Source organism: Vigna umbellata, chromosome 11 (assembly GCF_029865625.1).
Source record: "Vigna umbellata cultivar VRB3 chromosome 11, Vumbellata_1.0, whole genome shotgun sequence".
Lineage (NCBI taxonomy): Eukaryota > Viridiplantae > Streptophyta > Magnoliopsida > Fabales > Fabaceae > Vigna > Vigna umbellata.
Window position 1 is genome coordinate 7793806 of NC_142175.1, and position 72089 is coordinate 7865894.

Sequence of the window (72089 nt, forward strand, 5' to 3'; positions counted from 1 at the left end):
TGTTCAATGAATTTCAAGGAGAAATTCTTTGTGGTGATCATCTTAGTGTATTCATTGACATTTAGGGGGTTAGTAAAGAGGTGTCCTGATATTTTATTAATCATTCAACTCATATAGAGAGGAACGGTGGGGAGAAGAGAATGGCAATAGGTCCTAGCCACTGAACTATTTTAGTCATAAGTGCAAAAGGGACTAACATTGTGAATGCTAAGGTGATAATCTCTATGTTTATGATTCTACAGAGCTTGAATACTACTACAAATACTATTACAAGGACATGCCTACATGAAGCCTAATGTCAAAGGCATATAATCGAATAATTTATTTTAGTGTCAACAGTTTGTGTGTATCTTTAAGATTTATTGTATTTAATCCATGTTTAGTTGATATTTGATATGATTTAATTGTTTTAGAATAACTCTTTTGCATATTAACTTATCAAATTGTCTCTTTTATGTTTTCTTGTGTTTGTTTGTCTCTTTTGTGATGATCACTTCTCAGTGTGAGCATATGAAGGTAGATGTTGATATTTCTCTAGTGAAAGACAATTATTGGTTTGTAGTAATTATTTTGTATAAGAGATTTCTAAAACTCTAAGTTATCCTTAATTGTTTTATATATATTTTCTTTTTACAATTATTTACTTTTAGAAATAATTATATTAATTCTATATATACTAAACAATATGTTTTTATTTACCAATCTTATAATATCTTATTTTATTAATTGTAAGTTGGTAAAATTGGAAGGTTGCATTTATAATATTATAACTTTGTAATTTTATAATTTTATTTTCATAATTATAATAATTTATTTTATGTTTTATAATTTATAATTTATAATTTTAATTAAATTTAATAACAATTTTCATTACATATAATAAGTCATTAAGAAAGATCTTATTATATAGCGATATCTAAACGGAGTGATAATGCAATATAATTGTCACGTCACATAGTTTATAAAAATATCTTAAATGAATAGACTAAATTGAAAAAATTTAAATTTTAAGAACTCAATTTACACCGTAAACAATTTAATATCAACTCAATTAAAAGTTTTTAAATTTACCAATACTCGTAACATAATTAAATCTAAATAACATAATCAATTATTTGCACATACAATCACATAATCGATTATATTTTAAGATAATAATTTATTTCACTTAATTAATTATAAATAAAGATAACTAATTATTTACAAGTAAGATTTAATAATAATTGAATTCATTTTGATTTTAACTTGTTTTATTTTTACTAGATTGAACAAAATTATATCAAAAATATTTTAAGTGCTTTTTGAGAAAAGAGAAATATTTAATGTAATTTGTGATTAAGAGACATTCATACATGAAAAACTGAATATTGAGAATGATACAACTTTATTCATCACAAAAACTAAAGACTTATGCTATTCTTCATGATCAATATTAGAAGGTAGATTTTTAAGCCTAACTCAGCCATACAAAACCGACTTGTAAGGTGAGAAAAGAAAGAATTACTCTTCCGTGCTCAGCCATAATTTTGTCTCTTAGTTCATATTCATATTCTCGTATGATAAATCTTGTCAAAATGATACGTTAATACTTAGTTTAGCAAATAAATAATTTCTACCAATATAATAAAAAACTCCATATTTTCCACGTAAATAAATACTACTACTATTATTATAAATAAAAAAACCTAACAAGCAAGCACCAACAATTTTTATGTACTTTCAATTTAGTTGTGTAGTGGTTTCATCTCCCATAGTATTGCCTCACTCATACTACATTTGAAAAGAAAGTGGCACTTAAAAATTGGAGGCAATTGAAATGATGTTACTACTCTCCACTAAGACAATCTCAAAGATCTCAACAAGTTCAAAGAATTTCTGTTAGTGGAGAAAACACTACCACTCCATCACCCTTCTTTGTACTACCATATAAAGATGTTTCCGTACAACGTTATTATCCTAATAATATGTAAATTACAATTACCGTTAATTTTAATTAGTCTTTACGATTATTAAATAATTAATTATTGACTGTTGATTATTCTAGTCTCTACAAAATATTTTTAATCCGTTCCTTGATTTAATTAATTAGTCCGTAATTTTATTTTTTATTAGTCAATTAAATCCATTATAATGACAGGGACTGAATGAATTGACTATTGTTACAAGAATTAAATTGATAATAATTGATTTGTAGCATTAGGAATGAAATTGACTCGTGGTGGTGCTAATTTCAGAATCTAAATTGACTGATAGTTATCAAACACCATAATTAAATTTTATTTTTTTATAGTTCTTAAAAATAAATAACAAGTAGTTGGAATTTTGGAGTAATATGACGTAGGGTGTTACTCCCTCCATCACCACAATTTGCTTCCTCCACCACTCCATTCTCCGTTTACCCTTTTATTTATTTTTTCATTCCTATTTTACTCTTATTAAAATTTTAGGGTTAATATTATTTAAAATCTCACGTGAACATTCATTCTTTTTATCATTCTCCCCTCTTTCTCTTTGTTATTTTTCTCAGGTTCACTCTTACGTTCCACTTTCCTTGGGTTATCTCTCATGTTCCACTTCTTCTTTTCTTTTATAGAATTGTGACGTGAAAGTGTGGTGGACTTTGTGTTCAGAGGCGTGACAGGTTCAGAGGCGTGAAGGTGCGTAATAAAACCCTAAAATATAAACCGTAATCTTTAAACGGATGTTGACATCCATCGACGGATGCTCACATCCGTTTAAAGATTACGGTTTATATTTTACAGTTTTTTTTATATTGATTTTGCTCACATTCGTTTACCCCTTCGCACCGCCGCACTGCCGCACCATTGCACTGCCGCACCATTGCACTGCCGTGCCGCACACCGCCAACCGCTGAAGGAGGAAGAAAACTTGTATGGAGGAAAAATGGAAGATGAGAATGATAGTGTTTGGGTGAGAATCTCAGAAGGTTGGGAAGTGGGTGAGAAGGGGTAAAAATATAGATTTTAGGGTTAAAATAAATAATTAGAATTAAAAAAGTATTAAGGTTATTTTTGTAATTATAAAAGGTTAGTTTTGTAATTCAGAAAATATATAATAGAATTGGGGAGGTGGAGGGAGAAAATGTGGTGGTGGAGGGAGTAACACCCAATGATGTATTGGTCAGAATGGGTAATAAAAATTAGTATAAAATATATATCTATTTTGTTGCATTCCACCATATGCTTACGAAACTATATTTTTAAAATTTAATTACTATTAATAAAATTAATTTTAATTTTTATTTATAATTAATTTTAATTTTAATTTTTATTTATAATTATATATATATATATATATATATATATATATATATATTAATAAAGCATAATCATTACTTTTAAAAACAGATTAATTAATTTAATTTTCAGATTAAATAAATAAAATATATTTTTTTCAAACTTGTTTGATCTAATAAAAGTATAATTTGGTTTAATTTAATCTGTAACTTTTTTCTGGTTCATAGTTAAGAGGAAAAACCCACTTTAACTTTACTTGTTAAGTATTTTCTGTAAGAGTTATTTTTGAGAAAGAAGACAAAAATTTTTAATAAAGATTTGATGATGATGATTTATGGAAAAGTGTGAAAGACTTTTGATAATCTATGGAGAAATATTGATGACTTAAAAAATGTTTGGATTCATGTAAATAAAAGATTTAATCATTTTCAACGTCCATAACTTTTGTTTGAAATCTCACATAGCTTCTTAATTTTTTTTCGAGGTCCATAACATAGTAAATAAAAGATTTAATCATTTCAATGGAAGATTATATTTATTACCGTTTTCAAAAAACTTTTTTTTATTTTTTATTTAACAAAAGTGAAAATTCACATTAATAATTTGTTCAATGAGCTAAATTATTTGAAAAATTCACACCAGCATGTTACGTCACTCTTTTTTTAAACCCTTATAAGTATATTTAAATAACATAATTAACATTTATATAATTAATTAAATAAAAATATAAACAAACTTAATCTTGTTAAAAATATTTAATAATAATATTAATTTTAATAAAAATATTTGTTAAGATTTATATACAAATTAAATTTTGTTTGAATTTGGAGAGAGACAAAATTATTTAATTTTTAAAATTAGAACTAAATTGAGACAAAATAAAAATATAGGGACCAAATTGAGACAAAATAAAAATACAGGACCAAATTGAGACTAATGCAATGATATGTGTGGCCTGACAATGACACGTGGCAATGTCAATGTCATGTCACACTATTATTGTCATGTGGCACAATATTAGTTTGACACATGACATTTTTATTTTATTTCTTGAAAAAAATTAAAAATAAATAAAAAATTAAAAATAAAAATAATTAAAAATATTTAAAAAATTTAAAAAAAAAACCACGAACTAACACGTGACACCTCTTTTAACGGTGTTAGTATGGAACTAACGACAAATACCTAATTGCTTTAATTTTTTGAAAATAAAGACCCAATTGAGAAAAAAAAAATAAATGAGAAAAATGTAGTTTCTTCTTTCATGATCTTCCATTGAAATGATTTAGCTCATTAAACAAATTATTTTCACTGTTTTCTTTTAACTCTTATAGGTATATTTAAAAAACATAATTAATATTTATATAATTAATTAAATAAAAATATAAACAAACTTAATCTTGTTAAAAATATTTAATAAAAATATCAATTTTAATAAAAATATTTGTTAAAATTTATATACAAATTAAATTTTGTTTCAATTTGGAGAGGAAAATTAATTTTTAAAATTAGGACTAAATTGAGATAAAATAAAAATAGAGAAACCAAATTGAGACAAAATAAAAATAAAAATACAAGGACCAAATTGAGACTAATGCAGTGACATGTGGCCTGACAATGACATGTGGCTTTACAATGACACGTGGCATTGTTAGTGTCATGTCACATTGTCATTGCCACGTGACACAATATTAGTTTGACACGTGACATTTTTATTTTATTTTTTTAAAAAAATTAAAAATATATAAAAAATAAAAATAAAAATAATTAAAAAATAATTAAAAATTCAAAAAACCACGAAGTGACACGTGACACCTCTTTTAACGGTGTTAGTATGGAACTAACGACAACACCTAATTGCTTTAATTTTTCGAAAATAAAGACCCGATTGAGAAAAAAAAAACTGAGAATCTATTTGAGACTCTAACAAAATTAGGGACATCGGAAATGATTAAACCTAAATAAAACATAACACTGTAATATTAAGAGTCTTATATTTAAAATAAAACATTAGAATAATCTATTATTTCTTACGATTATTTTATTGAAAAGTAATTTTCGGAAAAAGTCACTAGAATAATTGATTATCATTAATAATAATCGATTTAATAGAAAAAATTAGTTTTGAGAAATGATGTGACAATAGTAAATTATCACTTAAAAATAATTAATTATTGATAAAAGAAGGAAATTATACAGAAAAACTCTTTTAAGAGGCATTGAGGTAATAATGGATTGATGCTTGCAATAATTGATTATTAACATTTACAAATACCTTTCATATTCTTAACCTAATTTTGAAAATAAACTCTATAAATAAAGTGGTAGACTTTCATTTGAATATACACCAGTTAATTATAAGTATGTGTGGAAAAGCTTTGAAAACTTAGTATAGGTAAAATTATAACTTTCATCAAATGAGATTTTAAATGATTAAGTGTTATTGTTGTTGATTGGTTGACTTTTCATCCTTTGTTCATCATTTGTATGACTCAAAAGAGATGTTCATCCTTGTGTATTTCAAAGGAAGTGTCTTTCATATTTTGCGCTATTCAAGAGAGATGTTTTTTCTTTTATGAAATTCAAAGAGGTGTTTCATTTCTTGTGATTTTAAGGGAAGTGTTTTTAATCTCTTGTGATTCTTCAATAGAGGTGTATTCTTTAGTAACCTATTCATTTCATTAGTACTTATAATTTCAATTTATTTTTTATGTTTGGTTAATCCCTAATGTAAAATCTTTTGATATAAAACAATATAAAATATTTTGTGCAATTATTTTTTTCTCTATTTTCTTTATTTAAATGTTCGTTATTACAAAGAAAAGGATTTTAAAGTATAAACTTTTATTAACAAACCAATTAACTCCTTTCTTAATTTTTGTTCTAAGTAAATATTTCAGTGCAACAATCCTAACTGTTATTAGCAATACAACTAGAGATGCAAATTTTACCCACGAGCACGGGTATCCGCGACGGGTAGTTATTATCCGCGGGTATTTTAATACCCGCTTCTAAACGGGTCGGGTACGGGTAGTATACTACTCGTTCCATGGGTACCCGTTATCCGCAAAAAATTAAAAAAATTAATAATTTATATATATTTTAATTAAATTTAATTAAAAATAAAATAAAATTGTATTTTATTAGGTTAAATTTAATTAAAATTAAAATTTAATTTATACTTAATTTAATTTATATTATATTATATATTTTTTTTGTAATTTAATTTAAATTTTATTTTAAAAATGTATTAAATATATTTTTTTTTATTTTTTGCAGGTATCTGCGGGTACCGCGGGTTTTAAAATACTCGTGGGTATTTTTTAAACGGGTACCCGCACAGGTAGCGGGTACAGTTTTATCCGGCGGATCGGGTTGCGGGTAGGCACTACCCATGTCCGCCCCGCCCCGTTTCCCTAAACACAACATTACTTTCAACAAATAATATTAAAGATAATAAAATTTTAGTTTTTTTAGATATTACTCTTTTTATTTATATAAGATTTTAACTCATATTATATACATGAATTAATTATTTAGATTTTGAATAGTCATTTTAAAAGATTAGAAAAATTGATCTATTTATGTTTTTTCTCTTTTTCTTTTTCTCTTCCTCTAATACTACTAGAACAGTTCCCGTATAATTAATTTTCTTAATGATTTTTTACTTAATTGACTGGTGATAATTAAATGAGATTTCTCTCATAAAAATAATAGGAAAGATGGCTGGTTAATTATCGATAAGGTCACATTATTGAGTTTAAGTTGGAGAAAATTTTTAAGATTAAACATAAAAAAACGTCATAGGTTAAATCATTTATGTTTGGTTATGAATTAGCAATATCTTTTGATGGTTTATTATCAAAAGTCTTTTCTAAAAATAAGATCAAATTATATTATATAAATAAAGATAATTTTTATTTTTCTGAATTTATGTTGTAATAATGGTTAAATTAAATTTAAATTGCATAATTTTAATATTTTTATCTCAATTTTTTAAGAATTAATTACTTTTCAAATAAAAGCCTCAATATCTTCTGATTGAAAAAAAAGAAAAAAACTTTCCAACAGATTGATTCAGCTGGCAACTGATGCTCTTCGAAAACATTTAGCCCACAACATTCTGTCAAAGTGGAAGAGGTGCTTTCTTACATGGTATGAATGGATACAGTAGAGGAAAGCAGCCAATGTGACTGCTTGAAAAGATATTACAGCCAGTTTCCAGAAGTCCTGACCATACAGATAACAGTAAACTCGTTTAACACAATTTTCATTTCGTTTAGCATCACACTCAATGCAATATATAACTTTCAAAAGCAGATGAAAATTTTTCATTAGCATAAACTATAATAAAGGTACTCATAGGAAATAAACTGTAGAACAAAGTTGATGTTGCACTATTGATTGGAGATGATTTTTGTTTGAAAGGTAAGAAATAATAAAAATTGCTATCGTATACCTTTGTAACCAAAATCATTAATGCAAATAAACTAAAATTTGTAAGTAGTTTTGTATAATGTCTTTAGTGTGAGGCAATGTATTATCAATAATTTCAATTTATAATATATAAATGATGAAAATCTTCTTCTACTGAACCGATTTGATAAGGTTAAGTTAAAACTTTATTATCTTAATATGGTACCAAAACCGGTAAGAATCTAGCCTAAATTGAGATTTGAACCTATTATGTCTGTTTGATTTCTATATTTGATACTTTAAACACGAATGGATGTATTGAAAATCTCACCTCTGTTATAGATAAAACTAAATTATTATAATATATAAACAGAGACAAATCTATCTTTATAAAGTCAAATTAAGTTAAGCTGAAATTCCAATCCCTTAATGGTACTTGCCAAACCAAGACATGCCTTTATTTATGGAACAATGATCAACTATTAAGTAAGAATTGAATGTTGTAAGGGGCACTCAAAATGTGATAAATGAATGAATTAGTTTTAAAACTAACCCGTGGATCAGATATTATGATTCCCATAACATAGGCCAACAATTCCATCAAAGACTGAAGTGAATTTTGAACACCTCCAACTATCAAACGATCGGATTCAGTAACAAGATCCTATTCAAAAAATTGCAAAGAGACATCAAGCCAAGATAGTTGAAAAGAAAAGAACTTCAGTAATTCATCAAAGAGAATAAAAGCTTGGCACAGAAAAAGTTAAACAATTTCAGAAAATGAGGGCTATTTATTGCCTGCATGTGTTGAAGAACTGACAAATCAAACATCCACAATCCAAGCCGAGAAGTGGCTACACTTCCCATCAGAATATATGATGATAGAAAGCCACTTTGGATCCATATTGCAGCTATACATGGAAGGAGGCAAGTCCACTGCATGCACAAGATATACATAAACAAGGGTAACAATGATCAATAGGAATAACAGTAACCCTTAAAAGAAACAAACTTTATACTAAAAATATTATCAGCAGCACATCTTTTGGATATTGGTTCAGAAAGGAAGGAAACTGAAGATTTTTATACTCAAAGATGTTATTCACACAGAACATTTTAGATTTTTGATCCATTACTATGTTTATACCTGAGACCATATAGACCAAAGTCCAGTTCTAACGGTTGATATACGAGACTGTAGCACAGGGTATACAACTGTTGCAGCTATTCCAATCACAGCATTTATTCCTCTTCCTAGTCCAATAACATATGCAGGTATTCCTTCCCATTCTAAGGTAGCTGTCATCAAAGTTCCAAAACTGAGGCAAATAATTGGAATTTCATCAATGACTCTTCATACCCCATTGACAAGATATAGGAGACAGCTTTCTTAAGTTGTGCTTATAATGAAATTTTCCATCAATGAATCTTCATGAATGACTATTTTTTATCACAAATAAAACAGTAATTTCACAAAACATGGATGCACAACAGCAACAAATGCTCAGGTTACTGAAACTAAGAATGTATGAATACAATAAAGAGCGCAAGTATCATAAAAGTAGAATAGTTATACAGGAGATGGTACTTTTATAAAACAACATATACAATGAATACAACATTAATATTAAAGTTAAAAAGAAAAAGAAGTAAAAACTTATAAATGTAGATAGGACTAAATATTTGAAATGTGTTTGACAAAGACACATCTACAATTTTGAAGTGTTTCTAATTCCTTTGTTGAATCTCAAAAGTTCTTATCTCTTATAGAATAGTACCAAACAGCTTCTGAGGAGTTAAAAATGTTAATATCAGGGAAAATCATGTGCATTGGCCTACTTTCTTTATTCATAAAATAAATTGGACACTTTAAACATTTTGAGGAAAAAAGGATAATTCAGACTAGTTCTTTCTTCATGTAATATTAATTTGCTGTGGTAGTTTTGTTACTCTTTTTTGAAAAGCTATGAAATGTTATTATGAGTCAGCTAGAACAAGCTGTCCATTGACCTCAAAAACAAAGTTTGTGCAAAGTGCTATGCTATGGTTATTTGTAAGCTTTCACCTTAGTACAGTGAAAAATAGCAAAGCCAGAGCTAGTCCAGGAAGTGCAACTTCTTGTTGTAAGTAAACTCTCCATGCAGCAATATAAGGAATCTCTGAAATTTTCTCAGAAATATTTTTGTTCCATTTTCTATCTGCCAATTCTGAGCTACACTCAGTAACAGGAAGCAAGCTATCTTCCTCCGAAGTTAGATTGTTCATTTCTTGATCACATTGTAAAAATCTTGCCATCCTTTTCTGGCTGCTTTGGCCCAAAGCTGGAATCCCTTCATATACAGATGTGAAAAGCCAATACTCCACCCAAACAGAGACAGTATTCCACAGTGCTAAAGTTATAGCAGATGCTTTTAGTGATACAAAGCTTATTATGAACCCTGTTATGACAGGAGCAAGAAGTTTGCAACACAGATCAATTCGTCTTGTGACTGAATTCATCTTTGTAAGCAATTCTGGGGGCTGATCTTCAGATATAACTAACAACCTGTACAGTGGCAACTAAAGCATCTTTTACACACAAAATTATCTGACTTTCAAAACCTTCAGAAATTGCTAAGATATTATGGTGAAAACTGAGCTAAATCTTTAATCTTTGGCATCAATATTTGTTTCAAGCAATAGATAATCTATCATATATCTAAATTTTTCTCACCAAAGAATAAAGGATATCAATTACCATTCTCTTTCAATCAGGATTGTACCGGCAAGGGTTGAAAGCACACCTATGCCACCACAGACATTGATTAGCAACACAAGCAGCATGAAAATGGAGAAATGTGTAAACTTCAAAGATGAGTGGATGAGTAAGGCAACTACAGAGGCCCCAGCAATAACAAAAGAGAGATTTTGTGTCACCAACCACAATTGTAAAACCTGACAATAAAGCAGGCAGATATAGTTATTTATCAAAAGGCACCATGATATTGTTTTTGGTATATGCTATAGGTATCATTAACTAGAAGCAATCTTTTCCTACAAAGTATAACCACTGCTGTGGACTATACAACTTTTCTTTTAAGTATTTAACAAAGTTACAAAATTGACTAAGTGCTTGGATAAACAATTTCTCACCTTAAGAGAAGACAACTTATCAACCCATCTTCCAATTATGGGACCACACACAGCAATGGAGGCAGATTCAACGGCACCATATATTGCTGCATACAGCAAGGACTCTGGCCAAATATTGATCATGTATAAACCAACAGAGAATTCCCACATTCTGCAAACGTAGATCCTCAATGAATTGTTATAGAGAAAACAAAACCACAAAATAGTGTAACACATTTACTGATGCATATCACAAGCCAAATAAATCGTATCTGATGCAGTCAATATTTCACATCACACTGATAAATTTCTGATGTCATAGTCATTTCAACTGATAAATTGATAATAATTTTAAACCCATTTTCCTATTTTTGTGAGAACGAAATAAAAAGTTGAAGTCATTTTTGAGAAGTAAAAGAAGAACCTGGTGCCCCATCTTGCTAAGAAGTGACCAATGTACAGATAATTGATTAGAGCTAATGGCTGTTCTTGTTGTCCAGTGAGTGGAGGCACCCTCAGTTTCACGCTTTCTTCCATTTCAGATTCTTGCCATTACCATCTTCCATCACAATTGTTATCTCAATCAGGTAAGTTACATTCAGATTGCAATTCTTGAAACTTCCAAAGTCTTATGTATTAAATGAGGTTACACCTAGTTATTCATTACTTTTTAAAACTCTAATTAAGAATTCAATAAATGTTTAAAATAAATGTTTGTAATTTTTTTTGTTGACTTAATAGTTATTGTATTTGTAATTTATTCAGTATTTTTTCTGTATTTATTATTATATTTTTTAAAAACACAAACGATATTATGGTTTAGTGATAACAAACTGAAATTTACTAAACCCACTCTTTTTATACGTTTCTTATCCCATCCTAAAAGCAACATGAAAGGTATCACCAATATAAGAGATAAATTTTATTTTTAAAAAATATAAGAATCACAAAGAGTGAAAAATAAATAGAGAAAAAATATTTAATTATTATTAAAATATAAAGACAAACAAATTATAATCATCCATTTTATATTATCATATTATCTCCTTTCTAACCATTTTTCACCTGAAATATTATATGTTCAGTGTAACATCCTAAAAATATAGCTTTAAACTATACTTAAGAGTCCTTACATTTACAATAAACTGAATAGTTACATAGAAAATAAAGTTAACTAACAGTTATCCTAAAATAACCATAAATTAAAATTTTTACAGAAACCTATATTGAAACAAACCATAAGAACCAACCGAACGGTCATATAAGCAGTGTATTACACCGAACGACCCTACACTAATACAAAAACAAGCACAAGACCGACGGTCTTACTCTAACGGAAACCATCCTCTCTTGCCAGCGCCTGCTCCAGAGAACCCTCATCACCTTCTGCTCACACCCACAGGGTGATCATTGCAATGACAAAGACGACCGAACGAACAACATGACAAGATAGGAAATAAGGGTAAGCTAGTGTAATTTAATTAACTATGTTAACATACAATTCAGACAAACATATAATACAATCATACATATACAAAAATCATACAAGCATGTTATAACCGATCACTTTTATTCTGACTGTCCAGACTGTATGAATATGTAGCTACGGCCGTTCTTGCACTCGTGGAAAGGTAAATTGGAAACATCACGAATACCATAGCTGGAAGTCGCCACACGAGGTTAACCCTTCATCCCTCAATGTAGCTGGAAACCGCAAGCTACAACATGAGTTTAGTCCGTTAGCTTGAACCCCAAGCTATACGCAACCAGACCTCCTGCTATTCTCACCACATGTGTCACCATTCTCTACTTGAGACTCGGTGACCATTAGAATGTCAGGATGAACACCAATTTAGCATATCCGTATTCATACTTTTATCACATTGAAACCAACCACCGATACATTCCTCCTTGGAATTCTCTTTCACATCCATATTATAAATATCTCATCATACCTTCACATTATATTAGAATTATCATACTTCCTCATCCATAACATCCTTAAATAAAAATCACACAAAACAGTAAAACAACCCCCACTCTTGAGCCGATCAAATAGAAAAGATCAACACAACCTATAGATAAGGCCGAACGGGAGAAACTCTCCCTACATGTGAACATGACCGAATGACCATTTAGAGAGTAAGACTCAAGCAGGAGTCGAACACTTGAACTTATACCGAGCACTTATGATTTAGACCGAACGCCATTGGCTTAGACCGAACGCCATTGGCTTAGACCGAACGCCATTGGCTTAGGCCGAACACTATTGGCTTAGGCCGAACACTATTGAAATAGGCCGAACATTATTAGCTTAGGCCGCACTCTATTGGCTTATGCTGAATACTGTTATCTTAAATCGAACACTAATGGCTTAGGTCGAGCACTATTGACTTAGGCCAAACACTATTAGCTTAAGCCGAACACTATTAAAATCGAATCCAAGTACAAGACTGAGTACTACGAATAGAGCGAGTGATAGTACAAGACCGAGCACTACCAAGAACGAGCGCTAGTACAAGACCGAACACTACCAAGAACGAGCGCTAGTACAAGACCGAACACTACCAAGAACGAGTGCTAGTACAAGACCGAATGTTATCACTAGCATAACGACTAGTACATGACCGAGCGCTAACACTAGCATAACTACTAGTACAAGACCGATCGTTACTAAGAGATCCCACCACCTACTAAGAACGATCGCTAATATAAAACCGATTACGACTAGGAGACCAACCACTCACCTAAGACCGAGCGGTCATGCACGGGTAAGACTAAAGAGATCGAACCCAATTAACGACCGAGTATCTGAACATGAACGAGCGGTCAATAACGAATGCTCAGTTTTCTATCTAATTGTGCAAATACTTCTGCAGATTTATGAACCAGCTAGATTTACCAAAACTAAATATTTTTCTCAATTTCACCATCACACTTCCTCACAATTCACTCAGTCATTGAACCAGAATTATACAGCATCACAAACCTCATGAACATAACATATAATAGTCCACACAAATATCACCAAACATCAACTCATTCAATTTCACACATACAGAATCATCAACAACCTTTTTCATACATCATCAATCAAACAATTAAATTAACTAACTTGCCTTACCTCTTAATTAGACCGAACAACTCTACCACTTCAAAATTTTGCTCTTAATACCAAAAAATCTCAAGAACCTACAGTTTGCTGATTTGCGGTAATGGACCAACTCAAAATACCAAAAAAAGTTATCAAAATCTAAGAAGAAGAAGCTGATGAACACATGCAACCAGAAACTTGGCTTGCATGTGCCAAGAAACAGAATTTCTAAGAAGAGGATGAACTTACCAACTCTAAGCTTGATTTTTGATCGGTGGAAGAAAAATGATCTTGACTCCTAGATTGCTTAAACGGTGTTTGTTTGAAGAAAGATGAAAGGAGATGAAAATTTTGTAGAGAGAAGGAGGAGAAAAGATAGAGGCTTGAGTTTTAGAGAAATACAAATTCTTAAAAAAATGAAATAAGTTGCGGTTTGGAAATTTCTATAAAATGTTCAATCTCTTTAATTTGAGACATTTGTCCCTCCCTTTCACATGTCATTTTCAGGGACTGACATCTAGTAATTTTATCGATAAAAGTTTTAAAAAATTGAATGTAGAAGATGAAAAATATCTTTACTAAAATTATTTTAAAAATAACTTCATCCTCTTATATTTATATATATAATAATGTTTTTTTTTAATTTTCGTAATAATTACTTACAAACTTTTTTATATTGATTTATTGTATATAGAAATTAAGCCAAAAGATATATAAATTTTTAATTTATTTTCAACTATTAAAAAAGATATTTTCAAGAATAAAGAAAATTAAATTCAAAGTCAAATCTATATATGGTAAGAGTTTCACTAAATTGCGGCCGGAATTTCCACAATAATTAGCAACAAATAAGTCCACGTGTTTGTATACAGCAACAGCATCGATGTCTGAAAGTTTTTAAATAATAATAAAATGATCTATTTAATTATCCAACAAATATAAGTTAAAAAAAGAATTAATTAAATTTTTTTTAGAAATCTAATTAATATTTTATATAGTTAACTCTTTTTTTGAACAAATCTTCAATTTTCAAAAGCTTTTGTGATCTTCTTTCGATACATACTCTGTTCCTTCTGAATCCACGGTCACTTATTCGTTCACAATAAATAAATATATATATATATATATAAATATATATAAATATATATATATATATATATATATATATATATATATATATATATATATATATATATATATATATATATATATATAATGGACTGAGTTAAAAATGTATTTCTTAGAAGACTACGTCTCAATAATATCTTTATGCATGCCTCTAAATTTTTATATAATAAATTATTCAATTTCAAATATAAATTTTATATTTTAAATTATATAATTTAAAATGTATTTTTTATTTTTTATTTTAGAATATATAATTTGAAATATAATATTTTTTAAAAATATACAATTTAAAATATAAAATTATGTTTTAAATCATACGGTCAAAATATAAATATATTTCAGATTATAAGTTTAAAATTTATTGTGTATTATATATTTTAGAATATACAATTTTGAATCTAAAAATTTATATATGAAATTAAAAAATTTAAGGAGGTGCAAATTCAAATTATGGAGGTGAAAATAAAAAGGTGCCCAATATGAAAACAGGCTGGGTCAAATAAAATTAGTGGATGGATAAATAGTAGAGAAAATCATGTATCCCAAAATTGCAAATCATTTTGTTAAGAGTGTAGATGTAAATTAGATTTAATTATCGATTAATTCTCACTATTTTTTATTTAATTTAATTTAATTTTTAGTTATATTTTTAATCAAATATTTTAATTTTTAAGGACGTAAAAATGCAACTACTTTCTATCCAACCAATAGTAAAAACATTAATAATTAAATATTGATGAATGAAAGAAAAATTACTTAAATAGATTTGATCTGGCTAAAATATTCAAAATCTAATTAGTACTTTTGTCATAAACTTAATTTTTAGGTCTAACTTTACCGTTCATAAACCCAGTTTGGTCTATTTCATTTTCTTAGGTTTTAAAATTGACTTAACCTATTTACAAATAAATTAATATACTAATAAGATAATGAAATAAAAAGTTATATGTTAAATACATATAAATAATAAAATTTAAAGTGAAAAAATGTTTGACTTGATATAAACTAGTTTGTACCTGCATGCTCTTTTACTCTTTTTATTTATTCTTTCTAATTTTCTTTTCATGCCATTTTTTTTCAAGTAAAAAAAAAATAAAAGAACCTCCCGATTAAAAAAATGGTACTTGTAAAAGACTATTAACTTTACAGATTAATAGATGCATGATTTTTTGAATTCCTGAACTTTCAAATGTTTTAAATTCTATGAAAATTTTACTATAAAAAACTTTTAGGAGTTTAAATATATACAATATATTAAAATTAAAAAATATATTTTTATTTATATAGGTGTGAACAAATTTATGGAGAATGATCTTTAAGAAATATTTTAGTGTGTAAAATTTTTCTTTGTAGATGTATAAATTTTTTTAGAAATATCAAATATATAAAATATAATAAAATTAAAAAATATTTTTATTTTTATATATTAATTTATATATGTGTGGAAAAAAAAAGATTGATAGATTTTAAAATATCAACATAGTTGAAAGTAATGTTTATGGAAAGAGAATTTATAAATGTGAAATATATAAAATAAGAAAAATATTTATAAGAAAAAAACTTACATTTACTTTGGAAAAAGATATGTATATATCAACAAATGCTCTTGATTTGAGAATGAATAAAAGTGAAACTTACAATCTTTCCAGATACAAAATGCTCAAACTCTTCAACCTTTACAATTTTGTATGCTTGGCTTCTTTATGATTCCCGTGTCATGAATCTAACTTTTGGTGGTATTTATAGCCCAATTTGGGTTAAAAATTCTGTAAATTGGCTGATGAAATGAACAGAAGAATGATTTTTGCTAGCCTGTGAGAGTTGACCTTGATTATGGTGGTGCAATAGAGAGCTACCATTCTTGATGGAGAAGTATAAACTATTTCATGGTCCCAAAATTGGAAATAAAAAATATAGAGAGAATCAAAATGTTAAATTTGGATGTCACTATTAGATTGATAATATGTCATTATTTATTCATTATTTTAAGGTATCCAACCACATCATTGTACTACTTAATACAACCAGAACGGTCCTGTTCTGCATGCTGCACAGTCAGAGTAAAAAAGTGAAAAAGAAAGCCACGAAAAGAAAGATAAAAATGTAGAATAATGCAAAAATAGTATGCAATGCTGACATGTGTCTATATTTGGACAGTTTTGATATAGTAGATAATAATGTGGTGCCACTCCACACTTTTGAATTAAATAAATTTAATTAGCCAACTTGAGTGTGACTATATTTGGAATGATTGCGTATACTTTTGTATGTGAACAGTTTGTTGTATTGTTTCAAATGTTTGTCTTATTTTTTATTGTAATTATTTGGAGATAAATGACAATTGAATATGATTAGACTACGTTTCTTTCTCAATATTTATTCTATATAAAAATTCATTAAAGTCACTAGTACTTATTGTGTCTAAATATAAGTAGTTTTTATTTAGTTAAACTATAAAAATTTGTCATAAGACAAAACAACCTACACAGCTTGGGAAATTTTCTATTAGCATGAAAGAACAAATTTGTTTATTTGTGTGGCAATTATGGCAGGGTTTGTAAGGTTTCATAATATTAAATACAGATGAAAAAAATCAAATAATAATAATAAGGGTTAAATATGTTTTTAATCCCTAAACTATTGGGCGTTTCTGTATTTCGTTCTTCTTTCAAAATAAGGTACAATTTGGTCCTCATTCTTTTCGAAACGTTCGTTGTAGTCCTCTAAACTTTGGTTTTAGTCCTCGTTGACTAAATGAGGACCAAATTTTTAACAGTGTTAGTTTTTGAGGACTAAAACAAACGTTTCGAAAAGAATGAGGATCAAATTGTACCTTATTTTGAAAAATGGACGAAAACAAAAAACGACCAATAGTTTGGGGACTAAAAACATATTTAATCCTAATAATAATAAATAATAATAATAAGATAAAAGGAAATACATCAAACTTACCCATTCTCTTAACAAACAATAATATAAGATAAAACTGTAAATAAGAAAATGATTAGAAAGAATTTGGAGTTAGACATATTTTTTTTAGAGAAAAAATACCTTCATTATATACATAAAATATTACACACTTATTTCCAAGATACAACAACTTAGTTAAATCAATCAAATACACTTAAAAGTTACTTTAACTTTATGAGTACCAATGTTTTAAAAGATAATATAGGACAAATAAATACGAGTACCAATATTTTAAAAAATAATGTAGAACAAATAAATACGAGTACCAATGTTTTAAAAAAATAATATAGAATAAATGAACACTTTTATATGAACGTTTCTTGTATAAATAGGTGATATTTGTAATCAGGAGAAAATGATTTAGGAGTTAATTATAATTAATCTAATTTAAAAATAGTAATTTGTAATCAATATTGTTAAAATAAAATAAACGTAAAAAGTTGTTTAACATAAAAACATTTAGCATAAAAACATTAGTAACAGTAAAATTTTTATTTTATTTTTAAATTATACTAATATTTTCTAACAATAACTGCTAATTTGTTTTTTTAAAAATGATTACATTTTGAGAGATAATATAGGTGAAGAAAAAATACTGTGTATAAAAAGAAGAAAAAGAATATAGGTTTTGTCCAAGCATGGTGCAAAAGGTTACCTATGAAGCCAACTCAAAGTGTTGGAATTTCGAAGCATTTTTTCGGCATCATATACCAAATCTTATGCCGAAAGCGTAAATTTCCAATCATATTAATCCAAAGTGAAAAAAGGGACGTGATGAATATTTTTACCAAGAACATTAATATTAAGTAGTCATGTTAACAAACTTATTTGACATTTAGGGACTGCAATGATTGGTCACTCATTTCATTCCAATATTAGCTCTTGATTCCACCCTTTTGCTGACTTCAACAGTTGGAGTCTTTCCTTTTGACGTTACTGAAGATTTTTGAACAGCTAGCAAAGGAAGCGTTTGGGTGTGATTTGTTCAACATATCCAAGAGCCACAATGGAGAAAGACCAGTCTCCAGAGTTTCAAGTCTTGTACATGCTTCCTTATGAGCTTAATTGTACTGTGTTTGACTGTCACAAGATTCTGAAGGTGGTCACAATATCAAGTATTCTCTATTGCATCACTCATGTTGCATTTGGCATGAGATTTGCTTTCAAAGGGTAATCAACTGAAGCAATTGAGATCATGAAAATGATAATGATCTTACCTTTTAGGTACAAATATGCTACACATTAGATGCCAAAAGAGAAGTTGTTCTTTAGGTTGAAAACCTTCATTTATGTGATCACACATATATTGTCTCATTTATTGAAGGAAATTCTTACGCAAAAATAATTCTTTAAAAGCAGTATGATTGTGAACAATTCTACCCATTGGACCAAACACTGTCATTCCTTCACAATTGTATATATTTCTTCATCCTAATCTTAAAACATTTGTTGCCTATGATGGCTTTTCAAACCTTAATTCCACTTTAGACGATCAAAGTGAAAGAGGTGCTTCCGCACATGGTGTACATGGATGCAGTAGAGGAGTGCAGCTAATGTGACTGCTAGAAATGATAAAAATGTCAACTTCCAAAAGTCCTGAAAAGTCAAACAGATAGAAAGAAGCATGATCAACATAATTGAGATTTTTTTATAAGCATTAGATTTAAAGCAATAACCATCTTTGAGTGATGAAAATAATAACAAGAAAAGCCCTATCAAACTAGTTGAAGTAGGCTACATGACCACATGATGCTATTCAATATGGTTACAAATAAAATCTTCAAATGAAATCTTGGGGTTTGCCACAATAGAGGAACAATTACTCTTAATAGAATATCCTTATTTATGATGGATATAATCTATCCCTACAATTCAGGATTAACAATCCTGTATAATAAATATAAAATATACAGTCAGCATTAATCCTCCTAATTATGGAATGTAATTAAATCTCCCAAAATATTAACTCCAGCATAAATCAAGGGATTTTGACAATTGCAATTATATCAAAGTTTCTAGTTGGATTTGGGAACTAGTACATTAATGTGAAAGGTAAAGGAGAAATAGAAATCTCAACCTCCTGAGGGACAAAGTTCATTTATGAAGCGTTGTAGGTTCCTAAAGTGGATAAAATTTTGTTAGCGTTGGACAACTAGTTGAAAAGGGTTATAAAGTGTTGTTTGAAAACAAATCCTGAACAATTGAAGATGTCTATGGCAAAGATATTTTTCCAGTTAAAATGAAGAAGAAAAGTTTGATTTAAATCTACTAGAGGAGCAAACTGATTTTTTAATAGAAGAGGATATAACTCAATTTTGGCACAAGAAAGAAGAAACTGAAGAACAAAAACAAGTTGGTTCTATAGTAGCAGCCCCCAAGTCCAGAAGGAGTGCTACTGAAGCAAGGTTGGTAGAAGTAAAGGAACAAGCTTAGTCTTCTCAAGAGTAGTTGGAGGAGTGGAAGAGGAAGTATGATGTCGTCATTAGAGAAGAAAAATGTGCTTTAGAGAAAGTTGAAAAGGTTGAGCATGATAAGAAGTGTCTAAAAACTTTGAACTTAGAGTTGAAGGCTATTGAAACAAAGATAAGAAGTTCTGTAATAAAATGCTTTCACTAATGATTGAAATTAGAGTTGATTGAGAAGTTAAAAGTTGAAAACGCAGAGATCCAATTATATCAAAAGGAAGCGATTGTATTTCAACAAGAGAAAACTATTCTAGAACTAAAGATCCAAATCATTCTAAGTCAGCAGGTCAAATTTTTGAGGGAGAAACTGAGAGTTTGCATCCTCCAAAGCAAGGAGTGTTGGAAAACTGCCTTAGATGCCATCGAAGCAGTTTTAACTTTAATTTGAATAAGTCAATTATTAAATTGATAAGAGTATGTTATCTTGTTTCTAGTTGTCAGTATGTTAGTTTCATATTTTATTATTCAGCTATCAGTAGCAACTCCTAAAATCACAGAGCAAGATTTCTATGAAGTTATTTCAGTGAATACAAGCCAGATTCAATAAAAGATTTAGGCTTTTTGCAATCCATAATGTTTTATATTGTTTCCTGGCTCTATTGTTTTCCTTCTATCCTTAAACAAAGACCAACAGTTGTGGTGCAAAAGCTTGGGAGTGTTCAATAATGGAGATGCATCTGACAAATTGTTGTCTAAAAAGTAAATTTTCAGCTGTAAAATTAGATTAACTAGGGGTACTATTGTTAGATCTAATTTGATGTTAGTGAAATTAGAGAATTCTGTCAGAAGTTGAAAATTGATGAGATACTCAGAAAGTCTTTATCAACGACCTAAAGGCAAACCTATAAGTAGCAAGTATATATAAAAAAAGTAAATATTTCGGGTAGGACATGTATGTTTAAAAGCTCACCCGTGGATCAGAAATTATGATTCCCATAACATAGGCTAATAAGTCCATCAAAGACTGAAGTGAGTTCTGGACACCCCCAACAATCAAACGATCAGATTCAGGAACAAGATCCTATACCAAAAAAATTAATGAAAGAAGTGAGGCCAAGATGACTATTAAGAAAGAACTTCAGTGATTGATCGTAGACATTTTTAAAATAAAATATTTAGGAAAATTTGAATAACATCAGGTAATAAAGGTAAACTTGCCTGCATTTGCTGAAGCACAGACAAATCAAACATCCACAATCCAAGGCGAGAAATGGCTACACTTCCCATAAGAATATATGATGATAGAAAGCCCCTATGGATCCATATTGCAGCTATACATGGAATGAGGCAAGTCCACTGCAATTGAATGCACAACATACATAAACAAGTACAACATAGATCGGTAGGAATAACCCATTTAATGAAACAACCTATATACTATTGTTATACAATAATACATTTTTTTTTCAGTTCACATAAAATTGAATAATATTTGACTGGTACCCATCATTTATACAGAACATTTTAGTGCCATTCATTACTTAATTTATACCTGAGACCATACAGACCAAAGTCCTGCTCTAATAGTTGATATTTGAGACTGTAGCATAGGATATGCAAGTGTTGCTGCAATTCCAATCGCAGCACTTATTCCTCTTGCCATTCCAATAACAAATGCAGGTATACCTTCCCATTCTAAGGTGGCTGTCATCAAAGTTCCAAAGCTGAGGAAAAAATTGAAATTGTATCAATGACTGTTATTAGAATATAAAACAGGAAAAATATCTTTATCTTGATTCTAATAACTCTTCATGCTCAACAAACAGAAAAAAATGTAAGACATGTTTCTACGTACAGAGAATAGTACAAAATTAAAAGGGAAAGCTTCATAAATAAACTTGATATTTTAAGCATTATTGGAAAAGGCTAATTCTGAGTAGTCTTTTTTTTTTTTCATGTAATATTTACTTGCTACACTTTATTTGCAGGCTTTCACCTGAGTACAGTGAAAAATAGCAAAGCCAGAGCCAGTCCAGGAAGGGCAACTTCTTGCTTTAAATAAACTTTCCATGCAGCAACATAAGGAATTTCTGAAATCTTTTCACAAAGTTTTTTACTTTGTTTCCTATCCACCAATTCTGAGCTACCAGCAGTAACAGAAAGCAAGCTATCTTCCTCCAAAGTTGGATTGCTTCTTTGTTGCTCACTTTGTGATAGTCTTGCCATCCTCCTCTGGCTACTTTCGTCTAATGCTGGAATCCCATTATATACAGATGTGAAAAGCCAATACTCCACCCAAACGGACACAGTATTCCACAGTGCTAAAGTTATAGCAGATGCTTTTAGTGAAACAAAGCTTATTATAAACCCAGTAATAACTGGAGCAAGAAGTTTGCAGGTTAGATCAATGCGTCTCATAACTGAATTCATCTTTGTCAGCAATTCTGGGGGTTGACCTTCCGCTATAACTAACAACCTGTATAATAAAAACAAGAACAATATCATGTTCTTTACAGAAATATTTATTCTCCATTTAATTAAGCATCCCTAATAATTCAGTTTAAAGACATTAGATTATGTAGTATGAGCAAAGGCATTACATTTTAAACTGACATAATAGAGGAGGTAACCATTCTTGGAAATATCATTTTTCCTTTACTGGGCACAATTAAACTACTTGAAAACCAGAAAAAAACTTAGAATAATTAATATTCTTCTGAGTTGTAAATTTGAAAGGTAGTAAAGAAAACAAATAATTTTACCATTCTCTTTCAATCAAGATTGTGCCGGCAAGGGTAGAAAGCACACCAATGCCACCACAGATATTGATGGTCCATAACAGTAATGGGAAAGCTGAAAAATTTGTAAACTTCAAAGGTGAGTTGACAAGTAAAACAACTACAGTTGCCCCGGCAATAACAAAAGAGAGATTTTGTGTCACCAACCACAACTGCAAAACCTGCCAATAAAGTATGCTGACAGAGTTATTTCACCAAAGACACATTGATCTTCATCATCAAAGAATTAAGAACCAAATTTAAATAACTAAAGCTACCTGTGTCAGATATTGCTATATTCTTTTTCATCTTTGAATTATTCATCTCTTATTCTTTAGATAATTCTTGAAAAGATTTTGGCATTTCACATGCATATGCTGTTAGAATCTAAGGTCTTAAAGAATCTGATGGATAGGGAAGTCCAGAAACAGAACGAAGGTTTAAGCAAAGAATGATACGCTACATCTTGACCAAAATTTATGGCATCATGTTTATAAGCTGTTTCACTTATATAACCCTCTCTTTACCCATTTCTTTCCATTTTCTAGGGCTTCTTCATTCGTACACACATAATAGTAAAGCTGAAAAAAAATGGACCAAACACAAAAGTAGCCTGTCAATACTGGACCCATAAAGTAGAATAAAAAAAATCTTAAGTTATCATTTAGCTTTTAGCAAAAGGACAGAAAGCTTTACAGGTCAGAAGCACAAGTAGTCCTTGAATAAAAGCAGATAAGCTAATTGGTAATACTTTGGGCTCACACCTTCACATAAGACAACTTATCAACCCATCTTCCAATTATGGGGCCAAACAGTGCAATGGAGGCAGACTCAATGGCACCATATATTGCAGCATACAACAAAGAGTCTGGCCATATGTTGACCATATATAAACCAACAGAGAATTCCCACATCCTGAAACATAGATGCACAGTGAATTTAAGTAGCAAAAACCAAACCAAACCAAACCAAACAAAATAGCGCAGCCCAATCCCTGGGAAACAGTGATTTTGAAAATCTCAACTCCCAAGCCAAGAAAGAATGATCCTAATTGACTGACTAACTCACAGACACCTTCCATGCATTTATATTATATCTTATCTAATGTGGTCTATTTCCCAGCTTGGTACAATTAAGGGTAATTGATACAATTAAATCACACATCCCACTAAAAAAATTTATCATTTCATAGCACAAACAACCATTTCAATTCATCCGCTTTGGTAACAGGGCAGAAACCCATTTTCCTATTCAGGGAGATTTACAAAACTACAAAGAAGAAAAAGGAAAATTTTCTTTGCATTCTTGTAAAAATGAAATCAATTAAGCACCGGAAACAATAGCTATCAGTGGCCTATCTATCAATAATATTTGAGTTCAAATAATTAAATCAATGGTGAGAGGTGAAAGGAAAACCTGGCATCCCATCTAGCTAAGAAGTGACCAATATACAAATGCTTGATCAGAGAAGATGAAGTTTGCTGTTCTTTGGCAAGAAAAGGCTCTCTTGTCAATGTGATGCTTTCTTCCATATCAGATTCTTTCTTCCCTTTCACTCACTCCCTTTGACCATCAAATTCTAGAGCAAGCAACAGCATGCAGTTTTTGTTATCGTCTCCATTTGATAATGATAGTCAGTGATAAAAATAAAAAAAAATAAAATAATAATAATAATAATGATGATAATACTAATAATAATAATAATATAATAATATAAGTTGGTTGAATAGCACATAGAAATTAGAGTGACGCAATTCTCTTATAGAGGTTTTATCTGTGTTGAAACCTTAAAATATTTTAGTGAAATTTATTTTTTTATGATCTATAATAAGATTAGGTGAACAACATAATACATTATATACCCTTATGATGAAAAAACATTATAGGATGTCGTGTAAGTTTTATTTAATGAGGATACACAAGTAGAAGAAGTTTTTCTCTTAATATTATCTAAATGTATTTTATAATTAAAGTGCTATAGAATAAAAAGATGGATTCATCAGTACACTTCAATGTTGTGAAAGTTGCTTCAATCAGTGACCTGATCGAGGTTTTGAGTGTTAGACCATTAGACCCTTGGCTGACTAAATCAACATTAAGAAAAGTATAAATATATATGATATCTTAACATATGATAAATCCAACCTAACACTATTTTATTTTTTATCATTATAAAGTTGAAGAGAATATGATTTGAAATTTCACACTTCAAAACATATAGAAAGTTTCTTTTGCATCTCTAGGTTTCTTCCTTTATTTCTAAATAAATATTTTTTATTTTTATTTTTTTATTGAAAAATTTGTAATTTGTATTTTGAGATTGTATAATGGAAAAGTCAAAAATGATTTTTGAATTATATAATTTAGAAGTCACTTTTTTTTCTTAAGAATTCTTTTAAAACTAAAAATCTTTTTTAGATTTATGTAACTCGAAAATAAAAAATGACTTCTAAATTGTTCAATGAGAAAATTAAAAATGCTTTTAGATTATACAAACTGAAAAATAAATAATTTTCTGATCACACATTTTTTAAAGTTATTTTTTATTTTTAGATTATACAATTCCAAAGTTATTTTGTATTTAAGGTATAATCTAAAAATCATTTGTTTAGAAAAAAAAAGATCTTCTGAATTATGTAATAATAAAATAAATTTTACTTTCTTATATAATTAATAAATTATTTTTAGGTTTAATGTCTTCGTAGGTCTCTATTTTGGTCATGAATTTCAAATAGGTCATCTTTCTTTTCGGCGTATCAATTGAGTCCTTGTTTTTGTAAAATTGAATCAATTAGAGGTCTGTCGTTAAATTGGACAAACGGTCGTAACAGTATTGGTTACGTGGCATGGTCAGTGCAGTTACTAATCAGACGTGGCATTTAAAACGATTTTTGTATTAAATAATTGGTATGTACAGATGTATATTCACTTTTGGGTAAGGGCATACTAGGAAAATTGAAATCCTTGAAGGGCAGCCCCCTTTAATTGAGAAATGCAACTGAGATTGGGAAACAAATTGGGGGTTCTTACTATTAGGGTTCACATGAGGGAAAAAATCTCATTCTTTCTTCGATTCGAAGCGCCGGTGTTCGTGGGTGAAGATTATGTAGTTGGAAGTGGGAGGGTACGCGTTCTTTCTTCGATTCGAAGTGATGGATAATGAAGTGCAGAAGTCGCATTCTTGTTCATCTTCGACATGCAATGGGTGGCGGAATCAAAACTCTGATGTCGTTTTTCGTGGTGGTGAAGTATCTACGATTGATGGTGTATCACCCCTTTGCCTGTGTGGAGAGAAAACAGTGGTAAGAACAGCTATAACTGCTAAGAACAGAGGGAAGCAATTCTGGAGCTGCCCTAAGTACAAGGTAAGAATGTGGAGAAGTAGTGTTTTGTTTGAGTAGAAAGTCGTTTTAATTGTTATTTTTTTCACAGATTGGACATGAATGTGGTTGCAATTTCTTCAAATGGTGTTGTGAAGACGGTAATGAGAAAAGCTATATGAATGTGAAGTGGGAAGAAAAACAGGAGTGTTTGTCAAAGACAGGAGAAATGGGAGGTGGAACGAAGATGATGAGTGATTTAATTAAATCTGTTAAGGTTGTGGAGAAATGGTTGAAGGTGTTGACAGGATTGGTTATTTTTATTTTTTTACTTAATATTATTGTAATTTCAATCTAGATTATAAATCCATAATGTAGTAGTGTTGCAGGTTTGATGTTTATTTTATTTTATTTTAATGTTTAATGTTTATTTTGGTGGGTTGAAGTTACGTACGTCCCTATGAGTTGTATCTGACCAACACCAACAAGAAGGGAGAGAGAATGTGTGTTGTGTTTGTGTTTGAAGTTACATACGTCCCTATGGGTTAAAGTTACGTACGTCCCTATGAATTGTATCTGACCAACACCAACAAGAAGGGAGAAAGAATGTGTGTTGTGTTTGTGTTTGAAGTTACGTACGTCCCTATGGGTTGAAGTTACGTACATCCCTATGAGTTGTATCTGACCAACACCAACAAGAAGGGAGAGAGAATGTGTGTTGTGTTTGTGTTTGAAGTTACATACGTCCACATGTCAGGGTCAAAGGACAAAGTTGTTGTCTCCCCTTCATACTTTAGGGTACTATCATTAATGAACTTTCCTCCATGGTGGAAAACACACACAATAGCGTCCTCCATTACGCACAACACAACATAAATATATCTACAGACCTATTATGAAAACATATGACGACAAAAAAAATATATATTAAAACAGGTACAAAGACCAAATAACTTTAAACATACGCACTCAAACAAAGTCAAATAACTTTAAACATACATGGGGGACCACCGAAATGCAATCAAAACCAGAGACCAAACCATACATCAATGGGAGATCACCACCGAATATTGTAGTTTCGATTCAATAAAAACAAAGACAATAAAGCACAAACACTGACCTTCCTTGAGATTAACCTTCACTCACCACATGTTTCAGCTTCTTGCTTCCAACAACAAAAGGACCCACACCTGACCTATCGAGACACGAACCCCTGCATGCACTCTGCCGCTTCCAACTACATCTTCTTCACCGACGAACCTTGCCGCTTCAGCTCGAACAAAGATCGCGATTTTTCTTCCTTCACGCGAACCCTAATAATAAAAAACCCCAATTTGTTTCCCCAATCTCAGTTGCATTCCTCAATTAAAACGTCTTGCCCTTTAATTTTTTCTTTTTTCCTAGTATACCCTTACCCAAATCTGATTATACTTTTGTTCCTTCTTCTTTATTTAATACAAAAATGCTTTTAAATGCCACGTCTGATTAGTAACTGCACTGACCATGCCACGTCTGATTAGTAACTGCACTGACCATGCTACGTTCGTTTAGACTGTTACGGCCGTTTGTCCAATTTAACGACAGACCTCTAATTGATTCAATTTTACAAAAAACAAGGACTCAATTGATACGCCGAAAAGAAAGAGGACCTATTTGAAATTCATGACCAAAATAGGGACCTACGAAGACATTAAACCTTATTTTTAACATTTGAATGACATAATTAAAAAAAAAGTTTTTATTTAGAAGTCATTTTTTAAGTAGGGACAAACTACCATCATATACATACATACATTTAATAAATGAGGGGTCGAGCTAGGTCTTTTTATTTTATATTTTATTGACTTGTTTAAATCAGTCACCACCAAAAAAATATATTTTAAGAGGGGTTATTTTCCGGCGGTTTTTGAAACCCTAAATAGTTCCGGCGGTTTATAAGTAAAAACCGCCCCTAAACATTTATTTATTTTTTTAAAATAATTTTTCTGACTAATTATTGTAAACCCCAGTTCCTCTTCATTGCCCTTTGTTTAGTTTGAAACTCTACTTTTCTTTTTTATCTTCTCCCAAACCCTCCCAATCTTGTAAACCCCTTTTCAGTTCCAAAGTCCTCCTTCACTCTCCGCAAAACCCTAGATTCCACCGATCCCAACTTCCCAGGCTCTGCAACGCATTCGTGCCTGACTCGTGGGTCTAGATCCTTCTCATCCTCGTCTACGCGATTGACGCTGTCCACCAGCACCGCTCGAGCCTTCAGCGAAACGACGCACCGCTCGTCGTCACCGTAGAAGTGCAAGCACAGCATGCCGCACGCTGCAGAACAAGAGCGTTTAGGAGGTTCTCATCTCTTTCTATCTCTCTGTTACTCTTTTTTTATGGTTTATTTTTTTTTCTTCTTCTTTCTTCACAGTCACATATCTCTTCTCTTCTTGTAAATTAGATTTCAAGAATTAGGTTGGAAGAAGATGCAAAGGCGACTGTGAATTGAAGAAGTATGAAGAAGGAGAAAGAGAAATAAGCTGTGATCATCCCTGACCGAGCCATAGAGGTTAGATTACATTATGAACATTAATCATACTGTGTTTAGTTTTCTTTTCTTGCTAGGTGCTAATTCTCTCGGTGTAGGCCAAAGCTGCACATTAATCATGACTAAAGAATCTTTTAGTGCTGAATATATATGCACTTAATCATATACCTTGAATAAAATGATCTGTCAAATTACTTTGTATTGTACCTACTTCATTCTTTAGGATTTATTTAATTGGTAAAATAATGAAGGTTATATATGGAATTGATGTATACCTTGGATTGGAATTCACGAATGGAATTAAGAACCTCCTTCATTAAAGTTGTGCAGTCACTTTTTCACTAATAAAATTATTGCTGCAGTTTTATTTCCTTTACATTGGTGCAGGCGCTGTTTTTAGTGTAGTATATGGTTGTAGTGTAGGTTTCCTTGCCTATGACACGGGCTGGTTTTCTTTCCATTCAAATAATTGGACTTTAACATTATTTTTTTGCCAATATATGCTTTTGTGCTGTAACCTATCTTTGTTAAGGCTTGCGATGCAAATTCAACACCACATAGAAATACTTGACTGGATCTTCCTATACTTGGTACAGTCCTTCAAGTCTCTTCATTTTGCTATTGGTGCCTTTCCCATACGTTCAGGAACCGTTCTCTCTTATTAAATTTTGTATTGCTTGATCTATGCCCTGTCACATAGTGGGGTATTATATGTATATATATGAATTAAGCCTTTCTTTTGTTTAAAATAGAACTAGTGCAGGCTGTGTCACTGGTTTCAACAGTGAATGTTGCCATATCCAATCACAGAAGTGACATTGATTGGCTTGTTGGATGGGTTTTAGCTCAGGTGATTGTGATTGTCTTATTTAGTATGACCTCTTTCACATTCATCACAAGAAAATTAATACTGGAATTTCCATATGAATTGGAATCAGTTGCATGTTTCATTTGTCATTCTGAAATGTTTAATATTATCTTACTAGGAAAAAGGTACTCATAGTTGGGACCTACTTATAGGTTTATTTCACCATAAATGTGATATTCTTAGATTTAAATTGGAATGAATTATGAAATGGGGCTTTATTGTTTGTATCTATTGATAATAATGGGATGGGATTTTGTTTGGTGGTTTGGTTTATCACATGATTTACGTTTGCTTCAGGCCTGATTGGACATGGAAGCTTTTGAACCTACTTGCATTTTTTTTTGCTTCATTGATAATATCAACATTTGTGTTAATGTTGTTCTATTTGCTAAGTTAAAATGTGCAGGTTATTGGTTGGTCAATGTGGTTTTCTGAATATCTTTTCCTGGAGAGAAGTTGGGCAAAGAATGAAAGCACACTAAAGGTATGAGATACTCTAATATAATTGATATTTGCATATGTTATTGTTTTAATTATAGAAATAAGGAACATATCTTATATAATCAGTAGTACACAAAGTATATATGTATTACTAAGAGTGTTTTTGTTTATTCTTGTATCATATCTTTATTATTAAAGGATATAAAATCTTTTCTATATATTTTATTAATTCCTTTATCTCAAAACAAATAAAGCATTATTCACTACAAAAATAATTAATTTTAGGAGAGGTTATATTCCTTCATCTATGAATCTATGAATTATATAACTGGTATGATTTACACTTTCTTGATTATTTCTTCTTGAATTGTAGCTTGCAAAATGTGTGGAGATTGGGCTGCCAGATATTTGTAATCTTACTAGTATTTTCACAGGTGACCTATAATTGTCATGATGTTAAATTACCTTGCATCATTTGGAACATATTTAAAAATAACCCTGAGTAATTAACACACCAAAGATGAAAATTGTACATTATCTATCTATCAGAATTTATTCTTATTTTCATCCTCAAGCTTTTTAACCTTTAAAAGGAATTTTTCTTTTTCACATATGTTATTGGCTTTGACTGATTCATTTGGATGACTATAAGGCCTTCCACATATGACAATTGTTTCTTGGTTCTTTTGAAGATTAATTTGATGTTTCATATTGTTGAAATTTGCTCGCAAAGGTTTGGACCATTTCATCCCAGAGCCTGTTGGAACTAAGAGCAACCTCGCTGACAATGAGATTTTTTTTTCCTAAATCAATGATGGAATTTTGGGGTTCTCCAAGGCAAGACCTAATAGTGGACAGACTTTCAGAGTTTGAGAAGGTAGATTCTCGTGTTATATCTTGTGTGTGTATATATTATTTTTTTCACGTGCTTGTGCATTTTGTTCAAATTTTAGTAAGTTATGTCCATATATTAATAGTTGTTTATATGTTCTGTTTAATATTGTTTCAACGATGCAAATCTGGACAATTGTTATTTTTTACCTTTCGTACAGTTAAGATTCACAATTTGAATCATATGATTTGATATATATCAAAGATATAGTAGATATTTTTGTAGTGTATTAAGATCAAGATCTATGTTTTTTTTCTCTTACTTTTCATAAAATGCTTAACCTTTTGTTTTCATCGATATACTTGGATTTAGTTTCTATTATATCATATTTTAATATTTTTCAACTATCAATAGTTTTTAAATTCGTCTAATAATTTTTTAAAATATTATTAACTAATTATTGTTTTATATTGTAGGTATTTGAAAAAGGAAGCATATCAAATGATGGATAAAATGAAGAAGTACCAAATGATGGATAAAATGAAGAAGTACCAAAAGATGAAAATAATGAAGAAACTATAATTATTATTCATAACATGTTAATTTTAATTTTTAAGAAACATTAATTGTATTTCTAATGTTTACAATTTATATAATAATATTTTGGTTTATATTTAATGTTTACATTTAATTTTGGTTTCATATTATTTAATTTTGGTTTATTAATGATAATCAAGTAATTTGAATAATAAAAAAAATTAAATTATTTACATTTCCGGCGGTTTTGAAAAACCCTCAAAAATACCGGCGGTTTTCATAAACCCTCACAAATTACCGGCGGTTTTGCTTAACCCCGGTTATTTCCGGCGGTTTTAGTAAAACCTCCACTACTACCGGCGGTTTTAGTAAAACCCCCACTACTACCGGCGGTTTTTCAAAACCCCCGCTAATTGCGGCGATTTTTTAAAAAACCGCCGATAATTACTTAACGACGCAGGTTTTCCCACCGGTTTTCCTAACCGCGGGTAACATATTTTCCGGGGGTTAAAACCGCCGGAAATGGAAAAAATAACCCCCGATAAAAATCTTATTTTTTGTAGTGAGTCGACGTCAACTTAGGTAGTATGAGGTCAAATGAATATCTAATTTGATAACCAACTTGTATCTAAACAACAATTTGCTAAGGAAAGATAATGTAATTACATATTTACGTTAAAAATTCAATCCAAAGGTTTTTAAGTAGAAAAAGTATTATAAATCATAACCTCCAATAAAAGAATTCTGCTTTCAATATTTTTCTAATTTTGATGATGGTTAGATTATTTTTATTAAAAATAATACACGTGTACATCTACGTAGAAAATTTCGGTGCAAAGGTTTCTAAATAGGAAGCTTATTATGAAAAGAATTCTATTTTAAATATATTTGTAATTAAGATAATACTCGTTATTTTAATTAAAAAATGTATGCTAAATATGAGATGAAATTTGAAATATTACGTAGAGGATTTAATTTTTTTTAATATATGAAAGTAGTGTACACATTTATATTAAAACGTTAGTACCAAATTTGACAAATCAAATAGTTATTTTATGATATATAACCTACCTTGACATAACTAATTTAAATAAAGTTATTTATATTTAGAAAATGCAAACATCTTTCTGAAAAAATAAACTTTAATATCTAACCAAATATAATTAAACATCATAAATGAAGAGATATAAAGAATAAATACATCAAAATTTTAAAAGATCTAACATTTGCATACTATCAATAAGTTCTTCTATTAAAACAATAGAAAATGTTATTTATTCATCACAAGATAAAGTTAGAATCAAAGAGAAAATTTTAAAATGAAAAGAATGTTAAAGAGCTAGACACAAAAAGAACTAACTTTCATACCAATTCTTGTATAATGTGACATTATTTACTTCTTTCTTCATTTAAGAACAAAACATTTATTTAGAGTTTATTACAATGTTTTGGTGTTATATCAAGGTAGTTAAGAAGAGAGACATTTAGTTTTAGTACAAGGAGAAACTATATATATTTATCAACGGATATGAAAAACTTGTATGTAAAATTTACTGACAGAATATTTTTTCATCAATATTCGTCGAAAATTATGATTTACTAATTGATTTTGACTATTATTGACACATTACTGACAAATTTGATTGTCAATTGTTTTTTTTTCTAGTGGGTGTCCCAAGGTAATTGATGAGAAAAAAATGAGACTCAAAGAAGGAAGAATAAGAACATTCAACCATTAGATCTAACTAAAGAGGTCTAAAATAATAGCTAAGTAAACACTTGAACATGCTTCAAAACCTCATCCCTCATTGTTTCTAATAAAGATAAATCTAGCGTAGCCAAAACCATTTACTAGATGAATCCTTTACTATACCTTTTTCACTCGATAACCAACTACCTAACCTTTACCAACTTTTGAAGATGGCCTTAAGCCACTTATAATAAATTATGTTAGCTTTCCCAAACTTCACCTTTTTCTTCTATCCAAACCAAAAACTTTTTCCTTCCTTAACATAAAAAAAATCCTCAACACAGTCATTCTTGACCTATCTTGGACACAACAAAAGCTACCAACCTTTCCTTTATTTGAACCCGATCACCTTGAACCATTCAAACCTTTTATCATCTATGTGCCATGTGAGTCGACCATCCTAGAACGTTAAGTGTGAACTTTCTCAACTTAGCAAAAAGGCTCTTGAAAAAGTAAATGGACCTTCATTTGCTTAAAGGAATATATGTAAGGACAAGAAGAAGAAAAAGAACATAGTCTATATATCAACTGAAGTCCTTCAAGAAGTTGATGCAGACTTACAATAAGAATTGGATACAACCCCATTTGATGATCATGTTAGTTGGTGTTTAGAAGACCTCATCTTATATCCAACCCTTTCCGAGTTTATCATCATATCAACATAACTCTGAAATTGCATTACTGCTTTTTTTTCTATCTCCTTACCCAACAATATGTTAAAAAGTAAGCGTGAAGAATAACATAGAAGCATACAAATTAGAGTAAGTTTTAAAATCTCACATACATGTATAAACAAAAAAATATATACATATATACTTTAAAAACTAATATATTACATTAATATCTTCTCATGGATACACATTTAATTCATTCAGTAAACATGTATCAAAATCAAATGTCTAACTGTAAGTCCACTAACTACATCTCATGTCCTAAATCATTGAAATCAATATCACAAATACTTGAGTTTTCTTTCGAAAGACACGTGTTAAGTTACATTTAAAGATTTACATTTAACACATTACCTTTACTAAGTTGTCTTACACAATAAAGCTACATAGTAGGATTGCATCCACTCACATGAAAAGGTGAATCCATATCACCACTTGATATTTTTCTTTACATGAGTCCAATAACAAATCAGGATAACTTCCAAACATTTCAATATAGTTTCTAGGAATGTATAACACATTGTATGTCATATCACAACCTTAACATAATATATTTATCTGTATTTATTTCACCTTACTAATAATAAATTTCAATTCATTCATCATATTATAATAATATTCAAGTATAATATGTTGATAAAAAATAGAAATTTAGTTAAATATAAATTTTTTTAACATTTATAAACATTTGAAAACATGTTTTCTAAAGTTTAGAAAACATTGTTCCACTCAACCACAATTATACTCGCTAATTGAATTAAACATAGAGTTGTTAATTTGACCTAATGCTCATGGACTAGCGGTAAGTGTCTAGCTTACTTGAAATTGCATATAATTTAGGCACGTATCTTATATGAATATGATATAAATCTTAGTAAACCAACCCCTTTTACCTTTAATCACAAAATGAGGAGTAGAGAAGTTATGAAAAGTGAAAATTGATATGTTTTTGCATGTAAAATGAAGGAAATTAAGAAGATCACATTGAGCCCAAAGCTCACATTGAGCACCATAAGGTAGTTTACTGGATATTACAAGTCAACGATTTTTTAATTACATTTTCAGAGATAAAAAATGTTTTTTTGTGGGAGGTCCTAAAAATTTTAATAATTAGGAGAATTATACAAATGTGGTCAACTATTGTAAATAAAAGATAAAACGGTTTTTTATTTATATTTAAAGAATTTATTTTATTTTAAAAGATTTTCTAAAAGAAATAAGATTTGATGAAAAATCATTCAATTAAAAAAATATATTGAGATAATATTGTTACATATATCTTAAAATATTATTATATATAATTAGATGTTAGATAATAATAATAATAATAATAATAATAATAATAATAATAATAATAATAATAATAATAAAATAATAATAATAATAAAAATAATATTATATTTAGAGACTTATTAGAATCAATTAGGATAAAGATGATTTAATTTTAATATTTTTAAAATAATGGACTTTTAAAAAGGTTTCAAAAAATAAATCAGGGTCGTGTATAGTTCTTATTTATATTATGTTAAAATAAAAACCTTAACTATTAAAAAGAAAATTCCTCTAGTAACCATGAGAGAGAGGTTTGACATGAAAGCATTCTGTCAAGAAAAAGTTTACGAGCCAAGCTATTAGAAGACTTAAAAAAAAACTCGTAATTCTGTGTGAAATTAGAAGTAGTACACTTATCTTTATTATTAGTTTCTATGAGGTGAGTTTGTTACTTAGTGAGTGCTCTGATGTATTATGGAATTTTTTTACTTATGCGGTTTTGCTTCATTTAGTACGCAATTTTGGTTTCATGGTTGTAGTGCAATATTTTTAATTTTACCATACCACATGCTTTAAATTATATATAAATGGTGCAGTTTTCTCCCAATTATTTTAGACCATACAGCAGTTTATTTTTGCGGTGCAGATTGCCCTACTATTATTCCATTCACCATAGATATTTGCAGTGCATTCCACTTTATAAGCCATGCAACCCCTTTATTGTTGGTTGAAACGCTGAATGGTAGTTCTAATTCCGTTAAGTGGTTGTGAATTGTTTTAAGTGATATGTCTTCTTGCTGTACTTTGTTAATCTAGGGTTGTACTTTTACTCTTACGAGAGTGTAGAAAAATGAATCTCTTCATTTCTATGAGGGGTTAAAAGAGATTAGTCTCTTCATTTACGATGGACAATAGAAGAGACTGAAATTCGAGTGTTGCTCTTTCCTCTTTTGAAGGGGTAGAAAAGGATGTATATTTCACCCGTAGGATTCTGGCTTGTGTTGAGTATAGTACCCAGTGCGAACACCATAAGTTTTAGAAGTAGGAGAGATAGGTCTGAAACTATGGTGGGATGGACGTTTTAACTCATAAGTCCTTTAGGAGTAAGAGAGATAGGTATGAAGCTATGGTGGAGGACGACTCAAATTGCTTGTTTTGGTAAATAGGTTTGGTGTGGTGAAGTACGAGAGATGACATATGATTGTGTAGATTGTTGGTGTTGGCACAATTTGATATAAGATGACATCTGGTTGTAGAGATTGTTTGGTGTTAACATGGTTTGAGAGGGAGGATGGTTTGTCTTTAAGTTGACTTTGGTTGGTGCAATATTGACTTAATGATGGAGACAAATATGTCGTATTGATGTTTGATGTTTATTATGTTAGCTCATTCTTATTTTTTTGTGCGATGATTGTATAACTTGTGTTGTTATATGGGAGTAGATGATCTTATAGATATTCTAGTTGATGAGAAAAGCAATGATATTTGGAGAGTGGTTTCGAAGTTTTCTAGTTATTTTAAACGATTTTATGTAAGTATAATGTGACAGTTTTGTTTGCATTTTGAAGCGTTAGACTTTTGTTTATATTTTATCCAGTTGGTGTTTAATAAATTAAGATTTTTATTACATTAGTTTTTTATTGGCTTTCAATTTAAAATTTTTTGCAAATAAGAATGGTTTATACCTTACTCATGACATCCTAAATTGAGGTGTTATACCAAAGGTGAGACATCACATGGGTTTGATAACCTTAGGTTCTAATAATGTAGACATGGGTTAGAATCACATTTAAAAGTACTTCGATGAACACTCAGATAAATAACATAACTTAGAGAATTAAGGGTAATGTAGTTAAGCGAAATAAGCCAAGTTTAATTCCAATGTCTAAATCAACATCACTTGTCTTTATATCTTTATTTAAACTTATATTTAAAATTTTCAAACCTTTATCACTATTTTGTCATAAACTTGAATAGATTATAAATTGCTATTTTATCATGCCAAATCCGTATGGATACAACCTTGTTGCGCTACAATCGAATTAGTGCACTTTCAGGATAATTTACACCCTTAATTAGGAGTTAATATTTAGCCTGACCCACCCTTGAATAAGCCCTTTTTTAGGAGGCCCCCAAATTAAGGGGGAAAAATGGCCCTAGGCGCTAAAGATCCTTTTAAAGTGGGTTAGGGTCAGCATAGGTGTGCTTTACTCCACTACAAAACTTAAATTAACTCTTAAAAACAACACCTTCAACCTAGGTCAAAGGTCGAGTCTAGTCATCGTGGATTGAAGGGTGAGGCGGGACGACCCATGCTAAGGTTAAGATGGACTGTTTCAAGCCAAAATTGTAGACGGGTTGCCTCATGCCGAAATTTGAGATAGACTGTCTTAGGTTGAAAGTCGAGATAGGCCGACCTATAGTTGAAGATTGAGATACATTGAAATGAACTTAATCTTGTTAAAATAATAAAAATATCAATTTTAATAAGAATATTTGTATAACATTTATATAAAATTAAATTTGATCTCAATTTTAAAAAAAGATGAAATTGCTTAATTTTTTAAAAGAATTAGAACTTAATTGATTCAAAATAAAAATACATTAAACAAATTAAGATTAAGACAATATCACTTTATTAAATCATGACATATATCATTGTCACGGCCACCTACCAAGACACTAACTTGACATATACCAATTATTTTTAAGTATAATATTATAAAAAACCTGATTACATCACATTTCCTAAAATAAGAATCAAATCACAATGCATAAAAATAAATACACCAATTTGAGATTTTTCTTATAAAACTGAACCAAAAACATAGTGTAACCTATAATCAAATTTGAATGAAGAGATCATGATAAGAATTCTTTTATAGTTGAAACTTCAAAATTTTGCTATAGGAAAATACTATCCAAAATGTAGGTGCAATTTATTAATGATTGATAAATATGTTCTCTGTCTCGGTGTTTGAAGAAAAATGTTGATAACATATTGATCTGGACAAATTATCTGACACAATTGATCGATAAAGTTAAGTTGAATATTTGACATTAAAGTTGGAATGCACAATGAGAAATTAAAAGAAACTAGACAAATTTTTAACTATTATCAATTTAGCATAAATACTTTGACAACATTTTTTTGACAATATTTTAATACTATTTACGTGTCAATCATGTTGGTGTTTATTATTATTGATTGTGAAGTAATTTTGAATCAATAACAGAATGACACGTAGATAATGATGTTAAAATATTAAAAAAATGTTGTTAAAATATCATTTAAGTCTACCAAATGTTACGAAGTTTAACAAATTTACGGAAAAAACTTAATTTACCCATGAAAAATTACTCACAAAATAAAATGAGTATGTAGCAGAATTTACTCAAGTATAAAAATTGGACAAAAAAAAAATGACGATAGCATTTACCTACGGATGAATGATGCATGGGAATAGGGGTGGGCAAACTGCACTATTTGCACTGCACTATAAATCCATTACAATTAACTATAAAATAGTTTTAAAAAACTAAACTGAACTAAAAAATAGTTCAAAAAAACTGAACTAAACTATTTTTTAGTTCAGTTAACTACAAAACAGTTTAGTTAACTACAATGCACCTTTTTCTTCTTCTTTCATAAGATAAGTTTTTCTTTTTTTATTATATCCATGCCAACACAATGATAGCCATCACACCAAACCCACCTGAGACCAAGAATCCAAGGTTCAGGAGGGCAACTGCGATGACTGCAGGAACCAAAACAGGACTGAAAATGACAAATAGTTGATAAGTGTGAAAAAGAGTTATTTTTATACTTATAAATTAGCTCAATCTTGTAATTATTCATGTTGTTCCTCATTGAAAAGTTGTAATAGGTAGTAGATTGTTATGTAAAATATTGTACAGGAAATGGTGTATTATTTAGACTCTGTCAGCCTATTTTCGCAAAGCCAAAGCCAAAATTCGCAGAGAAGGAAATTCGCATAGCGCACCAGTACCTGTGCGCTGAGCGAATAACATCAGTTAAAATGCATCAGTTAAGAAAATTCGCATAGCGCACCAGTACATGTGCACTGAGCGAATTAATGAATTTAAGTGGCTTTAAAAGACGTGACAGAGGACAGAAACATCTCTTCGGATAGAAGTTCCGGACAGAAGAAAGAAACGAAAACATCTCAGGAACTTCCGGAGACTACTTCAAGGCATCAAGACACCATTGTTGCAAGGGATTGCTTCAAATGTGTACGTTTTAGATGACTAGGAGTAGTTAAATTTCTCTTTCGTTGGGATTGGATGTAATGAACTCAATGTGATTTAATTTTCCTGTTCAATATATCGTTGTTCGTTCATATGCTCTTTCTTGAATTTATTATCATTGTATGAAAATATAATGTTCTTTTGATGTCTTTGATTACTGGAAAGTAACTTTGAACATGAACGAACGTAGATAGAGCACTTAAGTGATTTGAGATCTAGGGATAGACTCAATAACTTGATCATTCTTAACATCGGACTTAATGCAAATTGTATATTAAATTGACTAAGGGATTAGTATTTTGATATATTAATTTAGAACTAGTTGCTAAGGGATTAGGACTAGTATGCCTTGATGTGAATGTTTGAATGAAATAATGATATATTGTACAGAGTTTTATCTTCATCTGATTCATGAAACCCAATTCCAACGAAGTTTCTTTTAAATATAAATTTCTTGCACACCAATTGTTTGATAAAATACCAAAAATAGTTTCTTGTGTTTTTTTGTACACTTTGATGTCTAATTGAGTTATAAAAGGAAGAATTGTCCTGTGTTGCACAAGTCCCTTGGGAGAACGATACTTTGAACTTACTCTATATTACTTGGAACGATTTGGTATACTTGCCAAAAAGTTATCAAGTTTTTGGCGCCGTTGCCGGGGACTTGTGTTCCAACACAAGGCAATTTGGGCATTTATGTCTCTTTTAGACTTTGTTGTGAATTTTCCTTTTTAATGTTGTTGTGTATGCAGTTGGCTTTAGTTTTTTTAAGACTTTCCATTGATTTAGTTTGAACTTAATGTCTGTCTCGGGGTACGCTTTAGAGCTTGATGTTGTTATTGAAAGTTCTTAGGAATGAGATTTCAGTAGCGGAACTAACTAAATCAAACCAAATGTGCAAATCACCAGGGATGGGGTTGTGTGTTTGGATTCACTGTTGTCAATACCAAATTTCGTCCGGATTGACTTTTTGGACTTTACTGTAATCTATTATATTATTTACTTATTTTTATTTCTATTTCTTATTTTTGTTTTTATCTTTTATTTATTTATTGTTATTTATTTATTTATTTCTTTTCTTATTATTATTTTTTTTTTGTTTTGTATTATCCTAGTTTTATTTACATATATTATCTTATTTTTCTCCATATATATATATATATATATATATATATATTTTTTTTTTTTTTTTCTTTTCTTACATTTTTTATTATTTTATTTTCTATTGTTATTTTATCTTATTTTTTAAACTTATTTTGCTTAAGTATAATATGATTAAAAAAAAAGAGAGAAGCTGAGAAAAGAGAGAATGTTTTCGGTGGGGGGGCAAGAAAAGAGCAGTACGCGTGTTGGAGGGTGAGGGGGCAGAAAACGATTTTTGCAGAGTGTGCGGGGTTGGCAGGGACAATTTGGACTGTACGGGGCTGGTACATTCAATTTGGGAGATACGGAGTTGCACAAAAGCACAGGGGAGCAGAGGAAAGGGGGATTCTGCTTTTGGGAGAGAAAAGAAAAGGAGGATTTGACACTGGACTTTCATCTTGGATCATCCATTGCTGAGGGGCATACACCATTTTCATCTGCAGAGAAAGACAAACTCCAGCCGGAGAGGGAACAACAAACGGATCTTCGAAGAGGTAAGTAATACCTTACACTCCACGCTCTACTGAGTTGGTTACTTGCCCATGAACATATCTCTGTTACGATTGTTGTTAAATTTGTATATGAATGTTGTTGAATACCCTGGGTATTTGTATACATCCATTATGTTACCGAACATCATCGTCACCCTCCTCCGTCCATTCCCAACAACCTAAACCACGCCCACGGTTAATAGGAACACCCATCGTTTTACTCTTCATTCATCAAACACCTCACGGCCAACACCATCATTTTCATCCCTTTTCATCTCCAACGCCTCATACCACACGACCAAACCTCAATATTGGATCCCCCTCCCCGAATCATCAACCATATTCACTTCAACCATATTCATTTGCCACAACCATCACATACAACCACATACTCCTTCATCTTCAGAAATTCAACTCAAGCAGAGACCCCAACCCATACACCATTATCACAGGAACCTCCATCCCAACTCACGCATAACACCACCATCCTCAACCTGCATTGCACAAAGCCACAGCCAAGAACAGTGACCAATCTCCGACACCCATCATCCACATTCACCCACTGCCACAAGCCATACTGACGCCCACGGCCAACACCTATCATCTTCATCCCTTCCCTCTTCGTTTTCGCCTCCAACACTTGATCTCAAGCACTGACACAGGTCCCTTTTGCTCGTCACCCCATCTTCATCCTTACCTCCCAGCCAACATCCATCTCGTCTTCCCCACAGGATACCACCTCCAGCATCATCATCTTCACCCGCAACCATCCTCAACACAGCCGCCACTCATCATCAACCCCAACAAACATAACCCGTGTCATTCTCCCTCACCTGCAATCAACCCAAACACAAACGGAAAATAGATAAAGGAGAATAGGAGAGCCCAGCGGTGGCTGCCTCCAGGGCTGACGGCGCCGCGGTTGGAAACGGATCCGGTGGCACTTGGGTTTGCCGCCGACGCCAAGATCGAAAGAGGTGGTGGCACGGTGGCCGGGTCGCGGTGGTGAGCCATTGGAGAGAGTAAGAGACCTTGGGTCTTTGGAGAGTATGTGAGCCGAGGGAGTGAGCTTACGAGAGAGTGTGGGATCTGAGTGGGTAAGGAATGAAAGAGGAATGCTGAACCCCTAGGAGATTCTAGATCAGAAAAGCCACCCCGGGCCAGTGCTGGGCCAAGCCCAGAGATAAACGCTCGTTTTTCAGCCTTCTCCGAGCGCTCGTTATTCCCCTTGTTCGAACGCTGGATTATTCAGCCTTTAACGAACGCTCGTTATTCAGTCTTTAACGAACGCTCGTTATTCAGTCTTTAACGAACGCTCGTTATTCAGTCTTTAACGAACGCTCGTTATTCCCCTTGTTCGAACGCTGGATTATTCAGCCTTTAACGAACGCTCGTTATTCAGTCTTTAACGAACGCTCGTTATTCAGCCTTTAACGAACGATCGTTATTCAGCCTTTTCCTAGCGCTCGTTATTCCCCTTGTTCGAACGCTCGTTATTCAGCCTCTAACGAACGCTCGTTATTCAGGCTTTTCCGAGCGCTCGTTATTCCCCTTGTTCGAACGCTGGTTATTCAGCCTTTAACGAACGCTCGTTATTCAGTCTTTAACGAACGCTCGTTATTCAGCCTTTAACGAACGATCGTTATTCAGCCTTTTCCTAGCGCTCGTTATTCCCCTTGTTCGAACGCTCGTTATTCAGCCTTTAACGAACGCTCGTTATTCGGCCTCCTTTCACAACGTCCGCTCATCGTTCACCCTCCTTTCCCAGCGTCCGTCCGTCATTCCCCCTTGTTCGAACGATCGTTATTCAGCCTTTAACGAACGCTCGTTATTCAGCCTTTAACGAACGATCGTTATTCAGCCTTTAACGAACGCTCGTTATTCAGCCTTTTCCGAGCGCTCGTTATTCCCCCAATGAACGCTCGTCACCTTTTGCCCCAACGAACGCTCGTCATTCTGAATCCTTTACCAACGTCCGTTCGTCGGGCCGTTCGGCACTCCCTTTCTCATTTGGCCCCCCCACTATTTGCTTTATTTACTTATTTGTTTTTTTTTATTTTTATTATTATTCCTTTTTTATTTCATTTATTTTGTTTATCTTATTTCATTTGTTTTTTTTTTATTTTTTATTTTATTTTTAATTTATTTATTTTATTTTCATCGTATTTTTTTTTATTATTTTTATTGTCTTATTTTATTTCATCTATTTATTCTAGATATCTACTTATCCTAAAATATATGTTGAATAATACAATATTTATAGCCAAAAAAAAAAGAATAACAAAAATATTTTTAAAGGTTTAGGCACATGTGTGATCGCACGCATCGTCCTTGTGCTAAAAACCTTTTCCCTTTTTTAATTAAAATTACAAAAAATATGTTTTAAAGGTTTTGGCACATGTGTGATCGCACACATCGTCCTTGTGCTGAAAATCTTTTCTCTTTCTTAATTAAAATTACAAAAAGTACGTTTTAAAGGTTTTGGCACATGTGTGATCGCACGCATCGTCCTTGTGCTGAAAACCTTTTCCCTTTCTTAATTAAAATTACAAAAAATACGTTTTAAAGGTTTAGGCACATGTGTGATCGCGCGCATCGTCCTTGTGCTGAAAACCTTTTCCCTTTCTTAATTAAAATTACAAAAAATATATTTTAAAGGTTTAGGCACATGTGTGATCGCGCGCATCGTCCTTGTGCTAAAAACCTTTTCTTTTCCTTAAGTAAAATACAAAAAAAAAGTATAAAATCTTCAAAAAAACCAAAAACATCAGCAATTTTAAACAACAAACAATCTTTCTCCCAGAACTACGTGATCCTTGATTCTCCATCAAAAGTGGAGATACGTAGGAGCAAGGCCAGTCCTTGTCAGGTTCACTTTCCCAAAAATCCAAATTTATCCATAATCATTTTCCAAACAAAATTTTCTAAACAATTTTCAAACCAATTTTCAAAGCAGTTTTCTAAAAGAACTACGTAACCCTGATTTCTCATTTTGAATGAGAATACGTAGGAGCAAGGTCAATCCTTGTCGGGCCCAAAAAACTAAAAAATATGTTTTGTTTATTTAGAATTTTATTTTAGGGGATAGTTAAACATTTTGAAAACCACATCATATTCGTGCATTTAGTTAAAGGTACTGCCTTAGGGCAGGCGTTGTGGGGTGCTAACACCTTCCCACGCGTAACCGACTCCCGAACCCAATCTTTGGTTTTCGTGGACCGTGCTTTATTGTTTTGAGGTTTTTCCGTAGTTTTCCAAAATAAACTATGGTGGCGACTCCAAATCTCTTTTCCAAAACTCGTTTTTCTTTTTTGGATCGTCGTCCCGTCGCGATTCCGGTTGCGATAGATGGCGACTCCACTAGGGACGTCGAGAGTCAGGCCATTTAATTAGATGCGCGAATTTGACATGATTTTTCTTTTTTTTTCTTCCCCTATTTTTTTTTTCTTTTTTTGTGTTTGATAGTTGGAATAACTGCATGTGAATTGTTGAATATGGAACCCTAGGGTAGAAAACATGTTTATATCTGCCTGGGAATTTTTTCTGGTTGTTTTGCAGGTGAGGGTTTGGGTATGCATTGCATTCTCCCTTCACACACACACTTTGTGCATATCATGAGTGGGGCCCTATACCCGGGTCTGAGCGTAACTTAGAATTAGAGGAATTGTGTAGCGGTGTCATTCTGGGATGTACTTCCTGTCTGGCTATCGTGAGAACTCCAGCTAGAGTTTGTTCTCTTCACTTGTGTCTCCTCATCTAGTTGATTACTCGACTGTTGTGGAGATGCTATGAAGGGGGCCATAGCTCTAGTGACCATTGACCTCTAGGTTCAGAAGACCATCCTTGTGAAATTGCATATACTTGACCTCGAATCCAAGCCATTGAACCTTTATTAGGGCACAAAGGGAGAAACGTGTATTCTTGTAATCCTCACGCTGTTCGTTCTTTTTCGAAAATTATGTTATTGCATTTTCATGCCATGCATGCATTTGATTCATCGTGTTGTTTTATTATCATGCATCATATTCATGCATCATTTAGTAACATGTTGGTTTTAGGGGAAATCACAGGTATACACCTGACTTCACACGAGATGGATGTTGGCACCAGATCTGATGCTACACTGCATACCAACTCCGCCATTTTAAGAAAGAAGTCTAGCCTAAGGACACATGTTGGAAATTTGACCGGGTTGATAAATTTAGGCCGAAGACTCAAGACCATACAGAGAGAAGCCTTCGGGAGGAAATATGGGAATTTGTTGAGTTTAATGGAGGTGAAAGTACAGTTGCCCGCTATTACAGCTCTAGCTCAGTATTATGATTCTCCCCTGAGATGTTTTACCTTCCAGGACTTCCAGCTGGCGCCAACTGTAGAAGAATTTGAGCATATTCTGGGCTTGCCATTAGAGGGTACCAAGCCATATCAGCACTTGGAGCATCATGCCTCTGTTTCTACCCTTGCTGTTATAATGAAATTACAGCCCAATGAATTGGAGAACCGGTTGATAACGAGACATCAAATTCGGGGGCTGACACAAGGTTACCTTGAACAATATTTGCACGACCTGGGCGATAGGGAAGAATGGGAGACCTTCATGGATATACTAGCCCTCACTGTGTTTGGCATTGTCCTGTTTCCCAAGCTGGAAGACTTTGTAGATTACACTGCTATTGATGTCTTCGTGGCAAAAAAAACGAGATCAGAAAACCCCGTAACAGCAGTCCTCGCAGATGTGTATGGGACTATGAGTTTTTGCCAGGAGAGAAAAGGGAAGAGGATTCTTTGTTGTTTGCCGGCGTTATATGCGTGGATGACGACACGAGTATTTAAGGGGGTAGTCGATGTTAGAAGTTCACCTGAGAATCTGTCGCATCAAGGAGGTAATGGGTGGGCTCTTTTCTTTGCCGGTTTGAGAGAGGGAAACGTAAAATGGCGCCTTCCTTGGCTTGAGACTAAACCATCTATCCATCATTGTGGCAACTTCCCTAACATACCTCTCATAGGCGCTAGGTATTGTATTAACTACAACCCTATTTTGGTCCAAAGACAGTTCGGATATCCTATGAAGGGAGCGCCTTCACCAGATTATCTCACAGCCTTCTTCATCTACTATGAGGACGAACATTGTACTGAAATGTTGAGGAGAGTCAAAAGTGCCTGGGAAAATGTGGTGCGAGCAGAGAAGGACCTGAGGAGTGGAGTGATGGATAGCAGGGTTAGTTACCATACCTGGATTCTGGAGAGAGTAAGAGAAGTCAAGTTGCCTTTTAAGCCCATCAATGATCAATCGTCAAGTGAAGAAACATCCCAAGCCCCAGAAAGTGAAGAGGTGAAACAACTGAAGGTTGAGGTGGAGAAATTGAGGGTGAGGAGTGCTAGGTTGGAAAATGAATTACAGAAAGCTCGCAATGATTTTGTGGATATGAGGAATGATAACGAAGAAAAGTCACGGGCTTATGAAAACATTGTCAAAAGCCAGAAGGCAGAGAGAGATTATACATTCCGAGTAAAACAGGATCTTGCGGCCGCAAGTAAGGAGTTATCCATGAGGGTGAATGAGAAGAATGTGGCTCTAGAAGAGGGCAGACAGTGGAAACAACTCTATGAAGAAGCCAAGAGGGATAAGAGGGAAGCCCTAAAAAGACTAAGGGAAGCGCAAGTCCAAGTACAAGAATCGGGGCATCAAATGAAGGAAATGGCTACATCATTTGAAGCGGAGTTGAATCAGGAGCGCTGGAAGCTGGCAGAAGCGGAAGGGGAATATCGAGCCATGTTAAAGCAGATGGAGGAGTACATCGAGGAGCAGGAGGAGCGATGGAGGTCGATGGAATTTGAAGAAAGGCATCAGGCCTTGATAAAGCGAATGAAAGAGCACATCGCAGAGCAAGAAACAGCCGTAAAGCATTGGAAGGAAAGCTTCTCTCAGTTGGCTGCTTTGGCAAATGGGGCAATTGAAGACATCCCTAGAATGGTGTCGGAAGCTGAAGCGAGTACCCACTTTTATAGCCCACCAGTAGAGGTAGAGCTTTTTATTAATCACTGTAAACGGTTGATAGACGAGATGAAATCCCTCATCACTCGGGATAGGAATTGATGTATTTTGAGATCTTTATGATTTGTTTCCTGTAAGAAATGTAATGAACTTGTTTCCCTTTAAATGAAAGGTGTGGGATGTTGTTTAGCATCTGCTTGTGTTAATTTCCATCAGTGATGTCATTACAATCTTGTGATTTCCCCCTATTACTAGCATGCATCATCTTTTCTTTTGTTCAGCATGTTTCATTTCCATCTAATTAATTAAAATAATAAAGCAGTACGCGTGAGAAAAAACGACGACCAAATTTCCACGACATCCCTACCGGACCCGGGCAAACTCAAAAGCCATGGCAAGCTGGGAGGAGTCACAGGAGTCTCTCAAAACGGATGTTGGCCAGTTGAAGGACCAGATCGGCCAGATCTTGGCGACGCTTGAATCCATGAAGACTGCTGGGCAGTCTTCATCTACGCATGTTGGGGGGAATGCTCACCCTTATCCCCCAATGCTCAACGCTGCGAGCCAATCTGTTCCTTTCCCACTGTATGGTTTACCTCCGGGTTACACTCCTCCTGTAGGAGAGTACTCAGAAGTTGAGCACGCTTCATTCTCGTTCCCCGCGACTGTCAATATACCACCAACCACCGGCACTCAGGGACCTGTCTTAGTGTCGGCTCCCATGGTGGGCACGGGAATGAATGAGACCAACACAACTGATGGAATTCGGGTGACCCCAGTACCGCGTGTGGTTGCTAGGGAGGATTCTTCAGCCGAAGCTGCACAGCACGCCACAATGGTTGGGGGATTCGGTAGCCTCGTTGGAGCTACAGGTAGGTTGGAAAGTCTGGAGGCGAGGTTGAGAGCTGTTGAGGGAGTTGAGAGCTACGGGTTTGGAGATGCGGCCAGATTAAGTTTGGTTCCGGGCTTGAAAATCCCACCTAAGTTCAAGGCGCCGGAGTTTGAAAAATATAGGGGTAACACTTGCCCTAAAAGCCATGTGACCATGTACTGCAGAAAGATGGCTGCGTATGCTCATGATGAGCAGCTACTCATCCACGTTTTCCAGGAAAGTTTGGCTGGGGTGGCATTGAACTGGTACACCCACCTGGAGCCATACCGAATTCGTTGTTGGGCGGATCTAGCTGACGCCTTCGTAAAACAATATGTATACAATACTCATGTTACTCCGGACCGTCTGCAGCTGCAGAATATGACAAAAAAGGACAATGAAACTTTCAAAGAGTACGCCCAATGATGGAGAGAGTTGGCTGCGCAAGTTGAGCCGCCGTTGTTTGATAAGGAGATGGTGTCGATGTTCGTAAACACACTCCAGCCGCCATTTTATGAGCATATGGTTGGGAATGTATCTGTCAATTTTGCTGACACCATCATCATTGGTGAGAGGATAGAAATTGGATTGAAAAACGGGAAGATAGCATATGGTCCACCTGCAGCTACAAACTACAAAAAGCCCAGCTTCAATCAGGGGAAGAAAAAAAAGGGGGAGGTACATGCTGCATCGGTAATGCCTGCGTGGAGAGGACGAGCTCCCAATCCTAATTATCGACCATACTTAAACCCGCCTCCTTATGCTGCTAACACCACGTTTGTTCACCAAGCTAGGCCTCAACAACAACAAGCGTATTATCCACCGCAGCGTATCCCAACCGAAGCCGCAAGACCGGCCGCAAACATGGGCCCAAATCTGAATGTGGGTCACAACAACAACCCAAGGGGAAATCAATTTGTTAGGTTCACCCCAATCCCTATGACCTACACTGAATTGTTACCTAACCTAGTCAAAAAGGGTCTGGTCGCCATTTGTCCGATGAAGCCTGTACAGCCGCCGTATCCTAGGGGTTATGACGCGAATGCCAGGTGTAGTTATCATGCAGGAGGCGTTGGCCACTCGACCGAAGGATGTATGGCTCTCAAATACAAAGTTCAGGCTCTGATAGATTCGAGTTGGTTAAAGTTTCAAGAGGACCAGCCCAACGTCAATACTAATCCATTGTCCGGGCACGGGAGTTCCTCGACGAACGCCGTCGAGGTTGGAAACCATGATCTGATAAGAGATGTGGGCGAAATCCGAAGTTCTAGGAGGTTTATCTTTGAAGCTTTGTTGAAGAAGGGCCTAGTGAAGGGCGATTATGATCTGGGTATAACGTGCGCACTCCATCCGGAGGCCGGGCACTCTATTGAGGAATGTACGGAATTCGAGATTTTTCTACAAGACTTACTTGATAGAAATCTGATGCAAGTGTGCCGCAAGGTCAGAGAGGAGGAAGTATTTGCACAAATTGGTGGAGAATCTGATGTGACTCTACCCGAACCTTTGGTGATCCATTTTACTAGGACCACCCCTGCACTGGTAACTGAAGGAAATCCGTCTGTGGTCATCCGAGTGCCAACTCCTTTCCCTTATAAGAACGAGAAAGCCGTCCCATGGAGATATGGGGCAACTGCATTAGACGAGGGAGAATATGCAAATCCAACTGTGGAAAACATATCAGGCATTGGTGGAATGACCAGAAGTGGTCGAATCTTTACACCACCAGAATTGGCGAGAGAAAGAACCAATGATAGGGAAGCATCAATGGCTGCAAAAGCAAAGGAGTTCTTGAGGGGGAAGAACGTGGAGGCCGAGGAGACCCCCAACAAAGAGGTGAAGAGGGAAATATCTGAAGAAGAAGTTGGTGAATTCCTAAAGTTCATACAACAGAGTGAGTACAAAGTGGTGGAACAGTTGAATTGCATGCCTGCCCGGATCTCCTTGCTAGAATTACTCATGCACTCTGCCTCCCACCGAAAGTTGTTGATGAAGATACTTAGTGAGGCTCATGTGGAACAAGGTATTTCTCTGAACAAGTTCGAGGGCATTGTTGGCAACATCGTTGCTAATAATTACCTCACCTTCACTGATGAAGAGATACCTGTTGAGGGGAGAGGTCATAACAAAGCCCTTCATGTCTATGTGAAATGCCTGGATCATGTGATAGCACGTGTCTTAGTGGATAATGGATCCTCCCTGAACGTCATGCCAAAAGCAACCTTGGAGAAGCTACCCAATGACGGAACGCATATGAAGCCAAGTTCGATGATTGTGAGAGCCTTTGATGGTAGTAAGAGGGAAGTGATGGGAGAGGTAGAACTACCAGTCCAAGTCGGCCCGTGTGTCTTTCAAGTGACATTCCAAGTCATGGACATCCTCCCGGCCTATAGTTGTCTGTTGGGTCGCCCATGGATCCATTCCGCAGGGGTTGTGCCTTCTACACTACACCAAAAGTTGAAGTATGTTATGGGAGACAAGCTGGTGATAGTGGCAGGAGAGGAAGATTTCCTGGTGAGCGGACCATCATCCTCCCGTTATATTGAAGTAGCCGAGGAAGCTCTCGAGGCAACTTTCCAATCTCTGGAGATCGTGGGAAACACCTACGTGGAGCCATTCGCGGTCAGCCCACATCTGTCGCGTGCTTCTATCATGATGGCCAAAGTCATGTTAAAAGAAGGTTATATGCATGGGAAAGGTTTGGGTAGGTATGGACAGGGGCGAGCATTCCCTCTGGAGGTCGTCGAGAACAAGAATAGGTATGGCCTGGGATACAAGCCCACCAAGGAGGATAGGAGAAGGCTGATAGAAGAAAGGAGAGAGCGCAGTCTGGCTCGGATGGAAAGACGGGAGCCCAAAGTGGGAAGAATTCGTATCTGTGACCTCAAGGAGAGCTTTCGCAGTGCTGGTTGGGTTAACACTGGCCACATAGCAGCTGTGGGAGATGAAGATGGATCGGAAGGTTCCAGTTTCGTGTGGGCCTGCTCCCCGGATGCGCGACTCGACAATTGGGAGATGCTGGATTTGCCCGTGATGCTTAATTTGAATAAGATGTAATAACTTTAATTAATCCTATAGCTTTACCTGGGGCTTTAGGATTCATGACTTACGGGTTGACGCTTTTAGTTTGTTATGCTCAGCGCGATAATCAAAGTGTGTTTGTTTGTGTTTTATCATCATTTTGCATTCCTCGTCGTTTTTCGTTTATTTATTTCCTTTTCATAAACTCAAATAATGCAGATATGACAATGAATGTTTTGAAAGTAATTATGTTGATATTCCTGATTTTGGGCGCCCCGTCAATAATACGGAAGATGATTGTGATGATGACCCGGAACCCCCTCCTGAACTGTTGAGACTAGTGGAACAAGAGTGTAAGGAGATGAAACCTCACCAGGAAGATGATGAAGTACTCAATTTAGGGAATGGGGATGAGGTAAAGGAGGTGAAGATCGGTACAGCCATGAAAGCAGAAGTGAAAGAAAAATTGCGTGTCTTATTGAGGGAGTTCAGGGATGTGTTTGCTTGGTCTTACAATGACATGCCAGGCCTCGATACAGATATTGTACAACACAAGCTCCCACTCAAGCCGGAATGCCCACCGGTAAAGCAAAAGCTAAGAAGGATGAAACCGGAAATGTCCTTGAAGATCAAGGAGGAGGTACAGAAGCAATTCGATGCAGGGTTTCTAGCTGTGGCGAGATACCCAGAATGGGTAGCAAACATTGTACCGGTGCCTAAGAAGGATGATAAAGTTCGGATGTGTGTCGATTATCGAGATTTGAATCACGCAAGCCCAAAGGACAATTTCCCATTACCACACATCGACACCCTGGTTGATAATACAGCCAAGTATTCACTGTTTTCGTTCATGGATGGTTTTTCGGGGTATAACCAGATCAAGATGGCGCCAGAAGATATGGAAAAGACTACCTTTATTACATTGTGGGGCACATTTTGTTATAAAGTGATGTCTTTTGGACTCAAGAATGCCGGGGCAACATATCAAAGGGCGATGGTGGCACTTTTCCATGATATGATGCACAAGGAGATTGAAGTTTATGTGGACGACATGATCGCGAAGTCCGAATCAGAAGAAGAACACGTCCTCAACTTGAGAAAGTTATTCGAGAGATTGAGGAAGTATAAGCTTAGGCTGAATCCCGCCAAATGTACATTTGGAGTAAAATCCGGGAAATTGTTGGGCTTTATTGTCAGCCAAAAGGGGATAGAGGTGGATCCAGACAAAGTGCGAGCAATAATGGAAATGCCTGCGCCTAAAACGGAAAAAGAAGTTCGAGGGTTTTTGGGTAGATTGAATTACATTGCTAGATTCATTTCCCACTTAACTACTACTTGTGAACCACTGTTCAAGTTGTTACGAAAGAATCAGGCTGTGGTGTGGAATGAGGATTGTCAGGCCGCTTTTGAGAGAGTCAAACAATACTTACAAAACCCTCCTGTATTACGTCCACCAGAACCAGGAAGGCCACTCATTTTGTATTTGACTGTATTGGACAAGTCAATGGGTTGTGTGTTGGGTCAGCATGATGAGGATGGCAAAATAGAGCACGCTATATATTACTTGAGCAAGAAGTTCACAGACTGCGAACAACGATATTCATCGTTAGAGCGGACTTGCTGCGCATTGGCATGGGCCGCTCATCGTTTGAGGCAATACATGTTGAGTCATTCCACATGGTTGATATCCAAGATGGATCCTATCAAGTATATTTTTGAAAAGCCTGCTCTTACTGGAAGGATAGCTCGATGGCAGATGCTATTGTCAGAGTATGACATCGTATATGTCACTCAAAAATCTGTCAAGGGTAGCGCACTAGCAGAATACCTGGCTCATCAACCCCTTTGTGATTATCAACCAATGCAACCTGAATTTCCTGATGAGGATATCATGGCTCTATTCGAAGAGAACAAAGAAGACCGAAACGAAAAAGCGTGGACGGTGTTATTCGACGGAGCCTCGAATGTGATGGGACATGGAATAGGGGCAGTGCTTATCTCCCCAGAGCGTCAATATATACCAATGACGGCAAGGTTGTGTTTTAGCTGCACAAATAACATCGCTGAATATGAAGCCTGTGCCATGGGTATTCGAGCAGCAATTGAGTCTAAGGCAAAAATTCTGGATGTGTATGGAGATTCGGCTTTGGTCATCCATCAACTGAAAGGAGAATGGGAAACTAGGGATACAAAATTAATTCCCTACCAAGCTTACATCAGGGGATTAATGGAGTATTTCGATTCCATCACATTTAACCATATACCTCGAGAAGATAATCAATTAGCAGACTCACTGGCTACCTTGTCGTCAATGTTTGAGGTTGATCAAGATGCAGAATTACCAAGAATCAAAATGAAAAGCCATGCAGAGCCAGCATATTGCCACTTCATCGAGGAGGAGTTGGACGGTAAACCTTGGTACTTTGATATCAAGCGTTATCTTAAAACCCGAGAATACCCTGAGGATGCGTCTGAAAACGATAAAAGAGCACTAAGAAGGTTGGCCGGCAGTTTCATCTTAAGTGGGGATGTCTTATACAAGAGAAACCATGACATGGTTCTCCTCAGATGTGTGGATGCAAAGGAAGCCGAGTTGATATTGAAAGAAGTGCACGAAGGTACATTTGGCACACACATGAATGGACATTCGATGGCTAGGAAGATCTTAAGAGCTGGTTACTTCTGGTTGACCATGGAAAACGATTGTTGCATACACGTGAGAAAGTGTGAGAAATGTTAGATATATGCAGATAATATCAATGTGCCACCCACTACTCTGAACGTGTTGTCTGCACCATGGCCATTTTCGATGTGGGGAATAGATGTCATCGGAGCTATAGAACCAAAAGCGTCAAATGGACATCGCTTCATACTAGTCGCAATCGACTATTTCACCAAGTGGGTTGAGGCTGCTTCGTATGCCAACGTGACTAGAAAGGTTGTGGTTAGATTCATAAGGAAGGAGTTGATCTGTAGGTATGGGCTACCTAACAAGATCATCACTGATAACGCTACCAACCTGAACAATCAGATGATGGCGGAGTTATGTGAGGAATTCAAAATTCACCACCATAATTCCTCTCCTTATCGTCCAAAGATGAATGGGGCAGTAGAGGCTGCTAACAAGAACATCAAGAAGATTGTGCAGAAGATGGTGGTCACTTACAAGGACTGGCACGAAATGCTTCCTTTCGCTTTGCACGGATACCGCACATCAGTACGAACATCAACTGGGGCCACGCCGTTCTCGCTAGTGTATGGGATGGAAGCGGTACTTCCATTTGAGGTCGAAATTCCCTCCTTACGCGTGTTAATGGAAACTAAGTTAGAGGAAGCTGAGTGGGTTCAAACCCGATTCGACCAACTCAACCTTATCAAAGAGAAAAGGTTAACAGCAGTGTGTCATGGACAGCTGTATCAAAGGAGAATGAAAAAGGCGTTTGACAAAAGGGTGCACCCAAGAGAGTTTCATGAAGGCGAACTGGTGTTGAAAAGGATTTTGCCCATCCAAAAAGATCATCGAGGCAAGTGGACCCCAAACTATGAAGGGCCGTTTGTGGTGAAGAAAGCATTCTCTGGTGGGGCACTAATTCTCACAAGGATGGATGGGGAGGAATTACCGTTACCGGTTAATTCTGATGCGGTCAAAAAGTTCTATGTATGATGATTCCGTGATAGGGGTTGTCGTTAGCGAATATTAACATTGCCCTTTAAATTGTTGTAATCTGTGTTATTTCATTCAATAAATACCGCATATTAAATTTTTGTTCATACTTTCTGAAATTATTGCATGTCGCGCTGAGCTGTTTAGGTAAATAAAGAGGAATGAAAACGAAAATAATTGAACGAATGTCAATAAAAGCATCACGGGTATTCAGTCGGCTTAGCTCGGTCCTGGTGGGTGTCGTAAAAAAAAAAATATATATATATATATATATATATATATATATATACATATATATGGAGAAAATAAGATAATATATGTAAATAAAAGGTTTAAACCCTCCCTTGGTCCTCAAGTTTATATGAAAATCTCAGTTGGGTCCTCAAGTTTTTTTCTGTCTCAATTGGGTCATATTTTTTGTAAAAGTGAGCACATTATACCATAACCGTTAAATGGTGTGAGACGGCGTTAAATTGGTGTGAGCTGGATTTTTTCATTTACTGACGTGGCATTGTGCACTAAAATTAAAAGGCCACGTGGTGCCAGATCTTCTCCTCCCTCCCCCTCTGCTTCCTTCCATCGGCGCTACCCAGCTGCAACCTGTTCACCTTCCATGGCTTTCCCATATTACAAAACAATCATGCGCACCCCATCTCCTGCAGTTTGAATCACATTGCAGCAGAGCCAACGAAGAAATGTTTACTTTAAATTTTTTCCTGTAAAGAAGAAACCAAATTGTGTGGCTAAGACTTACTCTGAAGGCTATAAACATTGCTAACAGTCACAGCTAATACCAACATCAACCATGACAAAACCCATTCTCCGTAGCTTAGATCTCCCAGATGTTTTAGTCTCAAAGAAACAAGAGAAGGAAATATAAGGGTTTAAACCTAAATAAAATAAGTAAGACTTGAGATTTAAAATTGTAGAAGTGGGGTTATTAACTGGAGTATTTAACTTACTTACATTAGGCATTAGATTGATTTGACTTTTTGTAGTGTGTGTGCTTGTTTTTAGTGAAACAGATATTAGAAGAGTGATAGGAATGTGAAGGAAGAACAGGGGTGGTTTTGATTAGGATTGGAATCGACGAGACAGCTTTGGATGAATAGAAAGAAAGGAATGGGGATGTTGAAAGGCAGCGGATGGCCGTTGTTGATGTTAATGATGTTGTCGGTGGGAAAAATGGCGGCATCATCGGAAGAGGAAGAATGCGAGAATCGATGGATTCACATAAGGAAGCTACCTTCAAGATTCAACCTGGATCTGCTGGCAAACTGTTCGGAGTATCCAATGTTGGACGACCTGTGTCCCTACCTGGGAAACCACGGTCTGGGACAGAAAACCCATAACCGCTCCCGGAGTTGGTACCGAACCGACCCTTCCATGCTGGAACTCGTCTTCCACCGTCGGATGCTGCAATTATGACTTTTTAGTGTTCGGAGTATCCAATATAAAACCCAATGAAACAGCCGTGGTTGCCCCAGTGAACTTAAAAGCTGTCCAGATGTTTGGAATCATAGTAGACCCAATATATATGAGGACCAACAGAACCGCAGTCAACCCCAAAGATCTCTTCTTACTTTCTGAAAGAGGAGGTGATCCCCCAAACAATAATGCGTCCACTGTTTGGCGCAATGAAAAATGAATAACAGGGAAAACAAGTATCAAATGAAGAATGTAGCCAATCCCAACAATATAGTTCAAGACTGGCAAACATATGCATTGGTCATGATGGGTATCGCAACAAGAAAATCCAAAATTGCAGTTTTGGAGCTAAGATCAGGAGCCAATCTGGGAGAATCAATCCGTCCTTCCACGAGCTTGATGAAAGCAACCGTAAAAGCAACAACGACAAACAAAACACTAAAATTGCAGCTGTGTGGCGCCGATGGAAGGAAGCAGAGGGGGAGGGAGGAGAAGATCTGGCACCACGTGGCCTTTCAATTTTAGTGCACAATGCCACGTCAGTAAATGAAAAAGTCCAGCTCACACCAATTTAACGCCGTCTCACACCATTTAACGGTTATGGTATAATGTGCTCACTTTTACAAAAAATATGACCCAATTGAGACAGAAAAAAACTTGAGGACCCAACTGAGATTTTCATATAAACTTGAGGACCAAGGGAGGGTTTAAACCTAAATAAAACTAGGATAATACAAAAAAAAAAAAGAAAAAAAAAAGAAAAAAAAAAAAGAAAAAGAAAAAGGCAAAAGAAAAGACACATGGTGAATTCGTTGTCAATGAGGTTGTCAAGGGCGTAGTGTTTTTGAAAAGCAAAAGCAAAATAAATTTTGAAAATACCAAAGTTGGGTCTTCTCCTGATGCAAGGTTTCAGGGGTAACCATCGTTCTTTTCCGCCTAGAGCATCTGCATTCATACTACTTGAACCCTCAACCTTTTTGTTTCCCATTAAAACAAAGGATTGTCATGAATACAATACTGGGGCAGTGTTCATCATGGTACACATCCCCAACGATCTGTTGATTAAAAAAAAAATCAAAAAAAAAGGGGGAAAAAGAGAAAAAAACAATGAAGTCGATGTGTCAACCACTACCGAGTTTTATTCCAGGGCTAAGGTCGCGAGAAAGTAAGGTAAGCAAAGATTCAGAGTGACGTGTGGCCATTTTTTTCTTTATCCAAACGTTAAAAGAAGTTTATCCAATTGCACCCCTTTTGAGCCATAAATTATATTTGTTTTCATCACCCCCGACAAGAATCATTAGCACATTGATGTCAACCTAAAGGGTACATCAAGGGCATCCGAAATCAAGGAGGGGATTTCTGAAAAAAAAAAAGAAGAAGGAAAAAGAAATAAAAAATATATAAAGTCTCAAAGAAGTACACAACAGAGACAACGAAGCAAGCGACCCAAAAGGGGAAGAAAAGAAAGAAAAAAACAACAATGAAAATAAAAGGATGCCCGAAGTCTCAAATCTTTAGGGATAGTTGACTCGACACCTTGCAAATGATTCTTGTTGAAACGATTTAACCGCCAAACACTTATTTGAGCCTTCATTATCCATTTCTTTCAAAACCCTTTTACCTTTAGCCACGGTACAAGCCAATAAAAGTCCACGCTGACTGAAGACTGTTTGTCCTAATCTTTCTCACGAATTTAACCCTGAAACGAAATGATGTGGTGAATGGCACAATCACTCAAAAGAAAAGAAAAAAGAAGGAAAAAAAATATAAACATCGAAAAAAAAGGAAAAGACAAAAAAATGTGAAGTCTCCCCGTCAATCAGGAATCGCCAAATTGGGGCAATCCTTCCTACCCGAACCTTTCCCCCTCAAGTTTACTATACGCAACAAAGTTGGGGCAACCCTTGCGGGCCATGCATGTGTAGATACTAAACAACACCTCCCAAAGTAAGAAAAATTCAAATGCTAACGTTACCCACAGGTAATCAGTCAACCATCTACCTTTCATACTCATCTCCTACACCTTTTCAGGTTCAAGCTAGTGCTAGAGGGAATTCGAACCCCTAGTTACATTCTCTTCCTTTCATCAAAGAACCCACTGCTTCTTGACATTATTTTGACAACGGATTCCAAGCATAGAATTCCAAAAAAAAAGAAAAAAGTGCAGGAAAGAGAAAGCGAGAGCAAAAGAAGGGAACGAAACCAATGGCTCATATGCATTCATGCACCATCATGACATAACATCATTTCATAGAAAGCAAAGAAAATTGTTCAAAAATCCGTAAAGGGAAAATGAAGTGGTGAAAAAGGTTAGCAGACCTTTATAGCTAAATCTCTCTAATGTTTTGCTCAGTATTTACCAATGTTCCTTCAAAAAGGATCTGAATCCAAGAGTTTCTTCTACGATAGCACACCTCAAGGCACTCGTCGAGCCTATTGATCCTCATTTCATTCATCCACAGGGTTTGTACACCCTCCACGAGGTTAGTACACCTCACATCATTCATCCATAGGGTTTGTACACCCTCCACGAGGTTAGTACACCTCACATCATTCATCCATAGGGTTTGTACACCCTCCATAGGGTTTGTACACCCTCCAAGAGGTTAGTACACCTCACATCATTCATCCATAGGGTTTGTACACCCTCCATAGGGTTTGTACACCCTCCAAGAGGTTAGTACACCTCACATCATTCATCCACAGGGTTTGTACACCCTCCAAGAGGTTAGTACACCTCACATCATTCATCCATAGGGTTTGTACGCCCTCCAAGAAGTTAGTACACCTCACATCATTTGTTTAGGGTTTGTACACCCTCCACGAGGTTAGTACACCTCATATCATTCATCCATAGGGTTTGTACACCCTCCACGAGGCTAGTACACCTCATATCATTCATCCACAGGGTTTGTACACCCTCCACGAGGTTAGTACACCTCATAGCATTCATCCACGAGGTTAGTACACCTCATATCATTCATCCATAGGGTTTGTACACCCTTCACGAGGCTAGTACACCTCATATCATTCATCCATAGGGTTTGTACACCCTCCAAGAGGTTAGTACACCTCACATCATTCATCCACAGGGTTTGTACACCCTCCAAGAGGTTAGTATACCTCATATCCTTCATCCACAGGGTTTGTACACCCTCCACGAGGTTAGTACACCTCACATCATTCATCCATAGGGTTTTGTACACCCTCCACGAGGTTAACACACCTCACATCATTCGTTCAGGGTTTGTACACCCTCCACGAGGCTAGTACACCTCGTTCCGCTCAAGCACGATTTTGGTTCAGCGTTTCAAGCCCAGTCTTGTCTGGCGCCTCTAGTTTTTCTGTTATTTTGGGCCCTCTGCTCGGCAATGGTCAAATCCGGGTTCCCTTTGGTAAATCGACCCTCTGCTACGCAATGGTCGAACTCTCTGTGTTGCATCAAGACATTTTTCTTTGAATTCAATTATCGTATCTGCTTGGATAAGTTTTTTTTATTCTTCCTTCATTTCGCCTCCTTTGAAATCCAGACGAAATTAGTATTTCTATCTTTACTTATCTTTTACAATATAATATGAAAACATCACTTTGTCATATTATCTAGTAAAATTTAAGTAAAGAGGGGCAGCTGTCAATACCAAATTTCGTTCGGATTGACTTTTTGGACTTTACTGTAATCTATTATATTATTTACTTATTTTTATTTCTATTTCTTATTTTCGTTTTTATCTTTTATTTATTTATTGTTATTTATTTATTTATTTCTTTTCTTATTATTATTTTTTTTTGTTTTGTATTATCCTAGTTTTATTTACATATATTATCTTATTTTTCTCCATATATATGTATATATATATATATATATATATATATATATATATTTTTTTTTTTTCTTACATTTTTTATTATTTTATTTTCTATTGTTATTTTATCTTATTTTTTAAACTTATTTTGCTTAAGTATAATATGATTAAAAAAAAAGAGAGAAGCTGAGAAAAGAGAGAATGTTTTCGGTGGGGGGGGGGGGGGGGCAAGAAAAGAGCAGTACGCGTGTTGGAGGGTGAGGGGGCAGAAAACGATTTTTGCAGAGTGTGCGGGGTTGGCAGGGACAATTTGGATTGTACGGGGCTGGTACATTCAATTTGGGAGATACGGAGTTGCACAAAAGCACAGGGGAGCAGAGGAAAGGGGGATTCTGCTTTTGGGAGAGAAAAGAAAAGGAGGATTTGACACTGGACTTTCATCTTGGATCATCCATTGCTGAGGGGCATACACCATTTTCATCTGCAGAGAAAGACAAACTCCAGCCGGAGAGGGAACAGCAAACGGATCTTCGAAGAGGTAAGTAATACCTTACACTCCACGCTCTACTGAGTTGGTTACTTGCCCATGAACATATCTCTGTTACGATTGTTGTTAAATTTGTATATGAATGTTGTTGAATACCCTGGGTATTTGTATACATCCATTATGTTACCGAACATCATCGTCACCCTCCTCCGTCCATTCCCAACAACCTAAACCATGCCCACGGTTAATAGGAACACCCATCGTTTTACTCTTCATTCATCAAACACCTCACGACCAACACCCTCATTTTCATCCCTTTTCATCTCCAACGCCTGATACCACACGACCAAACCTCAATATTGGATCCCCCTCCCCGAATCATCAACCATATTCACTTTAACCATATTCATTTGCCACAACCATCACATACAACCACATACTCCTTCATCTTCAGAAATTCAACTCAAGCAGAGACCCCAACCCATACACCATTATCACGGAACCTCCATCCCAACTCACGCATAACACCACCATCCTCAACCTGCATTGCACAAAGCCACAGCCAAGAACAGTGACCAATCTCTGACACCCATCATCCACATTCACCCACTGCCACAAGCCATACTGACGCCCACGGCCAACACCTATCATCTTCATCCCTTCCCTCTTCGTTTTCGCCTCCAACACTTGATCTCAAGCACTGACACAGGTCCCTTTTGCTCGTCACCCCATCTTCATCCTTACCTCCCAGCCAACATCCATCTCGTCTTCCCCACAGGATACCACCTCCAGCATCATCATCTTCACCCGCAACCATCCTCAACACAGCCGCCACTCATCATCAACCCCAACAAACATAACCCGTGTCATTCTCCCTCACCTGCAATCAACCCAAACACAAACGGAAAATAGATAAAGGAGAATAGGAGAGCCCAGCGGTGGCTACCTCCAGGGCTGACGGCGCCGCGGTTGGAAACGGATCCGGTGGCACTTGGGTTTGTCGCCGACGCCAAGATCGAAAGAGGTGGTGGCACGGTGGCCGGGTCGCGGTGGTGAGCCATTGGAGAGAGTAAGAGACCTTGGGTCTTTGGAGAGTATGTGAGCCGAGGGAGTGAGCTTACGAGAGAGTGTGGGATCTGAGTGGGTAAGGAATGAAAGAGGAATGCTGAACCCCTAGGAGATTCTAGATCAGAAAAGCCACCCCGGGCCAGTGCTGGGCCAAGCCCAGAGATAAACGCTCGTTTTTCAGCCTTCTCCGAGCGCTCGTTATTCCCCTTGTTCGAACGCTGGATTATTCAGCCTTTAACGAACGCTCGTTATTCAGTCTTTAACGAACGCTCGTTATTCAGTCTTTAACGAACGCTCGTTATTCAGTCTTTAACGAACACTCGTTATTCCCCTTATTCGAACGCTGGATTATTCAGCCTTTAACGAATGCTCGTTATTCAGTCTTTAACGAACGCTCGTTATTCAGCCTTTAACGAACGATCGTTATTCAGCCTTTTCCTAGCGCTCGTTATTCCCCTTGTTCGAACGCTCGTTATTCAGCCTCTAACGAACGCTCGTTATTCAGGCTTTTCCGAGCGCTCGTTATTCCCCTTGTTCGAACGCTGGTTATTCAGCCTTTAACGAACGCTCGTTATTCAGTCTTTAACGAACGCTCGTTATTCAGCCTTTAACGAACGATCGTTATTCAGCCTTTTCCTAGCGCTCGTTATTCCCCTTGTTCGAACGCTCGTTATTCAGCCTTTAACGAACGCTCGTTATTCGGCCTCCTTTCACAACGTCCGCTCATCGTTCACCCTCCTTTCCCAGCGTCCGTCCGTCATTCCCCCTTGTTCGAACGATCGTTATTCAGCCTTTAACGAACGCTCGTTATTCAGCCTTTAACGAACGATCGTTATTCAGCCTTTAACGAACGCTCGTTATTCAGCCTTTTCCGAGCGCTCGTTATTCCCCCAATGAACGCTCGTCACCTTTTGCCCCAACGAACGCTCGTCATTCTGAATCCTTTACCAACGTCCGTTCGTCGGGCCGTTCGACACTCCCTTTCTCATTTGGCCCCCCCACTATTTGCTTTATTTACTTATTTGTTTTTTTTTATTTTTATTATTATTCCTTTTTTATTTCATTTATTTTGTTTATCTTATTTCATTTGTTTTTTTTTTATTTTTTATTTTATTTTTAATTTATTTATTTTATTTTCATCGTATTTTTTTTTTATTTTTATTGTCTTATTTTATTTCATCTATTTATTCTAGATATCTACTTATCCTAAAATATATGTTGAATAATACAATATTTATAGCCAAAAAAAAAAGAATAACAAAAATATTTTTAAAGGTTTAGGCACATGTGTGATCGCACGCATCGTCCTTGTGCTAAAAACCTTTTCCCTTTTTTAATTAAAATTACAAAAAATATGTTTTAAAGGTTTTGGCACATGTGTGATCGCACGCATCGTCCTTGTGCTGAAAATCTTTTCTCTTTCTTAATTAAAATTACAAAAAATATGTTTTAAAGGTTTTGGCACATGTGTGATCGCACGCATCGTCCTTGTGCTGAAAACCTTTTCCCTTTCTTAATTAAAATTACAAAAAATACGTTTTAAAGGTTTAGGCACATGTGTGATCGCGCGCATCGTCCTTGTGCTGAAAACCTTTTCCCTTTCTTAATTAAAATTACAAAAATATATTTTAAAGGTTTAGGCACATGTGTGATCGCGCGCATCGTCCTTGTGCTAAAAACCTTTTCTTTTCCTTAAGTAAAATACAAAAAAAAAAGTATAAAATCTTCAAAAAATCCAAAAACATCAGCAATTTTAAACAACAAACAATCTTCCTCCCAGAACTACGTGATCCTTGATTCTCCATCAAAAGTGGAGATACGTAGGAGCAAGGCCAGTCCTTGTCAGGTTCACTTTCCCAAAATTCCAAATTTATCCATAATCATTTTCCAAACAAAATTTTCTAAACAATTTTCAAACCAATTTTCAAAGCAGTTTTCTAAAAGAACTACGTAACCCTGATTTCTCATTTTGAATGAGAATACGTAGGAGCAAGGTCAATCCTTGTCGGGCCCAAAAAACTAAAAAATATGTTTTGTTTATTTAGAATTTTATTTTAGGGGATAGTTAAACATTTTGAAAACCACATCATATTCGTGCATTTAGTTAAAGGTACTGCCTTAGGGCAGGCGTTGTGGGGTGCTAACACCTTCCCACGCGTAACCGACTCCCGAACCCAATCTTTGGTTTTCGTGGACCGTGCTTTATCGTTTTGAGGTTTTTCCGTAGTTTTCCAAAATAAACTATGGTGGCGACTCCAAATCTCTTTTCCAAAACTCGTTTTTCTTTTTTGGATCGTCGTCCCGTCGCGATTCCGGTTGCGACAACTGTTTTGGAACTTAAGGCAAGTTTGATGGACTTCTTACACCAAGGGATTGGGTGAGGGTTTGTCATACTTAGGTAGGCACAACAAGAGGGATCTGAGTGTTCTAACTTAAGAAACCATGGAAAGTGGAATTCTTTGCCAATTGTATGTCTCTTTTGTTTGAATTTCTTTTATGCAGTTTGCTTACAGATGTTTCTAGTTGTTGGAAGATCCTAGGGATGGGATTTCAACAGCTGAAAGGGGAGTACTAAGTGATCTTGCAACAAGAGGGATCTGAGTGAGGTTATTTAAGAAATCCATTTCAATCATTTTGCATATTGGAATTGTTGTTTGGTTGGTGTGCTCACGTTATGCAATTTTGTTTCTTCTTTTCCTTATTTCTTTGTTTATGTTTTTATTTTATTTTTCTATTTCACTTCTCTATATGTTACTTTTAATTTTATCTTTATGTTTTAGTTTTTGTAAGAAATTGTTATGCAGGTGCAGATGGAGTTTTCTTCGATGTTTAGTTATGTTATTTATGTTTTGTAATATGTTTTGAACTATGTGTTAGTTGTAAAGACAATTGTGTTTTGATTTAATGATTTGGCATTGTCTGATTACGTTATGTGATTCTTGAGGATGATGACATGTATGTTTGTGGTGGCTGTGCTTAAAAATTTTTATCTGTGTGTATGAATATGACCAGATCTGTGAGTGTTGAGAGCATATATATTGAGAGATATTGAGTTGTCTAGATATGGAATTGGTTTTTGCATAATTTTGATTTTACGTATGTGTACACACACTTTTTGGTTAAGGATGAAAAAGGCCCTGTTTATTATTGATTATATAGCTACTTGGCCAGATAGCCAACCTTTAGACACTGTGATACATTTGTGAACCCTTTTGAGCCTTGAATTCTTTTTTTTCCCTTCCACCTTGAGCCTATTAGATGATATCCTACCTTACACCTTAGAAGAGAACATGTATTATGCTTTAAGAGAGGTTAAGGTTGAATTCAAGTTTGGGGAAGAAAAGATAAATAAACAAAATATGATAAAAAAAAAAGAGCTCAAAATGAAAAAAAAGTTGAGCTGTGAAAGAAAATGGTATGTGATGAATGATATATTTTGGGATTTGAGTACGGGATTGGGAATTGAAGTTGTTCTCTTCTTAATAGGTGTCTTTGAATCCAAGAAAAACCATGATTCTTTTTCTAGCCAAGCCAAGCCTTAACCTGAAAAGACCTTTGGACTTAAGCAATAGTGTGTAAAGTGTGTGAATCAAATGAAATGCAAAAGCTGATGAAGTTCTATGTCAATTCTACTATCATGTGAGGACAAACACTTGAGCGTGAGTAATGATAAATGCTGATCTGGTTGTTCATATTCTATGCACAGATGATTTTGTGAGTGATGCACCATGTCATACTTGTTTGAAATCTTTGGGAACGCATCTGATTATTCTGATGTGCACGGTCATTTTATCAAAATTTCAAATGTCTGTTGTGATGTTCATTTTCTTATGTGATTTCATGAGGGCATGAAATAGTTCAAGTTTGGGGGAGTTGATAAGTGTGAAAAAGAGTTATTTTTATACTTATAAATGAGCTCAATCTTGTAATTATTCATGTTGTTCCTCATTGAAAAGTTGTAATAGGTAGTAGATTGTTATGTAAAATATTGTACAGGAAATGGTGTATTATTTAGACTCTGTCAGCCTATTTTCGCAAAGCCAAAGCAAAATTCGCAGAGAAGGAAATTCGCATAGCGCACCAGTACCTGTGCGCTGAGCGAATAACATCAGTTAAAATGCATCAGTTAAGAAAATTCGCATAGCGCACCAGTACATGTGCGCTGAGCGAATTAATGAATTTAAGTGGCTTTAAAAGACGTGACAGAGGACAGAAACCTCTCTTCGGATAGAAGTTCCGGACAGAAGAAAGAAACGAAAACATCTCAGGAACTTCCGGAGACTACTTCAAGGCATCAAGACACCATTGTTGCAAGGGATTGCTTCAAATGTGTACGTTTTAGATGACTAGGAGTAGTTAAATTTCTCTTTCGTTGGGATTGGATGTAATGAACTCAATGTGATTTAATTTTCCTGTTCAATATATCGTTGTTCGTTCATATGCTCTTTCTTGAATTTATTATCATTGTATGAAAATATAATGTTCTTTTGATGTCTTTGATTACTGGAAAGTAACTTTGAACATGAACGAACGTAGATAGAGCACTTAAGTGATTTGAGATCTAGGGATAGACTCAATAACTTGATCATTCTTAACATCAGACTTAATGCAAATTGTATATTAAATTGACTAAGGGATTAGTATTTTGATATATTAATTTAGAACTAGTTGCTAAGGGATTAGGACTAGTATGCCTTGATGTGAATGTTTGAATGAAATAATGATATATTGTACAGAGTTTTATCTTCATCTGATTCATGAAACCCAATTCCAACGAAGTTTCTTTTAAATATAAATTTCTTGCACACCAACTGTTTGATAAAATACCAAAAATAGTTTCTTGTGTTTTTTTGTACACTTTGATGTCTAATTGAGTTATAAAAGGAAGAATTGCCTGTGTTGCACAAGTCCCTTGGGAGAACGATACTTTGAACTTACTCTATATTACTTGGAACGATTTGGTATACTTGCCAAAAAGTTATCAATAGTGGAGTAACAATTGTAAGAGAAATGACTGTGCCGGTCAAGATTAAGGCAATAAGGACAAGGAGGGAGCCACCCGTGGTGACAGTTGTGGCTGCCTTAGCCACCTGGGTGCAAAGGGTTTGTTGGTGTGGATCATGACGGTAGGGAAAGCAAAAGGATGGTTGTGCAGATTGTGATTGTTGGTGGTAGGAAAAGTCAGCCATAGTGGTGAAAAGTGAGAGAAAAAGGGTTAGTGGCCAATGTGGTGGAGTTTGATGTGCAGGAAATGATTATATATGGAGGATAGAGTAAGTGGAGGGTTGGGTGGCAGGACCTAAAGGAATGGTGTGACACGTTAAAGAGAGAGATACCGTTCTCCTATAGTTAACTGAACTAAAATTGTGATCAGTTCAGTTTTAAAAATTAAACTATAAAACAGTATATTTAAGTTTTTAGTAAAAATGGATTAGTATTTTTTAGTATTATATAGTACAGTTAACTATAATTAAGTACATATTAGTTTATTTTGCCCAACCCTACATGGGAAAATAAAATCCATAAGTAACATTGTTTACTTTATGTGTAAACTAAAAATAATAAAACTAAAATAAAAGTTTAAAAGTGTTGTGCTGCCCAAATCCACTGACACGACGAATTCCCGTTCTCCAGAAAAGACACGAAACAAGGAACCTCCGCTCTCCAAAAATCTGCAAAAATCTTGCAATACTGAGATTCTCAAAAGAACCCCAAAAATACTGCGATAGCTATTCTGAGATTCTCAAAAACCCCTAAAAGAGCTCTCAAAGACCCCTCCACGAAAGGATTCGAAAGGGTTTTTCCGTAAAAAGGTAAACTTTGTTAAAAAGAGAGAGTGAAGATAAGGAAGATGAATTTAATTTTTCTAGCACTGAATAGAATTAGGCAGAGTTGATGAATTTAGGAATCATTTGTTGGAAGGAATTGTGTATTTAGTTGATAGTACAATAGTGTACTCTCTGTTTGAACAAATTGAATTTCCCAATATGATATTAATGTTATGTAGGCAATTCCTTGCTTCTGATGTCTGAGTTAAATATTTTTGGATTCTGTTTTACATTTTCAGTCATATTAAAGTACATATTCCTTGCTTCTGATGTCTGAGTTAGATATTATCATTAGGGATTTTGTGAATATGGTTACCCAGTTTTGTCAAGTTTACTCCACTTCCCCTATCACTAGATAAATCAGTTCTTTGTCGCGTCTTTATGTTTAATTCCTCATACTTTTCCAATTCAGACAAAGATTCCCCAAATATTTTTTACCTATCCATGATGAATATTATACAGTTGCATTACGACATCAACTTCAATCAACACTATGTGTCAGAAATTGATAGGTAAACAATTTACATTTTTAAACTCACCACTATAATTCCTTCTCAAAATTTTTATTTTCAAATTCTTTTCGACTCGTTTTGCAAAAGTTTTAAATGTTTTGAAAGCTTCAGTTTTCAATGTTAAAAAGAAAGTCCAAGTATACTTAGAATAGTTTAGGCCAATAAGCTCAACCAAGAAGGGGAAATGGGGAAGGGGAGGGGAGGGGAGGGGTGGTGAATTCGTTTCCCTTATTTTAAAAACCTTTTTGGAATCTTTGAAGTTTTCTTGGAATGCAACTAACCAAGAACAAAGATAATGTAAGAGTGTAGGGAAAGAGAGATTCACACGATTTCGACCCATTGTCTACGTTTACTCTTCCTTCAATCAACCTTAGATGAAGAGATTTCACTATATCGATTGAGTTCTTACAAGCAAGACATATAGAAAACAATCCTCTCAATGTACTCTTCTTCCTAACTCCAAATCAATTATAGTAACCCATAAATATCACCCACTTTCTGTCACCCTTAGAGTACTCACAACTCTAAGTCCTAGAACTCCTCAAAGTCCTCTTCCTGGTCTCAGCAACAAGGACACAATCAACCTTGATTGTAGATAACACTAATATGGAAATGTACACTTGAATGTGCATAAATGATCACCTCTATGATAGTAGTTCAATCTTGCAAGAATCTTTAAGTATTTCTTCCAAATGTAACAATCTTGATTCTTGAAGGATTCTCATGACGCTCATGCAATTAAAATGTCAACAAACAATTAGTAATGAAAGTTATGAATCATAAAGTTGTTGACTACAGAGAGCAATGTGTTTATTTATATATTTTTTCAACTCTGACGCATATTAATCGATTATGCATATAATGTAATCGGTTAAGTTTTTCCTTAATTTTTAACAATTTTAAATTTGCACATATTTTAATAGATTAAAAGTGCATGCAATCGATTAAGTACATCATACAAGCCACAACAATAAAAAATACAGTTATGGCTTTCAAGAAAAAGATTTTCAGTTATAACGCATTTTAACCGATTAAGAAATTTCCGTAACCGGTTAAGTTCATTACTTCAGCATTTTGAAAACTTTTTCCATACATGAGACATCAATGCACTCAGTAAACATGTGCAGGCATAACCACGGGTTTTAATCGATTATCCACATAATCTAATCGGTTAAAACTTAATGTTTTGCCTCTGTTAAAGATATACTGATATATTATGAATTTAACAGATTATGCAAAAGTGTAATCGATTAATTCATGCAGATATGCAATGTGTAAGTGTTTCAATCAATGATTCATTCGTAAAAAATGAATACACATCAAAGATAGTTCAAGCACACACACAGATATAATCAAGCAACATTTTTGCCATTTTGTTGTACAAGAAACATTAAAACATTTCTTTTGTCATCATAAAAAACTCATATTGAGATATGGGTCTAGTTACATATAGAAAACAAGTGTTAGCAAAGGCACGAGTTTTAATCGATTATACATATAATGTAATCGGTTAAAACTTGTACTTTGCAACAGTTTAAGCATTAGTTATCTGATGAACTTAATTGATTACATAACCATTGTAATCGATTACTTCATACAGATCTACTTTGTTCAAGTGGTTTTAACATACGAAAACATGAGTATGCATACAACATATGTAAACACATGTATGACCATAGAAAGTATGCAAACCATACAATTCAGGCAATAAATGTCTTAACATTAAGAAACATTTTTGTTGTTGTCATGGAAACATATATGTGTTGTCATCAGAAAAAACCAAAAACATAAGGGATTGGGTTTAACATTCACATTGCTCCCCCTATCAACAATCTCCCCCTTTCTTGATGATGCACAACCATAAATTGTTCTACTAGTTATATTCAATTTTACCAATTTCTAATTTCTCTAATTTCACTAATTTCACTAATTTCTCCCCCTTTGGGCATTAGCAAAAAAGTTATTATGAATTAGAAACAGAATAACATCCAGAGATACATCAATATGTATTTTTACATATTAATATCAGAAATTGATGCTTCCCCTATCATTATGCAATAACTCTAATATCTCTAATTTCCCGCTATCATTCAGTATCAAAGCTAACAATAATGAATGTTTGAGGTGTGTAACAGATTAAGAACTGTAGAATCAGATTCAAGCATATAACAGAGTTAATGACATGTATCAGAGTAATAAGTAATGCTTGAAGTCATTGGATTTTAGTTTGCAACAATCAAAATACTCAAAATGATTAACAACAAATATGATATAATGAGTATAAGAATGCATGAAAGCATATGTCATTAGAACGAATGTGACATAATATATGATTTAGTAAAAAAGAAACTCAAACCACATTCTCGAGGATTAATCGATTTCATTGCTTTTGTAGTCGATTAACATCTACAGAGCAACTTATAGTCCATTTCAGATCAATGCAATTCATGTAAGCATATTATGTTCAGTACACATTCTTCTCAACTTTGTTGAGTGTTAGTATAGAGATAAAGTATAATTGTGAAATGATAGAATAATCAATTGAGTATGAGTGTAAAGAAGATATGACAGTGAATTTTTAATTTTTACTCATTCAACTCATTCAACTCATTCAGCAAATATAATCAATTTGATTCAATCAATTGATTTTACATAAGATGTAATTCAAAATAGATTCATTTCATTCATACTATCAAAATAACAAGACAAAGTTCAAACATAAATGGCTTAATAGCCAATTTTTATATCTATTTCAAAACTGAAACGAAACATAGAAAACCACCAAAATAGACATAACTAAAACTCTAAACTCCTATTCTGAGTGAGATAGTGATAATGCTAAATTTTACCATTATTTAAGCATCATTTTAGTAGCAAAATCAACTCCTTTCTAACTTATAACTTGTTAAATCCTCCTCTTTTGTCTTGTTTTCTAAATAATTGTGTTTTTGGCTACTTTGATGAACTTTCATCAAAAATCCCTTATTTTGTAGCTAAAAATGAGCTTGGAAGAGTCTCCAACAATGTATAGAACTGGACCAAGAAGTTAGCACGCAGAAACGCCATCAGCAGCGCAAGAACGCTCGTCGCAGGAGAGGTACGCTCGCCCAGAATAAGTGGACGCTCGTCCAGAGTGGAACCACGAGCGGATGCTCGTCCAGAACGTAGAAGAGGACGCTCGTCCCGCCAGGCAGAAGAGGACGCTCGTCCAGCCAGGCAGGACGCTCGTCCAGCGAAGAGAGAATTGGACGTTCGTCCAGCAGCAGAGAGGACGCTCGTCCAGAGGGCTAAGAGGACGCTCGTCCAGAGAGAGTTAAGAGGACGCTCGCCCAGAGGGATAAGAGGACGCTCGTCCAAGATTTATGACGCTCGTCCAGGCCAGAGAAGAGGACGCTCGTCCAGATTTCAGTGGACGCTCGTCCACTTTCAATTTTTCCAGATGGTCCGCGCCCGGGCGCGAAAGTGGCGCCGGGCGCGATTTTTCCAGTGAGTTTCACGCCCGGGCACGACTTAGAGGGCGCCCGGGCGCGACTTTTCCAGAGAGCCCCGCGCCCGGGCGCGACTTAGAGGGCGCCGGGCGCGACTTTTGCTGATGTGTCAGATCTAGCTTATTTAACCCCAAAACGCGAAGGGGAAATGGTCTTTGGTTCGTTGGAGGCGTGATTTCACTGAGAGGAGAGCTTGGAGGGCTGCTAGGGTTCGTGGGAACACTCCCTTCTTCCTCTTGGGTTCTTCATCTTCTTCCATGGCTATTTTGTAAGCTTAAAGGCTCTCCATGGGAATGGAGAGCCAAACCCATCTTGTTGGGATTAGTTGTAGCCTTTGAATTCTTGTGTAATTGTTGAATGATTTGATTATATATATGCCTTTTCTATCAATTGCTAGTATTCTTGTTTCCGATCTTAAAGCTTGCATGTAATGGGGACGTTCATGACTTGATTTTGGGGTTTTATGGATTATGGGGACGTAAGATGAAACCTTGAACTGAAATAGGAGTCCTTGTGGGTCATTGATTCTAGGGATGGAAGATGATTCACATGTTGTCTTAGATCCTAGTTCTTAATGCGGGTTTTGCTTGTTAGATTGTCCAAGGGATTGGAGTTTGATAAGGAAAACCTAGGCTCTTTCACCTA

General features: G+C 34.6%; 2 protein-coding genes and 1 pseudogene across 2 annotated transcripts; all 3 read right to left on the minus strand.

Annotated features, from left to right (window-relative positions):
• Positions 1–7255: 7255 nt before the first annotated feature.
• Positions 7256–11381, minus strand: LOC148190911 (solute carrier family 40 member 1-like). The gene is made up of 9 exons (XM_088101209.1): positions 11209–11381; positions 10806–10956; positions 10411–10607; positions 9739–10218; positions 8821–8992; positions 8472–8609; positions 8227–8337; positions 8110–8128; positions 7256–7487 (listed from the first exon to the last, which is right to left on the minus strand). The coding sequence occupies exons 1-9, from the start codon at positions 11319–11321 to the stop codon at positions 7384–7386; spliced, it is 1485 nt and encodes a 494-aa protein (XP_087957335.1). The 5' UTR covers positions 11322–11381; the 3' UTR covers positions 7256–7383.
• A 7316-nt stretch (positions 11382–18697) lies between these two features.
• Positions 18698–24757, minus strand: LOC124821339 (solute carrier family 40 member 2-like). The gene is made up of 8 exons (XM_088101502.1): positions 24575–24757; positions 23923–24073; positions 23144–23340; positions 22378–22857; positions 21934–22105; positions 21600–21737; positions 21352–21462; positions 18698–19572 (listed from the first exon to the last, which is right to left on the minus strand). Exons 1-8 carry the CDS (start codon positions 24688–24690, stop codon positions 19450–19452), a joined length of 1488 nt encoding a protein of 495 aa, XP_087957628.1. The 5' UTR covers positions 24691–24757; the 3' UTR covers positions 18698–19449.
• Positions 24758–55457: 30700 nt separating this feature from the next.
• LOC124839961 (amino acid transporter AVT6E-like) lies at positions 55458–61365 on the minus strand (annotated as a pseudogene).
• Positions 61366–72089: the final 10724 nt, after the last annotated feature.

Coding starts and splice junctions, on each gene's coding strand:
- LOC148190911 (XM_088101209.1), bottom strand. CDS start 11,321: ATGGAAGAAAGCGTGAAACTGAGGGTGCCTCCACTCACTGGACAACAA. Junction 8,993..9,738: donor CTATTTTTCACTGTACTAAG/GTGAAAGCTTAC, acceptor TATTTGCCTCAG/TTTTGGAACTTTGATGACAG. Junction 8,338..8,471: donor CAGTTCTTCAACACATGCAG/GCAATAAATAGC, acceptor TTTTTTGAATAG/GATCTTGTTACTGAATCCGA.
- LOC124821339 (XM_088101502.1), bottom strand. CDS start 24,690: ATGGAAGAAAGCATCACATTGACAAGAGAGCCTTTTCTTGCCAAAGAA. Junction 24,074..24,574: donor TTAGCTAGATGGGATGCCAG/GTTTTCCTTTCA, acceptor TCTATGTTTCAG/GATGTGGGAATTCTCTGTTG. Junction 22,858..23,143: donor ATCTTGATTGAAAGAGAATG/GTAAAATTATTT, acceptor TTTATTATACAG/GTTGTTAGTTATAGCGGAAG.